General features: G+C 47.3%; 1 long non-coding RNA gene across 1 annotated transcript; it reads right to left on the bottom strand.

Moving 5' to 3' along the window:
- Positions 1-35,966: 35,966 nt before the first annotated feature.
- Positions 35,967-67,185, bottom strand: LOC147111527 (uncharacterized). The gene is made up of 2 exons (XR_015079706.1): positions 67,084-67,185; positions 35,967-38,267 (listed from the first exon to the last, which is right to left on the bottom strand). It is a non-coding gene; the product is annotated as an uncharacterized LOC147111527 (long non-coding RNA).
- Positions 67,186-72,089: the final 4,904 nt, after the last annotated feature.

The following is a 72,089-nucleotide window of genomic DNA, read 5'->3' as shown; positions in this document are numbered from 1 at the left end:
AGGCGGGTCCCAGTGCGGGGCGGGTACCCGCCTCCTTTGAAACTCGCATGGAGGTGGGTTGGGGGCAGGATGGAGTCGAGACCCCCAATTTCGGGATTTAAACCCCCACACACCTCCAATCCCGACTCCACGGCCCAATGAAAATCCAGCCCTTTGTGTCCTCCTCACAACTTGCTAACCCACCTATCTTTGTAAGGGCTGGGCACTTAATATTCAAGGGCACAAGGTGTTCAGAAAAGATAGGGAAGGAAAAAAGGGAGCTGGGTGGCAGTGCTGATTAAGGAAGACATTGTAGTGTTGGAAAGGGGGGATGTTCTTGAGGGGACAAGGACAGAATCCATTTGGTTAGAGTTGAGAAGCAAAAAAGGGTATGATCACGCTCTTGGGGGTATTCTATAGGCCTCCAAATACTGAGAGGGAGGTAGAGGAGCAAATCTGCAGGGAAATCGCAGAGATATGCAAGAGCTATAGAGTGGTGATAATTACCCAAATATCGATTGGGATAATGCTAGGGTAAAGAGAAAGGAGGGGGAGGAATATCTGAAATTTGTTCAGGAGAATTTCCTTGACCAGTATGTTCTTGGCCCAACTAGGAAGGAGGCATTGCTGGATCTGGTGCTGGGGAATGAGGTGGGCCAGGTCGACCAAGTGTCTGTGGGAGAACACTTGGGTACAAGTGATCATCATATCATAAGATTTAGATTAGCAATGGAGAGAAGCAAGGAACAACCTAGAGTGGAACTTCTAAACTGGAATAGGGCTAACTTCAATGGGATATGAAAAGATCTAGCCAGGGTAAAATGGAACCAAAGACTGACAAGAAAAACTGTAATGGAACAATGGGTGATCTTTAAGGAGGAGATGTTGCAAGTACAGGCTAGGTACATTCCAACAAGAGGGAAGGGTAAAGGAACCAAAGCAAGGGCTCCTTGGATGACAAGGGAGATAGAGAAGATGATTAAACAAAAAAGAGGGTGTATGATGCATGTCAGGTGAATTCTTCAAGGGAGAACCAGACCAAATACAATAAGTTGAGAGGGGAAGTGAAGATGAAAATAAAATTGGCAAAGAGAGAATATGAGAGTGGAATGGCGGTTAACATATAAGGGAACGCAAAAATCTTCTACTGACATGTAAACAGTAACTGGGCAGGAAGAGGCAGGGTGGGGCCTATTAGGGACAAAGAAGGTGATATGTGCTTTTAGAGGTGCAGGGCAATGCTAGAATACTCAATGGGCCAGAAATTCCAGAACGGGGCTTGCAGCGCGTGCAAGCCCCGTATTTGCACTTACCCCGCGCTCCTGCCGATCAGCTCCAGGGACGCCTGCACTTGCTGAAACTGAAAGAAGAATCCCGGGCAGCGTATGACGTCACGCCGCCCAGGAGTGCAGCCAGCACGAAGCCAGAAGCGTGCAGTGCAAGTGAGACACGCCCCTTAAGGTCTCATTGCAGCAGGACACGCCCCCAATCTCTCCGATCAGCTGCACAGGACTTTGGAGTTACACAGCTGCAGGGAAAGTAAGTTATCTGCTATTTTATGAATGTTTTGTGAACTTTTATAAAATTTTAAAAACATTTAAATGATTTTGATGACTCTTACATAGTTTTAAAGACAATTGAAGCTATTTAAGCAATTTTTAAAGCCTTGAAAACATTCTATTAATTCTTTGCAGTTAATTAGCAAAGTGAAATGGCTGGAATTAGCACAATTAACGTGATTAAAAGAAGTCAGAACTTCACTGATGATGACCTCAGCAATCTCCTCAACGAGGTGGAGGCAAGGCGCCTGCGCATCATTGGGAATGAGCAGTCGAGAGCTCCGCGAAAAGTTCAGACTGCAGCGTGGTCGGAAGTTGCAGAAGCTGTCAGCGCGACCTCCACCATTCCACGTACAGCGGAACAATGCCGCAAGAAATTAAGTGACATTCTCCGATCTGTCAGGGTTTGTGCAGTTATAACTAAAGTGTACTGTAACATTGCTTAGAATTTAAGTTAGCCAGATCTATAAAGGCTTTCTTTTACAGCAGTCAATTTACTTCTTGGTAAAGTCACCTGAGGTAGCAATAAAACTTTATGGCTTTGGGGCCATCTCAAGGATACCTAATGTTCTGTTATCTTGATTGCATTGCTAGTAGCTGTAAAACTTCAATCAAAGATGTAAAGAAACACCCAGCCCAGTCTTCAAAGCCTTCGCTGTCCCATGTCAGAAATGCAGCTGTGTGATTCTCTTATTTATGCTGCAATTTCAGAGTAAAAGTGCTCACAACTCCAGGGAACGCACACTCACAGGAGGTGGTGTTGCCATGCTGAGGGTTTTGACCGAACATGAGGAACCGGTCCAGCAGATGTACGAATTTGCTAGCAATCTCCCCGCGGATGCATCTGAAACAGGCATTTCTGACCCTCAATGTGAGTTGGCCTGGGCAGCCATATGTTAAATAAGGTTAGGTGTGTGCTGAATATCTGTGATGTGGCACATCGTGCTTTACCTTAGCAAATGTTTTCTGCTTCCTTCCCACAGCTGGACCGAGTACCTCTCACACACGGGATGAGCAGTGCGTGGAGTCAGCGGCCACAGAGGGCATATTGGGGAAGGTTTTTCTGATGCAATGGCAGCAGTTACTGAGGTGGCTGAGGTGGTTGAGGAACAGGAGCAACCTGTCCTATGTCAGCAAGTGCAGCAGGAGTGTACAGACCCTGTGTCGGTGGCCACTATCTCACCATCTCCTGGCCCTTGTGGCTCTGTGCTAGTCAATGATGACTGCAGCTCCACAGGCAGACACCAAATGGACACTTCAGTGCAGGTGGGAGTAGCTGAGGCACAGCAGCACCTGCAAGATGACCAGCAAGATATTGCAGGTTTAAGCCAATTGCTGAGCTCTCTCACTGAGAAGGAAGTAGATGATAGAGACCATTTCAGGCAGGGAATGGAGAATGTTGGCATTACACTAAATCAGATATCATCGCAGTTTGGGGTGCTTAATGATAATTATCTTACAAAGATATCGCAGTTGGATAATTCTCTTCATCAGATATCTTCACATTTGGTGATGCTTAATGATAATTCTCTTAATCAGATATCCTCACAGTTGGCGATACTTAATGAAACTATGATTGCAATGCTTAATTCGCTTGTATCTAACACTACTGGCATAACGCTGATTCCAGCACAAATGCCCTCCCCAGGTCACAGTGCAGAGCCACTTTGGTCCCAGGAGCAAGCAGCTGCGCCAGTCATGATGCAGGGCAGCGTAGAAATGCCTCAGCATCAACCCTTTCCTCAAGCCGCTGCTGAAGAGCAGGATCAATCTGACAGGGCCATTGGAAGTAGATCTGGAGGGCTCCAGTCACGGGTACTGAAAAGGCGCAGGAAACGTTAGAGTGTCACTTTCAGCTCACTCACTCTGCCACCTTCAACCCTCAGTCACACAGGCCAGTTGGCAAATCGTTAAATTGTTATATTTTTCACTTTATTTAATGTTAAATTTTTAATTACATATTTAAATTCAAGTGTTTTTTTATGAAGGAAAGGACACCCAGTAAGCAATGTTGAAAGAATTTAAACATTTATTTAACTTCAAAAACTTTTACAACAAATGTTACAAAATTGTGAAATAGCTAGTTTGCACTTTGAATGTTTGTATTGCAGTAAGGAGGTAAAAATTACTGTAAAATGTTTACACTTTATCTTTTAACAGTCACCATTTTGCACATGTTTGAAAACGTTGAAAGAGGTAGTTAGCATCTTTATTTTTGTTATATCACTACGAATCAAACACAAATAGTTAAACCTGTTTACAAAGTGATTTAAAAACTGTTAACATTAACATTTTTAAATTGCATTAAGTAGGTCAGTAACATCCTTGAACGAAGAAAGACAAGTAACGACGAATTCTTTCCAGTAACACTTCCTCACTGTTCCTGTCCATAAATGTTTCTTTACGTTCATAAAAGTTACTTAAAATTTACAAGTTATTCACTTTATACACTGAAACTGAATGTGAAAAGTTTTTTATTATGCAATAAAAGGTCAATGTTGCACTTTAATATGTGTCTGCTTCTGTCTTTGCCTTGCGGGGGGAGGGTTAGGTGCAGGGCATAACTACCACGTGAAGGTGTTGGCTACCAGCACTTCGCGAGCAGCCTTACATTCGGCGGCACTTGGTTCCTCTCCATGAGGCCTGGCAGCATGCACATTGCCATCGCCTTCATCCTCCACTTCAAGAGGCAGCTGTTCCTCATTGTTAAGGGTCAGTCCTTCCTGCAGGGCAAGGTTGTGCAAAGCACAGCAGGCCAGCACAATCCTTGACACTTTCTGGTGGGAGTACTGCAAGGTCCCCCCTGACCTATCCAGGCACCAGAAGCGTGATTTCAGAACTCCTATTGTCCTCTCCACGACTTGACGTGTAGTCACATGTGCATGGTTGTATCTCTCCTGAGACTGATTAATGGTATTGCGGTAGGGGGTCATCAGCCATGGTTTTAGCGGGTAGCCCTTGTCGCCCAGTATCCATGCGGATCCTGTAGGCAATTTCTTTAGAGAATCATACAATTTAGAGTTCCGGAGGACAAAGGAGTCATGATTACTTCCCCGGTGTCCAGAATTAACGTTTAGGATCCTCAGGTGCGCATCACATAATATCATTACGTTCAATGAATGATACCCCTTCCTGTTAATGAATGTCACAGGTGCATCCTTGGGTGACTTCAGTGCAATATGTGTTCCATCGACGGCCCCAATCACTTTGGGGAATCCAGCAATGCGATAGAAAGCTAAGGCCATCTCCTTCTGATGTCGAGTTGACAAGTCATAATGAATGAAATCTGAAATCCTACGGCAAATGGCTGCTGTGACCTGGTGAATGCAGACCCTCGCAGCATTCTTGGAGATGTTGGTTATGTCACCGGTGCCTGCTTGAAATGATCCACTTGCAAAGAAGTTCAATGCTGTGGTTACCTTCATGTTCACTGACAAGGCAGTGTGGATCTTCGAGCGTGGCTCCAAGTCTGCCTTCAACATGTCACATAGTCGACCAATTGCCTCTTTACTGAAGCGCATCCGCCTGATACACAACTCCTCGGACAGCATTTCAAATGATCGCCTCTCCCTGTAAACTCTGTTTGGTGGGTGGTTGTTCCTTCTGATCAGGAGACGTTCCTGGTTCCTCAATCTTCCACGTTGTTCCCTGGCATTCCTATTTCTTTGCAGCAAATGCAGAAGTAGCATCAGGGCTAAATTTCTACAACAGGGCATTTTCCTCGCTCACAGGACTACTCCTCACACAGACGTACCTGTACGGAGTAAATGGAAATAGTTGTTACACTTCTTTTAATAAACTGAGTGCCTATAACATCAACTCTGGCTATGCCAGGAAGCATGCTTTTACGGCTTGCAAACACATCCTTCCCGCCTGATGAATATCACAGACCTACATCTTATTCACTGAAAGGAAAATGCAGACATACATACAATCATACATACATACTTACTAAATATTACTGATGACTATTTCATTCTGTAAGCATTTCATTATTTTAAAAATAAATTTAACATTTTAGGAAAAAAAATTCCATGAGGCCTTGCCCACAGCCACAACAATTGCTCGTTCTAACTACAGTACTGAAAAACCGTTTTAAACAAAAAAAAGGTTTAACTTACCTCAGCCTTTCTTAAAATAAGTTTCCTCCCTTTCCCAAACAGAAATAGAAGACTTTCAGAAGCTCCACGATAAAATGTTTCTTCCTCCGCAGCCAATGAACCACTTTACACTTGCTTTTTTCAAGTGTAACTTGTGAGGACTTACCCTCACGGATTTCATGAATGAAATCTACGAAGTTCACTGCGCAAGCGCTGCCTGTGCAGTCGCACGCGCTCGAGGTCTGGAAATGCCGGCGTTCCCCGCATGCGCTGTTCATGCTGAACGCCGGCATTTCCAACGGCCAGATGCATGAGTACGCCGACCGCACTCACGCCTTTGGCCGCGAATTTCTGGCCCAATGAGTACTTTGTATCGGTGTTCACTAAGGAGGTGGATGCTGACAAAATATCGATGAAGTGGAAAAGGTAGAAGCAATGTGTAGGGGGTGGTGCGTGGAGTCAGCTTTGCCCCTGACTGTTTGGAGCAGTTCGAATCGCTCCCACACCCCTTTGGGTTCTAGACTCTGGACTTAGGTACAGGCTGCGATACAAAATTGGAGTAGACAACTGGTTTGGTACAAGAAAACTGTGTTTATTAGAGTCACAATAAAATTACACACTTAGATTACAGGAGTAGTTACAGACATTCAAGAGTACAATTAATTAAGATTGGGGCACACACGGCACAATGGGGGAAAATCACGTTAATAATCCCCCTACCCTTGACCCACCCCCAATATCTAACTAAATTGTACTAAAAGGAGCCAGGGATTATGCTGACCAATAGGGGTTCCTTGACAGTTCGAATCCTGTCAGTTAAGCTGGCTGTGCTTTTTGGGGTTCACTCTTTGTGTCCTTTGGGGCCTGCCATCGCCACGTGGTCCCAGTCTTAGAATCTGCGAAGGTTCTTCAGTTGGGTGGAGTCCGCTGATGCGGTATGGGCGCGGTTGTGGATTTGTCTGGTAAGTACCTTCTTTCCTTAGTTAGAAATAGGGAATAAAGTTTTTGTTGGGTACTTTAGCTTATAGAGTGGAAAACTTCAGGTTTTGTTCTTCCGGTGGTGGTCTGGTCGTCGAGTTTTGTTGCGGTTGGGGTTCGGTTGGCGGTCTTCGGTGTCGGCTCGGTTGCGTTGGCCTAGATCATTACCTGTGTAGTGGTAATGATCTGAAGGTATTGTTTACCCGGCCCTCTTGTTACCGCGATGCTCATGGTCAGTCTTCATGTAAGGCTGCAGTTGCGGCCTAGTCGTCTTCGGTCGAGCCTGCCCCACCGTGTCCCCTCGCCATGATGTTCCGTGAGCCTTCCTGTCGGCTTCTGAATGAAGATGCAGGGTGGTGTCTGCTGGCAGTGTTGTTGTAAGCGGTGGGCCTACAGTTATACTGTTTTTGAGTTTGTTATCTGCGCGCCAAATCAGGGTTAGTTCTTTGTCTGATTTTTTTGGCGGGCTCGTTAAGGTGATTATAGCCGTTCACCTTAACTGGTTTTTGGGTGGTTGTCCCGTTGCAAAATGGTTTTTAATGTCTTGGTGTTTGTTATGCATAATGTAAATTGGTGTCTTCCTGGCTTGGTAGCTATTTCAAACTGTAAGCAATTATTTATGCAGAGTCTTGATGGGCTTTTAGATTTGTGCAAGATTAAGTCTTTTCCTGAGTTGATTTGTTTTAAAGGGAAGAATGCGTGTTCTGTCTCCATCAGTTGTCTGGTTTTGAAATAACAAATCAAAGCTGTCTCCCACATGCCCGGGCATGTCGAGTTTTGAGTTTTGAACTTGACATGCTGTGTGCAGGGCCCTGCTTTAACCTTGCAGGTTTTGCCACAAAGTCCGAAAGCCATTGTCCTTCAGGGTCCCTTATTGAATAACTTGTCCTTCAGGGTCCCTTATTTAATAACTTGGGAAATGTGGGAATTTTGAGAATCCTACACCCCCCCGCTGTGATATTGGAACTCACTTCAAGTATCATACTTACAAATGTAATGTATGTACCTTTAAGGGGAGAACTACTTTTTACAGCTCCTGTATACTGTAGTACCGGCAGTGACCACACCTGTATATAAACCCTGAGTAGGGATCTGCACTTTAGTTTTAGAGTAACCTGCATCCAGTAAACACCTGTTGATTGTTCCTCTGCAGTCTCTGTCGATTTATTGAAGGACACCATACATCAACATTCACGGATTCAACAGTGGTGACGAGTCGATTCGAACCTACCTGCAATTCTGTAGAAGAAGGCCGATTCCACCAGTGCGGGCGTCGACCATCCGGAGAGGACTTGAACATCGCAGAGGAGGCTGTGGAGAGCTGGGCTTGGTTCTCCAGTCGAGACGATCCAGCACAGTGGGCTGGCAGCAGGTACGGCGCAGACCCTTCCCGGACGGCAGCGGCTGGAGCCGACCGACGGCACAGAAAAAGGCCGAGCAGCATCGACGGGGTAAGAGAGAGGGTAAAGCGCACAGGGCATAGCCGGGGTTGAAGACCGAGTGGCGTCAACGAGAGAAGGGAAAACACGCAGAGCGCGGCCGGGGTTTCAAGGGCTGAGCAGCGTCCGCGGGGGAAGAAAGAAGCGCGGGAGACGCCATTTTGAGCCAGTGGAGAAGAAGGGAGAGCGCGGGAGACGCCATTTTTAGCCAGTCTAACCACACCCAGGGATGCAGAAGAGTGGCAGTGTCACAGCGTTCGACAATGAAGTCGAAGATTGGGCAACATATATAGAACGTGTAGAAGTGTACTGCAAGGCGAATGAAGTGCCAGATGCCAGGAAAGCACTGGTATTGTTGAATTCCATGGGTGCAAAAACGTACGGCTTACTGCGAAACCTAATAACCCCAGAGAATCCAGTGGACAAGGATTTTGAAAGCATAGTGTCAATCCTACAGGACCACTTAAACCCCACACCGCTGCTGATAGCAGAAAGATTTAAGTTTCACAAAAGGAACCAGCATAAAGACGAAAGTAATGCTGAGTATTTAACGGAACTGCGCAAACTATCAAAACACTGCCAGTTTGGAACGGGACTAGCAGATACCTTAAGGGACAAGTTTGTGTGTGGGCTTCAAAGTGCGGGAACCCAGAAACGGCTTCTATCAGAAAAGGATCTTACGCTGGACAAGGCTTTCAGCATGGCAGTATCACACGAAGCAGCCGCACGGGGCGCTGCAGAGATACAACAGAGATCGCAAGAATATGGCACAAATGAAATGTCATATGGAGCAATGAAGTGTTATCGCTGCGGCAGAACAACACACGACCATAAGGATTGTTGGTTCAAGGACCAAGTGTGCAGACAGTGTGGAAAAGTAGGACACAAAGCAAGTGTCTGCAGGTCGGGAAAGAAAACCAGCAGCAAGAAATCTCCACAGGAGAAGTACAAAAAGGTACATAAGGTGACGGAGAGTAGTTCAGATGAACAGAAAAGTGATACAGACTCCGGAAGCAAGGAGCTGGGTTGTCTGAAACTACATCATGTAATCAAAATGGAGGATCACCAAACTATCTGGGTCACGCTCAAGATAGACGGAGTCCAAGTGAAAATGGAATTGGACACAGGATCAGCCCTAACAGTCATAAACCGAAGGGGCTACAAGCAGCTATTCTCACATATACCCTTGAGAGATACAGAGATTGTCTTGAAGACGTACAAGGGGCAAAAAATCTGCCCCAAAGGAAAAATAAGGGTGAACGTGATATACAACGGCAAGGAAACACCAAAAATGGACATATATGTATTGCCAAATGGAGGACCGCCACTACTAGGGCGTGAATGGATCCGGAAGATACAGCTAGATTGGCATTCCATACAAGCACTGACTAGATGCCAAAAAGGATGACGACATCACACCGGGACGACTGTCAAAAATGCTAACTGATGCACAAGAAGCGTTCCAGGAGGGACTCGGATCACTAAAAGGCATAACAGCAATGATCAAAATAGAGGAAAATGCAAGCCCTAAGTTTTTTAAGGCCAGGCCGGTGCCCTATGTGATCCGCCCAGCCGTCGAAGCAGAGCAGGAAGGTTTGGAACATTCAGGAGTACTATCCAAAGTGGACTGGAGTGAGTGGGCTACACCCATCGTTCCTGTAATGAAGAGGTCGTTGAGTAATACGCCTGGGGAACCAAAGAAGGTTCGCATCTGTGGGGACTTTAAGGTGACAGTGAACCCAGTCCTTCACACTGTACAATATCCGCTTCCGCGGATTGAAGATATTTTCGCCTCGCTATCTGGAGGGAAATGCTTCACTAAGTTTGATCTGGCCCAGGCGTACCTGCAAATGGAGGTAGAAGAAGCCTCGAAACAGTACTTCACGATCAACACTCATAAAGGTCTCTACCAATACAACCGGCTGGTGTTCGGGGTAGCATCAGCTCCGGCTATTTGGCAAAGGGCAATGGATCAAGTCCTGCAAGGGATTCCAGGGACCCAGTGTTATTTGGACGACATCCTGGTCAAGGGCAAAAATGACAGTGATCACCTCGCCAACCTGGAGCAGGTGCTCACTAGATTGAAGGATTATGGGCTCCGAGCTAATTGCCACAAATGCGAGTTTTTCCAGAAGCAGATCTCGTATTGTGGCCACGTTATTGATGAAGAGGGGTTACATAAGTCCCCTGAAAAAATTGAGGCAGTAGTCAAGGCTCCAGCACCGGAAAATGTGTCACAACTGAGGTCGTTTCTCGGGTTGGTGAACTACTACCATAAGTTCTTGCCGAATTGTCTACAGTTCTACACCCACTGAACACCCTACTGCAAACGGGGGTACCATGGAAGTGGAATGACGAATGTAAACGAGCTTTCCAGAAGTGCAAAGAATTGATCACATCAAAAGAGGTGTTGGCTCATTTCAACCCAGCACTACCAATTCGGCTGGCGTGTGATGCATCACCCTATTGCATTGGAGCGGTGCTGTCGCACAAATTCCCAGATGGCTTGGAGAGGCCAGTAGCCTTTGCGTCTCGGTCACTAACCTCAGCCAAGCATAACTACGCCCAGATTGACAGGGAGGCCCTCAGCTTAGTGTGGGGAGTGAAAAAGTTCAACCACTATCTGCACGGGCAGAAGTTCACCTTGCTGACTGACCCCCAACCACTTGTCTCCATCTTTAACCCAAAGAAGGGCGTTCCAGTGATGACTGCGCAACGGCTACAAAGATGGTCCCTTTTTCTAGGGGCGCACCAATATGATATCGAGCATAAGGGCACGAAACAGCATGGAAACGCTGATGGGCTATCACACCTGCCAATGCCTACTGCGGAGGAAGCACCAGCAGTGGATCCTGTCGAAATATTTAATTCGACTAGAATTGAATGCTTGCCAGTAACTAACGCTGGTATAGAGAAGGAGACCTGAAATTACCCGACACTGTCTCAGGTATATGATTTGACGGTGAAGGGATTGCCAGCACATGGCGACTCACTGTTGCCAGCATTCTCATCCAGAAGAGAACAGCTGTCAGTATGCCAGGTGACCTTGATGTGTGGATCCCGAGTGGTAATTCCACCCAAGTTAAGGGAGAGGGTGCTCAATGAGCTTCACGAAGGCCATCTGGGAGGGGTGAAAATGAAAAGCCTTGCTAGGGCTTATGTGTGGTGGCCGGGGATTGATCAGCAAATCGAGGACCTGACAAAGAGCTGCTCAGGATGCCAGAAGGTCCAAAATGCACCACCACATGCCCCTCTACACCCTTGGGAGTAGCCCTCATCTCCATGGCAATGGGTGCATATTGATTTTGCTGGTCCATTCATGGACTCAATGTTTTTAATAGCTGTGGATGCGCACTCGAAATGGCCTGAGGTGATCAAAATGTCCTCCACCACCACGGAGAAAACTATTGCAGTCCTACGGAGCATCTTTGCCAGGAACGGCTTGCCAGAGCAGATTTGCTCTGATAACGGACCACAGTTTGTGTCCGAAGAGTTTCGAAGATTTATGAAAAGGAATGGGGTAAGGCATTACACCTCCACCCTGTATCATGCAGCCACCAATGGATTGGCTGAGAGGTTCGTACAAACCTTTAAAAAAGCAGTAAGGGCCATGTGCGATGACGACATTCCACTGCAGCATAAAGTGGACAATTTCCTGTTAGCCTACAGAAATGCGACACATACAGTCACCAACCAGACCCCGGCCATGATGTTCTTTAACCGAAGGTTGAGATCTCGTCTGGATTTGCTCAGACCAAATGTACGAAGAGATGTTGAGAATAAGCAATTCCAGCACATCAATGAGAAACCGACAAGGAGCTTCAATGTAGGGCAACCAGTCTTGGCCCGCGACTACCGAACAGAGAAATGGCAACCAGGAACGATATGCACACGGCAGGGGCCACTAATGTACATAGTGGATGTTGGAGAGAACATTGTGAGACGCCATGTCGACCAGATCCTAGAGTCACAGGAAAGAGTCAACCCCAGGTCTCGCGTACCTGGTGATGAACCCGACATATCGGTAGCATCTACCCCAAAAACAGTAGCATCGGAAGCTGATGAACCAACCGACGACAGGGGGCCAGAATCGCCTCCGCACCAAGAGCAAGACACTCAGGAAAGGCGCTATCCAGAAAGGATCAGGAAGCCGCCCCAAAGACTGAATTTATAAATGGACTATTTGCCGTTAATGTTGCATGTTAAAAGTGTTAATTGTTAAATGAATGTTATGGTACTGTTAATCTAAAAGGGGAGGAACTGTAGTGTATGTACCTTTAAGGGGAGAACTACTTTTTACAGCTCCTGTATACTGTAGTACCGGCAGTGACCACACCTGTATATAAACCCTGAGTAGGGATCTGTATTTTAGTTTTAGAGTAACCTGCATCCAGTAAACACCTGTTGATTGTTCCTCTGCAGTCTCTGTCGATTTATTGAAGGACACCATACATCAACATTCACGGATTCAACAACAAAGGTGAGCAAAATTCCCGACCCTCCATCGCCAATCTTCCCCTGTAATTACCTATCTAAAATCCCATGACACACACATTCCCCATTCTTTAAGAATGTAGTGTACATAAGTATACATAGGCAAAAATACAATTATTTACATACATCCAAGCATGGAGGGGGTCCATCACCCCTGCACCACTAGGTACACTTACATTTTTATTTTAAAAAATAACACGTCAAAATCTTTTTTTTAAATAACAAAACACACAAAAGCAACAATCTTTATTTCAGAAACACAAAAATAAAAAATTCAAACAGGTGTATCTCTCTCCACCTTAACATAATGCTTCTTCCAAGTCCTTTGGTTTTGGAATTCCAGTGTTTTGCCTTTCCCCTTGCACTGAGTGCATAACAGATGCAATACTATTCCCAGCTGGCAAACCACGAGGATTTGGGAAGCCATTCTAACCCATGAAGGGCCCTCCTATGTTTTCAAAAATGTCCCACCAGGGTGGAACTACAATATCCAATATCTTGGCCCCTATCTCGACTATCTCCTGCTCCAACATGTAGAAATGTTTTTGTGAGACGACTACTGCTTTTAGCAACTTGGTAAGATGTTCTGGTAGAGGGGGGATTTCGTAGCCGAAATGTGCTACATATTTTTGCAGGTTGGTAAAATTTTCTGTAACAGTGAGGTGAACAGTGGAGGGTTCAGGAATGGGCACAATCCGTTCCTGGGCCACTTGAACTTCTGCCTCGGGTTTAAAGCAGAAACAGCTGTCACTTACCGGACACCAGTTATGCTGTCCAAGCTGGTAGTGGGGCGCACTGGTGGTGACACAATATATCCCACCTCCTGTATATGCTACCTGTGAGGGAACATGGTCTTGTGCCATTACCTCCATGGTACAGTTTATAGGTCTCGCACCAGCAGCTTTAAACCCGCACTGTGGTTTAGAACAGGCGTTCAAGTGCTGGGGATACAGTATTATGTGTACTCCCCGGCTCCGGCACCTCAAGAGGTCAGTACCTGTCATAGCGTGCTCCCACTTTATGACATAAGGTGAGGCCGCTGTAAAACGGATGTGTGCACCCCCTTGAATGACTCCAATGTTCTCTACCCTGTATACAGGTGCGGGTCGGGCTGTCTCACCCATGACCGGCATTCTCACTACTATCCCCATGATAATGTGGTTAGTGTGCCCACAATCTACTGGGACAGGGTAGGCCTCAGAAGCTAGCCGGAGTTGACACGGGCGCAATGAATTCTCAAATGGGTGGAGGGCTGCGAGGTGCTGGTTGCTGATCCAGGAGGGGACTAAACCTTGTTTTAAATCATCCAGGTTGCTGCGGCCCTCGCCTAGCAACCATGCCCCGTACAGTATGCACACCTCGTTCTGTGCAGCCTGATCTGAAGTATTCCTGTCCTCTCTTATGAGGGCATTTACAGTTCTGGTGTATCTTTCCAGCTCAGCAATACTCTCTTTTAAATGGACCATCATAGCTTGGTCCTTGTGTAGCTCTGAGCCTACTACTGTATTTTCATCCATTAAGATTTTCCGTAATTGTGTTTTTAAACCGTTTATCTGTGTCTGTAATTCTATGTCATCCAGGCTGTTTATGACAGAGGATCCCGTGTTATATGCAGTGAAAACATCATTCCAGGTTCCCCTTCTATGTCTCCCCTGTTCGGGCTGTAGCACACTACTCCCTTCGGTGTGGCTGTCTTGTCCTGTCCCTTTGGCCCCTCGCAGCCTGTGGCTGCTGGCTGGGAACCTCTGTCCTCAGATCGATACCTGACTTGAGAGGCTGCCCGTTTAAACTGAGGAGCCGGTGACCACGGTTTATTTGGCCATGGCGTTCGTGGGGACCTTCTAGGGACTTTGGCTGGTGGGGGTTTTCTGTCTGGTGGGTCTTTAACCCGAGCCACTGCCCCCTCCTGTGCGGTCTGTGAACTTTCCACTACCATTGGCTGGGGATTTTTATCCTCAGGGTTTTCCTCTCCTAAACCTGTGCTAGGGGCAGGTAACTATACGCAGCCTGATGCTGCAGGCTGCGGGTCCTTGCCCTCACACCCCACCTCTCCAAAACCTGGGTTAGGGGCAAGTAACTCTCTGCAGCCTAATGCTGCAGGCTGAGGGTCTCCGCCCTCAGGTCCCACCTCGTCTAAGCCCCAGATGAGTGGGGGAGTGTCCCAAACTGTGGGTGGGATGGCCCTTCCCTTAAAACAAGCCACTGCACCTGCCTGTGCAGTCTGTGAGTTTGCTCCTGCTGCAGACTGAGGATTTCTATCCTCAGACCTTGCCCTAACTGGCTGATCCCTTCTCTCAGGCTTAAACAATTTACATTGGTTAATGTGGAACCATCTGACGCGCTGAGGCATCTTTATGGCGTATACCATGGGACTTGCCTTGTCTACAATGCTGTAGGGCCCCATGTATAATGGTTCTAGACTTCCTACCCGAGCAAAATTCCTAACCATAACTTGATCCCCTATCACAGAATCACACAGAAACCCCACAGTGCAGATAGAGGCCATTTCGGCCCATCGAGCCTGCACCGACACATATCCCACCCGATCCCCGTAACCCCTACACCAACACATATCCCACTCTATCCCCGTAACCCCACGTATTTAATCCCCCCTAACACTAAGGGTCAATTTATCATAGCCAATCAACCTAACCCGCACATCTTTGGACTGTGGGAGGAAACCGGAGCACCCGGAGGAAACCCACGCAAACACGGGGAGAATGTGCAAACTCCACACAGACAGTCGCCCGAGGCCGGATTCGAACCCGGGTCCCTGGCGCTGTGAGGCAACAGTGCTAACCACTATGCCACTCGTGGTGTGTTTGGGGTTCTAACAGCAATCGGTTGCTCCGATGCTGCCTTCCCATGTTCCCAGCCCCCTGCCCATGGACCTGTTTAAGGTGCTCAAATAGGTTCCTGGCGAAACAGACCCAGTTCACCTCTCTGAGCTGTGAGCACCAGGGCTAGTACATGGGTGGGGTTTCGCATAACTCTGCCAGTCATCAGCTCATGTGGGGAATACCCCGTGCTTTTTGACTGGCTGGCTCGGATCCCCATCAGGACCAACGGTAGGACCTCCACCCATTTTCTAGGTGAGTCTACCATCTCTTTCCTCAGCCTTTCTTTCAAGGTCCTGTTCATCCCCTCCGCAATCCCTGAGGACTGTGGGTTGTGTGCAACGTGTCATTTCCCCTCAATGCCGAGTACCATAAGGGTATTCTGCATGACCTGCCCGGTAAAATTACTCCCTTGGTCGGCCTCCATATACTGTGGTAGCCCCCATCCCTGACCAGGATCCTGGCTGTACCCAGAGCTGTGGCTGTTCGGCAGGGAAAGGCTTCTACCCACTTTGTGAACACATCTACCAGGACTAGGCAGTACCTATAGCCTCCCTGGGCAGTGGGGAGCGGCCCGATGTAGTCAACCTGGATCGACTGCCATGGTCCCTCTACCCTCCTGATGTGTCCCATAGGTACCTTCCTTTTGTGGGGGTCAGGGTTGTTAGCAGCACACACCAGACAGCTGGCACAGAACTCGCGGACATCTTCCCTGAGTCCTGGCCACCATCCGCCTGTTCCACCCGTTGCCAGGTGGTCTCAGGCCCGGGATGCCCTGCTCCTGGACCTTCATGGGCCAGTTGAAGGAATTCCCTCCTGTGCTGTGGTGGTACTACCCATTGTTCTCCCCTAAACAGCATGCCCTCTTTCACGGAGAGGGTTGCTGTGCCGTAAGGGCCCTCTACCCTTTTCCCCTCAGTCACTGCACTGAGGACTGCCTTGAGGATGGGGTGTTAGGTTTGGACCGTCTTAAGGTCCGGGGTTAAAGCTACCCCTGCACTCCCTTGTGTCCCATTCCTACCCCTGACTGCTGCTATAGGACTGGGCCCATATGGGTCCCAGAAAGTGCCTGTATGGGCACCCTCCTTAGCTAGCACGTCGGCCTGCTGGTTGCCCTTACTATGGGGTTCTATGGAGGAATGGGCTTTCACCTTATGGATGAAAACCTCCCCTTCCTCCCCCACTGCTGCTAAGATTTTCTCCAGCAGGGGTTTCACTGTGAGGGGTCTCCCGTCAGTGGAGGTGTATTCGCAGCGGGACCAGATGGCCAGATACTCCATACATGAATTGCATGTGAACATGCTGTCCGAGCAAATCGTGTATGGGGTGGGGAAGATTTCGGGGTGTGTAACAATGTACACTACCGCGGACAGTTCAGCCTGCTGGGCACTCATGGTGCTGGGGAGCTTAATTGCCAGTGCAACGTTTGCCGCTGGGTCATAAACTCCACACCCTGTGAGTCGCTCACCAGAAGATACTGTGCTAGAGCCATCCACATAGATTTCGCGGCCTGTGGGGTGTATCCCGGCCCGCAAACCTATGTCCACTTCCCAAACCTCTTCTATGGAACACCGGTGGGCTGTTCCAGGATATACCAAGTTAGCTGCGAGCTTTGGCTCACAGAGCCCTTTTACTTTCAGGTCCATCTGTGAGAGAATCAGGGTCCAGCAAGCAATGCGGGCACTGTTCACTGACACATCCTTGATTCTCCCGTCAAGGAGCATCTGGGTGGGCGTGCGATGGGTGAGGAGGGTGATGGGAGAGGTGCCTGTGCAGATCAGTGATCTTTTCACAGCCCAATGTGTGGCCAAGAGATGCCTCTCACAATTGGAGTAGCTCTTCTCCACATCCGTGAGTATCCTGGAGGAGTAGACCACCGGCCTCAGCCTGCCATGCCGCTCTTGGAGCAGCACAGCACTCAGGCTGTCCCCGCTGGCTGCTACCTCCAGGAAGAACTCTTTCCCCCCATCTATGGCCCCTAGAGCTGGTGCGATCTGCAGATCTTTCATGAGCCTGACAAATGCTGCCTGGCAACCCTCATCCCAAACCCACTCCACTCCCTTATGTAGGAGTCGGAGCAGAGGGGCTGCTGTGGCTGCATAGTCCTCAATAAAGTCTCTGCAGTACCCGGTTAGCCCTAGAAAGGATCTCACTCCCATGACTGTGTTGGGGACTGGTAACACCTGTACTGCTTCCCTTCTAGCTTTACCTATGGCCCTTTCCCCAGCGCGTACGGTCAGGCCCAGGAATTTCACCTCCTGCTGGCCGATTGCGCTTTCTTTGGGTTCACTTTAAAGCCTTCCTGCCTGAGCAGTTCCAGCAGTTCGGCCAGTAGTGGGCCATGCTCCTCTCTCGAATCGGTGAATAGGAGCAGGTCATCCACACACTGTACCAGCTGCCTGGGCTGGCTGAAGCCCTTTAGACTGTTTGCCATGCATTGGTGGAAAATGCTAGGGCTATTGTGGAAGCCCTGAGGCAAACAGTTCCAGCTGTTCTGTTGCCCTTTAAAAGTAAAGGCAAACTTGTACTGATCCTCTCTCCTTAAAAGGATGGACCAAAACCCGTTGGAACTATCCAGCACCATGAATGTGGTCACAGATGCTGGGATACTTCCTATCAGGTCGGCAACTGCTGCTACCATGGGTGCACAGGCTGGGATGTTACTGTTGAGCACCCGATAGTCCACTGTGGCCCTCCAGGAGTTGTCCGGTTTTCTAACCGGCCACAGTGGAGAGTTCACGTGGGTGGTTATCGGTCTCAGGACCCCCTGTTGCACTGAGGAGGGCATAGCTGCTTCCATGTCTGGCTCCGCTTCCCTGGGGAAGTTATACTGTCTTTGAGGTCGGGCCATATGGTCCCCATCTACACTGACCTCGAACCCATTGACCCTCCCACAGTCGTGCTTGTGTGAGGCAAATATGGCTAGGTGGGCTCGCACAAATGCCTGGAAATCCCTTGGGGTATTACTGACAATGAGTTCGAGGTTATAACCCTCTTTCGGCTTCATGGTGCACAGGGTCCCCTTCCTGTTTCCCTGGGATGACTACTACTCCGCCTTCCTTTCCTGTACCTGCCCCCCATAGGCAGTGATTCCTTAAATCCACCAGGATCCCATGGCCTACAATAAAGTCGGCTCCCAGGATCCCTTTTCCACCCTCCACTTCCCACTTCATTAGGACACAGGTCCACTTAGAGCGGAGCGTTCCCAAACGAATGGACAGCGGGATGGAAAATGAGCCAGCCTGTTCTTTACCTGTGAATCCCGACAGACTGTATGGGACCACGTTAGATAGAGGTGAGGTGGTGGGGTTAGCTGAATGGATCACAGTGCACGATGCCTCCGTGTCCAACAGATAGGTCCCTTTCACCTCTTCTACGTCCATCTCAACGAGGGGTCTCTTCCATAAGTCGTACTTCAGGGAACACAGGTAAACAGGCTGCGCTGGCTCTAGTCTGGGCTGTGGGTTGGATGGGGCGGATGGGGTCAGAGCACCGCTGGTGGCTGCTACCTTCCCTGGGCCAGTCAATTGGGTCCTCATTGTGTCCAAAAATGACTCGACCGTGGCGGGAGGGATTCCTGTCTCTGTCTTTTGAGCTGGGTCTGAGGAATTCTTTCCCTTGTTATTCTTCTAAGGATTTCTGCACTCCTTCCTCCAGTGTCCATCCCTCCCACACCCGTGACAGTTAAGCTTTCTGCTGGAAGGGTTATTCCCTTCCTGATGCCACTCCTTCCTACCCTGGCCGGGTTTCATTTCATCTACCTTCCCTTTTGGTGTGTGTGCATCGGTTCTCTTACCATTCCGGTAAGCTAGGGTCAATTGTCTGATCACCGTCAGTTCGGTAGTCAGGGGATGCTTTGGGTCAAACCACATTTCTGCCTTGGCCCTGACCTGTGGCAAGCTGTTTGCCACCAGGCAACGGAGCCAGTGGGCTAGCTGATCCTGGTCCAAGTTAGCCCGGTCAGGTGCCCCTGTACAGGCACTCCTATGCACTGGCCACAACCTGTCTGCGAAAGCCTGCGGGGTTTCCCCTGCGAGCTGCACTGTTTTCTCCACCCGGGAGAAAGGACTTCCCTCATTCATCCCCATGGCCTCAAGAACTTCTTCCCTGAGCTCCCCATACTCGCACTGTCCCTTCTTACACTGGTCAGAGAGGGACTGGAGGAGCTTACTCTCCAGGGAGAATAGCAGCATTTTGGCCTGTTCGGCATCACCGCACTCATTGAAGCCGGCTGCCTGTTCCACTTCCCTGAAGTGGACCGAGGGGTCCCCATTTTCTGTGAGTTTTGGTATATGGCTTACCATGGCCCTAAGCTGTTGGGTGCCGTAGGGAACTACGAACTGGTTTTGGAGGGGTCCCTCCTCCCCGTCATCAGCAGGTGGGCCAAACCTTTGCTGCCGGGCCGGGCATATCGGCCCCAGTCCCAGCCTCTCTCGCGGGGGGTTTTCCACCTCAGCTTCTACCCCTAACTCCACCCCCCCTTGCTGCCAGACCTCACTGAAACCTGGCGCTACGGGTGGTGGTCGTGGGTCCTCCTGCTCCTCAACCGGGTCGTCCCTTGGCACTATCAGTGGAGTCTGAACTGTTCTCCCCTCATTCCCTGTAAAGTCGACCTCACAGAATCACAGAATCACAGAAACCCCACAGTGAAGATAGAGGCCATTTCGGCCCATCGAGCCTGCACCGACACATATCCCACCCGATCCCCGTAACCCCTACACCAACACATATCCCACCCTATCCACGTAACCCCACGTTTTTAATCCCCCTAACACTAAGGGTCAATTTATCATAGCCAATCAACCTAACCCTCACATCTTTGGACTGTGGGAGACCTGGGCTGTCTTTGGGCTTATGAGGCACACCATGCCCTTTGCCTTCCTTAGGGCAAGGCTCAGATTCTCTATCTGTTCCTGCATCTTCAAACCCCTGTGCGCTTGCTATCTTATAGGCTGCCTTTATGTCTCTTACTTTCTCCTCCTGTTCTCTTACTTGTCTTGCTAGGCGGGCATTCCTTTCCCGCAACCTCAGCTCATTGTTCTTGGCCTCGGTGACCTGACACTGTAAATATTCCTGCCTGGCCTTATGCTCCCCCATTAACTGCACCCTTTCCTGGTTCAGAGCCTGCAATCCTGCCAGTAACTTTTCCCCTGCTAAAGCCCTTGCTTGGGCTTCCAGGGCTGACTCCTGTATCTTGGCTGCCTGTGCTTCAACGAGCTTGTCCAAAAGCTGGATCTGTTTCTTGAAGCACATCAGCCAGACTGCCTTTTCTATGGATTTCTTATGATCCTTCCCTTCTGTCCATTTACCTGCAGCATCTACCGGATGTCAAGCCTTTAACAGATTAGTGATCCACTTCTTAGTGATATTCACGTTACTGAAAACAAAATTTGAAATCCTCTCTTCCATTACAGTTTGCTCTTCCGAATCAGTGTCTACTGTATCGCACACCTGTTGCCGGAGCCCTGCCGCGGTCGCCATTCTGTAGGGGGTGGTGTGTGGAGTCAGCTTTGCCCCTGACTGTTTGGAGCAGTTCGAATCGCTCCCACACCCTTTTGGGTTCTAGGCTCTGGACTTAGGTACAGGCTGCAATACAAAATTGGAGTAGACAACTGATTTGGTACAAGAAAACTGTGTTTATTAGAGTCACAATAAAATTACACACTTAGATTACTGGAGTAGCTACAGACATTCAAGTGTACACTTAATTAAGAATGGGGAACACACGGCACAATGAGGGAAAATCACATTAATAATCCCCCTACCCTTGTCCCACCCCCAATATCTACTTAATTGTACTAAAAGGGGCCAGGGATTATGCTCACCAATAGGGGTTTCTTGACAGTTCGAATCCTGTCAGTTAAGCTGGTTGCACTTTTTGGGGTTCGCTCTTTGTGTCCTTTGGGGCCTGCCGTCGCCATGTGGTCCCAGTCTTAGAATCTGCGAAGGTTCTTCAGTTGGGTGGAGTCCGCTGATGCGGTATGGGCGCGGTTGTGGATTTGTCTGGTAAGTACCTTCTTTCCTTAGTTAGAAATAGGGAATAAAGTTTTTGTTGGGTACTTTAGCTTGTAGAGTGGAAAACTTCGGGTTTTGTTCTGGTGGTGGTCTGGTCGTCGAGTTTTGTTGCGGTTGGGGTTCGGTTGGCAGTCTTCGGTGTCGGCTCGGTCGCGGTGGCCTAGATCATTACCTGTGTAGTGGTAATGATCTGAAGGTATGGTTTACTCGGCCCTCTTGTTAGCGCGGTGCTCGTGGTCAGTCTTCATGTAAGGCTGCGGTTGCGGCCTAGTCATCTTTGGTTGAGCCTGCCCCACCATGTCCCCTCGTCGTGATGTTCCGTGAGCCTTCCTGTCAGCTTCCGAATGAAGATGCAGGGTTGTGTCTGCTGGCTGTGTTGTTGTAAGCGTGCCTTGGTTACCGGTGGGCCTACAGTTATACTGTTTTTGAGTTTGTTATCTGTGCGCCAAATCAGGGTTAGTTCTTTGCCTGATTTTTTTGGTGGGCTCGTTAAGGTGATTATAGCCGTTCACCTTAACTGGTTTTTGGGTGGTTGTCCCGTTGCAAAATGGTTTTTAATGTCTTGGTGTTTGTTATGCATAATGTAAATTGATGTCTTCCTGGCTTGGTAACTAGTTTGAACTGTAAGCGATTATTTATGCAGAGTCCTGATGGGCTTTAGGTTTGTGCAAGATTAAGTCTTTTCCTGAGTTGATTTATTTTAAAGCGAAGAATGCGTGTTCTGTCTCCTTCAGTTGTCTGGTTTTGAAATAACAAATCAAAGCTGTCTCCCACAGGCCCGGGCATGTCGAGTTTTGAGTTTTGAACTTGACATGCTTTGCGCAGGGCCCTGCTTTTACCTTGCAGGTTTTGTCATAAAGTCTGAATGCCATTGTCCTTCAGGGTCCCTTATTGAATAGCTTGTCCTTCAGGGTCCCTTATTTAATAACTTGGGAAATGTGGGAATTTTGAGAATCCTACAAATGGAAGGGGTGAAAATTGATAGACAGGATGTACTAGAAAGGCTGGGTATGATTAGAGTGGACAAGTTGCCTGGTCCAGATAGCTTACACCCAGGGTGCTAAGAGAATTGGGAGAATAGATAGTGGAAGGGCTTGACATAATTTTCCAATCTTCCCTAGATGCAGGGGAGGTGCCTGAGGATTGGAAAGTGGCAAATGTGACACCATTGTTCAAGAAAGGATGTAAGGACAATCCTAGTAACTACAGTTTAACATTAGTGGTGGGTAAAATTTTAGAATCAATAATCAAGGAAAACATTAACAGGCACTTGGAAAGGTTTAAGCTCATTCAGGAGAGCCAACACAGTTTTGTAAAAGGCAGATTGTGTTTGACTAATCTAATTGAATTTTTTGACGCAGTGACAGGGAGGATCGATGAAGGGAATGCAATGGATGTTGTCTACATGGATTTTAGGAAGGCATTTGACAAAGTGCCACATAGAAGGCTGGTTAACATAATTGAGGCTCATGGAATAGGTGGGTCAGTGGCAGCTTGGATAAGGAATTGGCTTAAGGATAGAAAACAGTGAGTTGTGGTAAATGGCTGTTTTTCAGACTGGAGGGTGGTAGACAGTGGTTTTCCCCAAGGGTCAGTGTTGGGGCCACTGCTTTTTTAAATATATATAAATGGCCTGGATATTGGAATACAGAGTAGAATTTCTAAATTTGCCAATGACACCAAACTTGGGGGTGTGGCAACCAGTGATGGTATCAGTCGACTGCAACAGAACATAGAAAGGCTAGCAGAATGGGCAGACGAGTGGCAGATGGAATTGAATACAAAGAAGTGTGAGGTGATGCATTTTGGCAGAAGGAACAGGGAGAGGCAATATATACTTAATGGCTCAGTTTTAAAGAGTGTGCAGAAACAGAGGGACCCGGGAGTTAACGTGCATAGGTTCCTGAAGATGGCAGAACATATTGAGAGAGTGGTTAGCAAAGCATATGGGATCTTCGGCTTCATAAATAGAGGTATTGAGTACAAAAATAGAGAAGTTATGCTGAACCTTTATAAAGTGTTGGTTAGGCCACAGCTGCAGTATTGCATCCAGTTCTGGTCACCACACTTTAGGAAGGATGTGAAGGTCCTTGAGAGGGTGCAAAGGAGATTTACCAGAATGGTCCCGGGGATGGGGATCTTAGCTACAAGGACAGGTTGGAGAAGCTGGATTTGTTCTCATTAGAGCAAAGGAGGTTGAGGGGTGATTTGATAGAGGTGTACAAGATTATGACGGGTTTGGATAGGCTAGACGGGGAAAGGCTGTTCCCACTAGTTGATGGTACAAGGACTAGGGGACACAAATTTAAGGTTTGGGGCAAGATATACAAGAGGGACATGAGGAAAACCTTTTTATGCAGCGAGTGGTGAGGACATGGAACTCTCTGCCGACGGAATTGGTGGAAGCGGAGACACTCAGGGCAGGATTTTCATTGAGCCATGGAGGCGGGATTGGAGGCATGTGGGAGGTTAAAATCTTGAAATCAGGGGGCACGAACCCATCCCGCCCCCAACCCGCCTCCATGCCAGTTTCAAAAGAGGCAGGTACCCGACCTGCATGGGGACCCACCTCCCCGAGGCGGGAAGGGGATTAGTGCCAATTAACTGCCTGTTAACAGGTAGTTAACAGGCAGTTTTTAGCCTAATCCCTATTTTTAATGTTGAAGTGTGGGATTCCCGATGGCTCCAAACCACGCCAAGTTAGCGAGGCAGGCTGTCGGGCTGAAGGGCTTGGAGGGGTTGAGATGTCTCGTGTTCAGGTGAATGATGGGTGCATGAGTGCAGTGTGGTGTGTTTAAAGTGTTTAAAGAAGTTTTACTTACCTTTACAGCCTTCCTTCCTTCAGGCCTTAGTAGTCCCTCATCTCACCGGCACAGAAAGCAGAATGGCCGCGAGTTGTCAACAGTTGCAGCATTCAGCTTTCTGTTCCGGGGAGATCTCTAAATCAGCCTGAGAGGAAGGAATTAACTTAGAGTACAAATTGTCAGTGTTTGACAGATTCAAACAGCTGTGAAACATTGATATTTCATCTGTCAAAAGGTCTTGACAGATGAAATGTCAATCTGTGACGTCACCTTTTGCTGAGTGGCCCTTAATTGGCCTGCTGAGCCCGCTGGGTGGGCTCAACAAGGTCAATCAAGTCAAAATCGCGTGGGTTGGCTACAACTCGATGGAGGCGGGACTACAACCCCATAAATTGTAGTCCCGCCTTCTACCCGCCTCCGCAATGAAAATCCAGCCCTCAATGTTTTCAAGGGGAGACTGGATAGGCACTTGAGGGAAATAAACTTGCAGGGCTACGGGGATAGAGCAAGGGAATGGAACTGAATGGATTGCTCTACAGAGAGCCTGCACAGACTTGATGGGCTGAATGGCCTCCTTCTGTGCATTATGACTCTATGGGGGCAAAATTGGGTCATGCCACCTTTAGTTTTAGCGGCCCGAAAAAATTAGCCCCCCCCCATGCCCGAAATTCACTGGTAGCTCCTCAAGAGGGAGGCGGGGCGCTACTGGAAGTACCCTGCCTCCCTCTTGGGGCGCTGCGAGTGAATATCGCAGCACAACTTGCTGCAGCGCCACATTCTGTGGCACGTCGCACAATGGTACTCCAGGCCTTCCTCCTCTTATTAAAGGGAAGCGGCCAAGCGCAGTGTGACCCGGGGCCCAGCTGGGCCACCAGGGATCGGAGTTCCGGCAAAAGAGCCCAGCACTCAAGAGAAGTGCCAGGCTCATGGGGGGGCTTCACAGAAGGCTGGGGACAGCAACAGGGGCAGGTGCTGGCAGGTGGCCAGCAACAAAAATGGCCACCCGGCACCGCCCCTTTAATTTGCGCCACCCTGGCCGCAGGTAAGCCCCCCTGACCCTGTCGGACATAGTGTCCGGCGGTAAGTCAGGGGGCACTACCGAAGATCACGGCCGGGGCGCGAGTGGGGTGCTGCGCAAGTCGATAACGTCATTGCCGGAGGCGTAGCGCCGCAGGGCACTAACGGTTATCGCCACCGCTAACCTCCCGCTGAATTTCGCGGGAGGCGTTAGCGGCGCCACGCCTGGGCGCTAGTTGCTTTATGCCACATTAGCACCCTCTTAGGGTGCTAACGGGAGGTGCAAATCAACCAAATTTTTCCCCCTATAACTCTATGACTATGACCACCAAAGCAGATTTTAGCCTGAATTTTCTGTGGTGGTAGCGGGCACGATCGGTGACGAGTCGGGTGGGAAAGTTGCTTTATTTGACAGCGGGTCAGGAACCCACTATCAACTCGCTCCCACTTGCATTTCCCATAGGCGCACCTGTCAACGTGGATCCGACCCGACCTGCAGTGGCAGGGAAATCCAATTGAGATCATTACTTGGTACTTTACAGGCACTTTAGAGTCTTTTCCCCCTACTTTTTAAATTTTCCTGCATGGCCACGGAATTCACACAGCTCAGGAACCACGTCTGTCAACCTGAGGCGTGAGTTCCGTGGCCATTGCTCCAGATGATTACTTGACAGCATAAAAAACAAAGCAAAATAAAAACATGTTGATTACATCAGCTAACAGATTGATGGAGATTCTGTTCTACTTGGAAAGCTACTGGTAAGTGTTAATTTTTCATTGGCCATTCTCAGCTGTTGCCTTCCAACTGAACAGTAGTTGCAGTGAATTGATCGGCACTATAACAAATGACATATGCCATTTAAACAAATGTTTGTGTTGTTTCTGGTCAGGTTTTTCTCGCAGTATATACAGTGATTGTTCAGTTACACATTAAATCAAGTCATCAACTGTAACAATTTCACTCTCATCACTCATTCCATTGGTTCAATTTGCTTTTAGTCCCTGAATATGACTAAGTAAATTTTTCAGTCTGAAACTTTGGGGGTGAATTTCTGCGGAGCTTCTCTCACTTGTCCATTTTTAACTTCAATGGAAGAGCTGCAGAAATCCCAGAAACACATGAGCACCACTTACACTGTTTGTCAGGGATACTGCAGCTCTTCCGCTGAACTTGCATAAGATTGTAAATCCGCCCTTTTACAATTACATTTAAAATCTGCTTAATTTTAGGTATTTCCCATACACACACATCTTTTATTTGTAATAGGTGGGCTTAATGGACTCCATGAAGGTTATTTCATTTTGTACAGCAGGGTGAAGCCAGCAGCGGGATTGTGACCCGCCACAGACACCAGCCGCACCAGACCCACCACGGTAATGAAAATTCTGGCCTAACTGTTTTATCAGGTTGTCCCAAAATGTATTACTGAAATAAAAGCATTGCAAATTTAATTAAAATGTGTTGCATTACAATTAATTCATGAAATATATAAATTAAATATATTTGGACAAGATATGTAATGAAATAAAAAGTGAGTATTATTTAACTTTGAAGGTGCCAGGAATAGGCTGGCCTAAGAACATTTGTTCAGTAGGTGGAACTCGATGGAAATATTTAAAAATCAATTTATACTGTCGTTGATAGTGGAATGTGTGAAGTGGAACTAAGAATATTTTAAAATAAATTTTTATTGCAGCCAGAAGCAGAGTTTGAGGAGTGGATACTGAGACGCAGGGCCTGCGCTAACAGGATTTTGCAGATGGCACTGAGTTTAAAAAGTAGGCTTGGGCTTGGAAGTATTTTTAACCTTTCATTCTGCTACCATAATATACCCCTCTGGTGCCATACTGCCCTTAATATCCTGGTAGTTCTGAATGCCCAAAATCATTTTTGCTCTTACTCCATGCTACCCTTTCCCTTTTACTGACCTTCCTATTCCCTATTGCTTTTCCCCCAAATATCACCTTCAATTTTGTAACATGCCCCTTTAATCTCCTGATATTGCTGTCTTTCTGCAGTTGCCTCCCTAACAAAGGAATGTGTGCTCCTAATACGCCCTTGTGATCCTTTGTCCCTCTAATATTCCCTTGTGAGGTGTCAACATCTCCCTTTATCAAATACTCCATAAAATTTCTCTCTCCCTTACTAACATCACCTTCACCATCAGTCTCCAATATGATACCATTTACCTTCTGATGTGCATCCACAAGCCGAGGAATTGTTATTGGAGAAGCAGCACAGCAGGTAGCAGTCTCGGGGAGTGTTAGGGTATCACAAATAACTAAAGCTAGCACAGGCTAAAAATGCAGAGAGCGCTGGGAAGCTTGACCTAAACTGTTAAACGCTGAGCATTGTGGGAAGCTGAGTCTAACATTGTGACCCAGATAACAGAAACCACAAGGTGTGTAGATAAGTGTAGCCATGGAAACAACCTCTCTGAACAGAGGATGTGGGTAGCTTCTACAGCTCAGGTGGCAGACAGTAACTTATGCACATATAGAGCAACAATGCCTGCGGTTTTTCTAAGTAAATGCGTACGTGCAAAATAACATGCTCATTTTTGCGGTTTTCGAGCATAAAAGCAGCTGTTGCTTGTTGTAAAAGCAGAGAATACTCTCGACCTTTGATGGGAAGAAGGATCTCTCCCTGTGTGCACTTGAATAAAGCGATCGTTGTACCGTACTGAAATCTCTACTGAGTCCTTTTCAACCACAACAGGAAGCAACTGAGGAAGGGTATGAATCTCAAAAGCAAGGAAGCCAATTTCAAGAAATGGGGAGCACACTAATTGCTGTAACGAAAGGCGCTGAGTGGGAGATAAGGCTTGAACATTAAAGAGTTGGTTGGGAATGCGTGGGCAATCAAGTGAGCGGTAAGTGATAAAACTGGAGGCAGTCAGGAGGGGACAGGAGTTGGAGTCCTTAGGACTTGATGGATGGGAGAGGGGGTGGAAGGATAGACAACCTTGAGCAGTGAATCTGAGCTGGAGGCACCACTTGAGGCCTGAATAGCCACTCTGGAGCCTTAGAAAAAGTGGGTGGGTTAGGAAAGTGTAACGAGAAAGGATTAATTAGCAATCTTGTTGTACGAGGCCCCTTGGGTCAGAGCGATCATAATATGATCGAAATCTTCATTAAGATGGAGAATGAAGTAGTTGACTTAGAAACTAGGGTCCTCAATTTAAATAAAGTAAACTACAATGGTCTGAGGAGCGAGTTGGGTAGGATTGATTGGGGAATGGCACTCAAAGGGTTGACGGTGGATAGGCAATGGCAAACATTCAAAGACCGAATGGATGAACTACAGAAGTTGTTCATCCCAATTTGGCATAAAAATAAAACAAAAAAGGTGACTCAACCGTGGCTAACAAGGGAAATTAGGGATAGCATAAGATCCAAGGAGAGCACATACAAATTGGCCAGAAAAAGAAATAATCCTGAGGATTGGGAGCAGTTTAGGATTCAGCAAAGGAGGACAAAGGGATTAATTAAGAAAGGGAAAATAGAATATGAGAGTAAGCTATCAGGGAACATAAAAACTGACTGTAAAAGCTTTTATAGATATGTAAAGAGAAAAAGATTGGTGAAGTCAAGCGTAGGTCCCTTGCAGTCAGAATCGGGGGAATTTATAATGGGGAGCTGTGGTGATTATTCCTTGATTAGTAAAAGTATTGTGATTCGTTGTTTGTTAACTGCCTTGGGATATGTGTTGTAATCTCATTGGTAGTTGATGATCACATGATGTGTTGTGGCTACCTTAAATTCAGTCCTTTTCTAGCTTAGTTGGGACTGGATGTGGAAAGATATGCTGCTGATTTTAAAGTTAATAAAGCCTAGCTTTGGAAGGCAAATCTATTCTTTATTTCAATTTATTAACTTTATGTTAGAATGGAGCGATATCTTCAACCAGAACGATTCAAGGCTGACCCCAATTCTGCTGGAGTGGATGATAAATGGAAACATTGGTATTGTACATTTAAAAACTTTTTCGGCGTGTTGGATCAAGAGGCTCTAAATAAGCTGAATATGCTGATCAACTACATTGACCCGGATGTATATAAATACATTTTGCACTGTAAAAGTTATGAAGAGGCTATTTCTACTTCGGAAAAGATTTTTGTTAAACCAAAGAATGAGGTATTTGCACGTCATCTTCTATCTGCCCGTAGGCAGCAGGTGGGAGAATCTTTGGATACTTATTTACAAGCACTTCGGTGCCTTAGTGTTGACTGTAATTATAAGGCTGTGACGGCTGAAGAATATAAGGACGAATCGGTACGGGATGCTTTTATTAATGGATTACTGTCTAGATCAATTCATCAGCGGTTGTTAGAAAATAAGGCTCTGGATCTTAAAAGTGCTTTTGAGCAAGCTTCTACATTGGATGTGGCTCAGAGAAGTTCGGATTCTTATGCTCTTTTTAATCGGCCTGCGACTATGGTTTCGGCAGTTTCGGATGAAAAGGAATTATGTGGACTTAATGGGAGTAGTTTACTAGATTTTGAAACAGTTTCTACTTTGGCGGCCGTTGCCTCTAGGATTCAGAAGTGTTACTTTTGTGGGAATATCCGGCACCCTCGTCTGAAGTGTCCTGCTCGGGAGGCTGTGTGTAGTAAATGCGGCAAGAGAGGTCATGATGCACGTGTGTGCAAATCATCAGGTTCAATTACCTTCCCTTCTCCTGGTGTGGGAGGGTCTTCCTCCACTACCTCTTCTGTGACTATTCAGCCTTTAGATAGGGCGTTTATTGCATCAATTTCTGCTGCATTTGCTCATGGCCTAAACAAAGCTATAGTTACGGCTCAAGTTAATGGGTTGGAAGTGAAGGCCCTTATAGATACGGGCAGTACTGAGAGTTTTATAAGTCTTCAGTTTGCGAAGGAGAAGCATTTGAAAATTTCGCCTGTTACGTATCAGGTGTGTATGGCTCAGACGACCCTTACTTCACAAATAGCTGGTTGTTGCTTTGTGAAAATGGTTCTTCTAGGTAATACGTATACTGATATACGCCTATCTGTTTTGCCTAATCTCTGTGCGGATATTTTGATTGGACATGATGTGCTTCAGTTACACGAGTCTCTTAGTCTTTCATTTGGAGGGACTAAGCCACCTTTATCTATTTGTGGATTAACCTCTTTATCTATTCCTCCATTATCACTTTTTTCCAATTTGATGTCGGATTGTAAGCCAATTGCTACCAAGTCAAGAAGATATAGTAGTCAGGATAGAGAATTTATTAATTCTGAAGTTCAACGTCTCTTATTGGAAGGAATCATTGAACCTAGTTGTTCGCCTTGGCGAGCACAGGTAGTTGTCACGACTAATGAGAGACACAAGAAACGAATGGTGATAGACTATTCCCAAACTATTAATAGGTATACTCAATTAGACGCGTACCCTTTGCCTAAGATTGATGAGCTTATCAATAAAGTATCTCAGTATAAAGTTTTTAGCACTATTGATTTAAAGAGTGCTTATCATCAGATTCCTATTATTAAGAAGGACCATCCATATACGGCCTTTGAGGCTGGTGGAAAGCTGTATCAGTTTTGCCGAATACCATTTGGTGTTACTAATGGTGTTGCTTGTTTTCAACGGGCAATGGATGCTTTTATAAGTGATAACTCCCTCTCTGACACCTTTTCATACTTAGATGACATCACAGTGTGTGGCAAATCAAGGGTGGAGCATGATTCTAATTTAAAAAGATTCCTTCAAGCTGCGGAAAAAGTTGGTTTAACTTTTAACAAAGAGAAATGTATCTTTTCGACTACTGAGGTAAATCTATTGGGGTATATTATTTCGGGAAATAAGATTAAACCAGATCCAGAACGTCTGCGACCATTGATCGATTTACCTTGTCCTACTAATTCTAAGGCTTTGCAATGAGTTGTTGGACTGTTTTCTTATTATTCTAATTGGATTGCAAATTTTTCACAGAAGATCCGGCCTCTTATTCGGGTTACGACATATCCTCTATCATGGGAGGCCAGGACATGTTTTGAGAATTTTAAAAAGGATATTTTAGGAGCAGTTGTGCATTCCATTGATGAGCAGGTTCCCTTTGTGATTGAGACGGATGCTTCGGATTTTGCAATTGGGGCTACTTTGAACCAAAATGGAAGACCTGTGGCCTTTTTCTCACGTACTTTGAACAATAGTGAAAAAAGACATTCCTCAATAGAAAAAGAGGCATACGCAATAGTAGAAGCATTGCGTAAATGGAGACATTATTTATCGGGGCGACATTTCACATTGGTAACTGATCAAAAATCTGTGTCCTTTATGTTTGATGTTAAACATTTTGGAAAGATTAAAAATGATAAAATAATGAGATGGAGGATTGAGTTGGCATGTTACCATTTTGACATAGTTTATCGTCCGGGGAAGGATAATGTTGCTGCTGATGCACCGTCGAGGGCTTATTGTTCTGTGATTCACGGAGATACGCTTATTAATCTTCACAATGCCTTATGTCATCCTGGGGTTACGAGGATGATACACTTTGTACGCAGTAAGAACTTGCCTTTTTCAGTTGAAGACGTCAAGCAGATGACTTCATCATGTTCTATCTGTGCTCGGTGTAAACCAAATTTCTTTAAGCCTCAACGAGCTCATCTTATAAAGGCTACTTCTCCTTTTGAACGTTTGAGTGTTGATTTTAAGGGACCTCTTCCTTCAACTACTCAAAACCGATATATATTTACTGTTGTGGACGAGTTTTCAAGGTTCCCTTTTGCTTTTCCTTGTGCAGATGTATCAGCTGCTACAGTTATTAAATGTTTGACTCAACTTTTTGTCATCTTTGGGATGCCTGCGTATATCCATTCGGATCAGGGAAGTTCTTTTATGTCTTCCCAGTTGAAGGAATACCTTCAGAGTCGGGGAATTTCTACTAGTAGAACTACCCCGCATAATCCCCAGGGTAATGGACAGTGTGAACGATATAATGGGGTGATCTGGAAGGCAGTTATGTTGGCGTTGACCTTAAGAATACACAGTGGGAAATGGTGCTGCCTGATGCCCTGCATTCCATTAGATCATTGCTTTCAACGGCTACTAATGTGACCCCCCATGAAAGGCTCTTTAACTATCCGCGGAGATCTACTACGGGATATTCGGTACCTTCATGGCTTACTATGCAGGGACCTGTGTTGCTTCGACGTCATGTTAGATTGTCAAAATATGACCCCTTGGTGGAGGAGGTGGAGCTGTTGGAGGCAAATTCCCAATATGCTCATATTCGATTCCAAGATGGGAAAGAAAGTACTGTTTCAATTAAAGACTTGGCTCCTTGTGGGGGCCAGCCCTCTTCTGAGAATATTAATAATGGTTATGATTCGGATAATGTGGATGCTGTTACAGATACTACGAATATTTCCAATCCGATTGCAGATAATCATACTTCTATTAGTCAGCCTTTGATAGATGTTTATGACCGTCCTAGTTCATCTTCTGATGGGATTTCTAATCTGGAAACCATTGAGAATCGGGATATGGATAGCCTTCCTGTTGAAGATACTTCTGTGCCTTCTGGCGTGGGAGGGCAAGGAATTTCACCAAGGTTAAGAAGGTCGACACGAACAAGATATCCGGTCGACCGATTGAAAATGGACTTTTAAATTGATAGTAATGTTTTAAATATTGTTGAAATATTATAGTATATTGTTTTAGTTGAGAGATACTTAATACTTATGCGTAATGTTATTATTTGTTGTTGTTCATTTAGTATTGTGTTATGTAAATAGTTTTATTCTCGTGCATAGTTTAGTTGTAAATAATTAATTGTAAATTGTAAAAGTTATTAGGTTGGAGTATATTTTAAAAGGAAGGGTGAATGTGGTGATTATTCCTTGATTAGTAAAAGTATTGTGATTCGTTGTTTGTTAACTGCCTTGGGATATGTGTTGTAATGTCACTGGTAGTTGATGATCACATGATGTGTTGTGGCTACCTTAAATTCAGTCCTTTTCTAGCTTAGTTGGGACTGGATGTGGAAAGATATGCTGCTGATTTTAAAGTTAATAAAGCCTAGCTTTGGAAGGCAAATCTATTCTTTATTTCAGGAGCAAAGAAATGGTAGACCAACTAAATACATATTTTGGTTCTGTCTTCACAAAGGAGGACACAAATAACCTCCCAGAAATACCACAGAACATAGGATCTGATGAAAGGGTGGAAATGAAAGAAATCAGTATTTGTAGGGAAATGGTGTTAGGAAAATTGATGGGACTGAAGGCCGATAAATCCCCAGGGCCTGATAATCTACATCCCAGGGTACTTAAGGAAGTGGCCCTAGAAATAGTAGATGCATTTCTGGTCATCTTCCAGAACTCGATAGACTCTGGAACAGTACCCATGGATTGGAGGGTAGCTAATGTTATCCCACTATTCAAAAAAGGTGGCAGAGAAAAAGCGGGGAATTATAGACCAGTAAGCCTGACATCAGTAGTGGGGAAAATGCTCGAGTCCATTATAAAAGATGTAATAGCAGAGCACTTGGAAAGCAGTGACAGGATCGGACAAAGTCAACATGGATTTACAAAAGGTAAATCATGCTTGACTAATCTACTGGAATTTTTTGAGGATGTAACTGGTAAAATAGATAAGGGAGAACCAGTGGATGTGGTGTATTTGGACTTTCAGAAGGCTTTCGATAAGGTCCCGCATAAGAGGTTAGCGTGCAAAATTAAGGCACATGGGATTGGAGGCAAGGTTTCGACTTGGATAGAGAACTGGTTGGCAGACAGAAAGCAAAGAGTTGAAATAAACAGGTCGTTTTCCGAGTGGCAGGCAGTGACTAGTGGGGTACCGCAAGGATCGGTCCTAGGACCCCAGCTGTTCACAACATATATTAATGATCTGGACGAGGGAATTGGATGTAATATCTCCAAATTTGCAGATGACACAAAGCTTGGTGGGAGGGTATGCTGTGAGGAGGATGTCATGAAACTCCAGTATGATTTGGACAGGTTGGGTGATTGGGCAGAAACATGGCAAATGCACTATAATGTGGATAAATGTGAGGTTATCCACTTTGGTGGCAAAAACAAGAAGGCAGATTATTATTTGAATGGCAATAGATTGGGAGAAGGGGAAGTGCAAAGAGACCTGGGTGTTCTTGTGCACCAGTCGCTGAAGGTAAGCATGCAGGTGCAGCAGGTGGTTAAGAAGGCAAATGGTATGTTGGCCTTCGTAGCAAGAGGTTTCGAGTACAAGAACAAGGATGTCTTGCTGCAGTTGTACAGGGCCTTAGTGAGACCGCACCTTGAGTATTGTGTGCAGTTTTGGTCACCTTACCTGAGGAAGGACGTTCTTGCCATGGAGGGAGTGCAGCGAAGATTCACCAGGCTGATACCTGGGATGGCAGGAATGACGTACGAGGAGAGATTGTGTCAATTGGGCTTATACTCACTGTAGTTTAGAAGATTGAGAGGGGATCTCATCGAAACCTATAAAATTCTGTCAGGTCTGGCCAGACTAGATGTAGGAAGGATGTTTCTGATGGCCGGGGAGTCCAGAACCAGGGGTCATAGTCTAAGGATAAGGGGTAAGCCATTTAGGACTGAAATGAGGAGGAATTTCTTCACCCAGAGAGTGGTGAACCTATGGAATTCTCTGCCACAGAGGGTGGTGGAGGCCAGTTCATTAAATATATTCAAGAAATGTTGGATATATTTCTTGAGGCTAAAGGGATCAAGGGATATGGTGAGAAGGCAGGGACAGGGTACTGAATTTGGATGATCAGCCATGATCACATTGAATGGCGGAGCAGGCTCGAAGGGCCGAATGGCCTACTCCTGCTCCTATCTTCTATGTTTCTATGTTTTGCCTTAAGGTTCAAGCTGCTAACAGCTGTGGCGGCAAAATCAACAATAACAGAATTGCAGCCCAACAGCGGAAGAAATATTTATCTCAGGGCACAATTTAAAAAATATATATTTTTAAGGTGCAAAATAAAGGATTATTTTATATCTCCTGGAGTGAAGCCAGGTAGTCTGGTTATCTGGAAACTTACTCACCTAAAAGGACGCTTTCAGTATGGTGACAAACACAGAGAAACAACTCAGAGATTTGGTTCACAGAGCCAAATTGTCTAATTATAGATTGTGTCAAACAAAATCCATTAAAATGTGGACATATGAGGGCCAATTTACATATAGAGCTTCAGGAGATATAAAACAATCCTTTATTCTACTCCTTAAGAATATATATATGCATCAGGCAGGCAGTGGGTGGAGCAATCACATTGTCCACTTGATGGCGTTAGTGAAAGGCATGAATCATTTTTGTGCTCGAGCCTCATTTGAATGGAATCGGTGAGCTGCTGATCAGGGTGGGGAGGGGACAGAATTTTGGCAGCTCCTTCACAGAACTGAGTCGGGAGTCGGTGCTTGAAGGCGGGTAGGAAAACCTGATCTTGTTTTTGGCATTTAGGAGTGGCCTCCAGTGGTAGGACCACCCATATGTACTCCAAAGTTGCATCGAAGTCATACAACCGGTGTAGATGCCTGATTTAGATATTGAAATAAGGCTTCCGCCTGTTTTGGGTGGGAGCATTGGTCACCCATTTAAAGGGCCACTCGAAAATTTGAGGGGTCATGTTAACCTAACATGTCAATGGAGAGTAAAATTGGGCAGGCTGTCAAACTTTCGTTTGACCTGATCCCGCCAGTATCGGTTAGGTTAAGATGACATCCAAAAAAACATAACAGGGAGTCAAGTTGAGCAGACAGGAAATTCATGCGGATGTAAGATTTTTAATAAGATATAGATACATAGAATATATATATATATGGTAAACTCTAAAACTCTTAGGCATAAACAGGGATACATTTCCATTAAGTTTGATTGAACACTTGACAATGATTGTATTTATTTTGAAAGTTCCATTGCAACAAGTTTTGTGCTATCTAAATAATAAACAGTCAAGAAGTAATGCATTTTCTTTTTCTTGTAACTAAATAACCAGCTAAAACTTGCCAAAAGATTTAAAATATGTTTTTCACTTAACAGTAAATCATTCATTGATGTAGTACTCAACTCTGCATGTTTTTACCAAATTAAACACTGAGGGGGAGAAATTGGGTATAGCCCCGTTTGGGGCGCTAGTTCTGGCGAAGCGCAAAGCCTAGCACTAGTTGCGATTTAGCGCCACCTGGCGCAATATTGGGTCATTGCGCCCCTGAGGGTGATTGCGGCGCTAAATCAGGCACTGCACGAGGCTCTTAAGGCGCTAACCGGGGGGTGCAACCCAATTTAGCGGCGGTGGGGCACAGCGCAGGTGCTTTCAATAATCACTTTCCCTGAGACACACTGGTGCCGGCCAGCTCTTAAAGGGGCAGGTCAATTGGCATCACCAGACACACTCACTGCCTTGTAGGCCTTCAAAGCGGTGGGAGCCTACCTGTGGCGCACCAGCCTAGCAAGAAATGGAAAGGATGTGGCAGAGGGCGGAACGCCTCACTGATGGGGCATTGGATGTTTTGGCACAGTGGAATCAAGGCCAAGGAAGATGGTCGGAATGTGATTTATGTTTTGGACAGTTTCCCGGGTGTGAGAGTCAGTTATGTGTCAGTGTATTAGTTTTGCTTTCTGTTGCCATAGCTTTCTCATGTTTGAAGGAACCACATTTTGTGTAATGAAACACTTTCTTCATTTACAATGGCCATGCCTTCCATTTACATGCATCTTGCCCTTCACAGGCTTGGGGGTATCAGACCGGTTCCATTCCTGTTCTTGGAATGGCAGCAAGCATTCCGTGAGAGGGGCCTAGAAGCTACTTCTGATCAGCCTCTGATGCGCAGCCTGAGAAGAGCCGCTCACGTAGAAGTTCAGGCCAGCAGGCATCTTCTCAGCCACCAACAGAGATGTCCTGCACCTTATCTGAGGCTGCAGATCTGGCTGAAGCAGCTGGCACAGCTCAGTCACCACCTCCTTTCTAAATCTCAGCCTTCTGACACACTGCTCCTGTGGCATGTTCATGTAGGAAAACTGCTGTCAGAAAACCCTGCCAGCGTAAGGTCTGCTGTGGCGACGTCCGTTGGCCCTCCTCCGTCTGGCCATGCCCGCCCCCCTCTCCCAGCGTCTCAGTGCCCTTTCCAGATGATTCAGCAGCAGGATGTTCCCCTCCAATGCAGCCCCATAATAAGTGCCCACAGGAAGGTTCCCCGTTGTCAAGGCTCACCAACAGCAAGGTGATGGTCAGAAGGCTGAAGATCATCTGCCTGCGCTGGCTCAGTTGTCAAATGGCTCTCACTGTGCAGCTCAGCAACTCTTTGTAGCTCTCGAGGAAGTTGTGCTCCAAAAATGGCTGCCGATTTTAAACCACACCAGTCCCCTTTAAATAACGCTCCTCCAGCCCGAGAGCGACTTGGTAAGGTCCAGGTAAGCTGTCACTAGTGGCGCCAGGCGCTACGGAGGGGGGCGCCACTGAATTTCCAGTCCGGGGCACCCAAAAGGCATTGCATACTCAAATGACATCATAATCAGCCTGCGCCCATGAGCGGGCGCTAAGATTTAGCGCCAGCCCTAAATGCATGCTCAATATGGGGCGAGGCGCTAGGCGCCTTGCGCCTGCCCAGGCATTGGCTAACGCCCCACTTCTCGGCCTCTTTAGGCGTTAATCGGTGGCGCAACCAACCGAATTTCTCCCCCTGAGGAATTGAAATATAATATTCTTGAAAACAAGAAAATGAGTTGCATCAAAATATCAATAGTTAACACAGAATGATCTATTTTTCCATAAAGCTATGTATAGACAAAAATATTCCATCAGGTAAAAAAAAATTCTAAAATATTGTTTTAAGGCAAATGTTATATATTTTTGTAAATTAAAGGAAATTTTCTTATGGACTGAAGTTGATTAAAGTAATCATATCTTTATCTTATTTGTGGGTTGTTTTTTTATTAAACATATGCATTCTTATCAAATTGCTTTGGTGGGATCCCTGTGTTCCTAGTTGACCTCATGTCTTCTGCAACATTGTGTGCCTTTGTCCGAGAAGAAAAAACAGATGCTGTAGCACTGTAGCCATAACCCACTCTGAAAGAAAAATATATAAAGTTGGTATGTCCAGTAATCAATTTGATTCCATATTAAAGCTCTGAATTTAATTTACCTATAAAAATCATATTTCAGCTGTCTTGTTTTGACTGTTCTTGCACTGATCCCAATTACATCAATCATAGTGATGATGGCAAATTTGCAATGCTAGTTCCTGGTTCCTTGGTAGAGAAATTAGGAAGTTGTTTTTCCAAAGTTACTTCATCATAACTGACAAATCTCTCATTCTTAAAACAATAGTGCTTCTGAACTTTATGTCTTTCCTCCAGCTTCCTCTCCCTCTTCAAAGGCACTGACTTATGCTGCAGTACACCCTCCAGTACTTCACCCAAGTGACCATTCTTCATGTGTGAGCTCAGACACATTTGGCAGGTTAGTTACCATGGTGGACATCGCACCCGAGGCAAGTCCTGTCCTCGTCCAACAGCTACATGTATGCAGTAACATCAGGAGCACTTGGATGGTGATTAGGAGGTAGAAACCCTGGCTGATGTTTTTTTCTATCCCTCAATAATCAGCACTGAGGCCAATTGCAGCACCCCGTCATCACACTGAGATCAGTTAATTCAGCATACACTGAAGTTCAAACCTGGGAACCTTCTAAGTCCAAAATGGTTCAGTTCCACACTTATCAACTTTGCCATCACGGGGCGTGCTTCTGAACTCTTACACAAAATTAATTACTATTTTACAATTCTTTCCAGTTTACAGCGTAATTGTACATGGCTTAATGTATATGTATTCTTTGTATCAGCTACCTCAGTCCAATTAGCAAATGCTCGTGTAAAGAGACAGTTGTGATAATTATCTTGCCACAGCTTATTGTATTACACAACATTGCAAAGCAATGTAAAACAGTAGAGGACAGCAAAGGAAGTTGTTGACAACAAACATACTTTAAAATTGGTAGAATTTATTTTGAACACACATTTCCTATGTCTCATTGTTTGAACTTTAGGTACAATGCTGCAAATTAAATAAAAGTTTCAAATCAACAATGATATAAGTTCACTCAGGGATTTAACTCCTCCCCCGCCAAAGCAGTAAGACCTTGGAAGATATGAGGAGAATGACCATTCAGGTTTTAGGGTACAACTTTATTTCACTCTTAGCATTATGCCTGAAAAGCAAAAGATGAAAAACAAAGCGGACTGTATTTTCTGATCAGATCTGGGGTACAAAGATGAATGGCAAGATAGGTGGTTCCATGCGACTGAGGTGAAAATGAAATCATAGCATCACGAGCGCCATTTTCCTGTTATTACCACCTAATCTCCACTCTCATCTTGTCCATCTAAAACAGGTGTCCAGGGTTGCTAGGTGCACAGCAGAAGGCGGAAGAGAATTTTAGACTTGCTTTGTGTTGTGTATGTACCTTTAAGGGAATAACTGGTCTTAGACTGCAGTACCGGCAGTGACCACGCCTGTATAAAAGGCCCTAGCAGGCTTCTGTAGTTTCAGTTTCAAGCTGCCTCTTGTTCAGTAAAGTACCTGTTAAACTGTTCTCCCGAAGTCCGTGTATTATTGAGGCGCGGACTTTACAGTGGCGACGAGTAAGTTCGAACTCACCTGCAGTGTGGCATCATCTCACGGGGATCTCGCCTGAAAGGAAGGTCCTGGAAGGTCGTAGTCTGAGCAACGGGCGTCGACCGAGGGCAACCGCCCAAAGAATCCATCGGTGTTTGGAGAATTGCAGGAGACACTGTGGTTCCAGCGAATCGTGCTGGTAGCAGGTAGCGCGCTGACCCTTCCGGACTGCGGCGGGCTCAAGCTCGATCGAGCGGCTCTAGAAATTGGGCCGCGCAGCATCGCCGGGAAAAGAAAACAAGAGAGAGAGGGTGGAGCGCACAGGGCGCGGTCGGTGCTCGAGAACAGGACAGCGGCGAGAAACTAAACGGGGGGGAAGGAAAGCGAGGCGCGCCGAAGCTGCGGGTCGCCGCCATTACCCCGTAGAACGCTAGGAGCAGCATGGCAGTAAGGGGAAGAAGCAAAAGCGCGGGAGGCGCCATTTTATCCCGTTGGGGAAGAAGCAAAAGCGCGGGAGGCGCCATTTTATTCCATTGGGGAAGAAGCAAAAGCGCGGGAGGCGCCATTTTAAATCGCCCAAGATGCCGAAAAGTGGCAGTATCACTGCTTTCGACAACGAGGTAGAAGACTGGACCATGTATGTGGAAAGAATTGAAGTGTACTACAAGGCAAATGCGGTGGCCGATGGAAAGAGGGCGTCGGTATTATTAAATCTGATGGGTGCGAGTACGTACGGCCTATTGCGGAATTTAATTACCCCAGCTAAACCAATGGAGAAAAGTTTTGAGGAGATTGTTCATATCTTACAGGAACACCTAAGCCCTATACCACTGCTGATAGCAGAAAGATTCAAGTTCCATAAAAGAAACCAGCACAAAGATGAGAGCAATGCTGACTATCTTACGGAACTACGCAAGTTATCAAAGCACTGCCAGTTCGGAGCAGGACTGGCAGACACCTTACGGGATAAGTTTGTCTGCGGGCTCCAGAGTGAAGGAACCCAGAAGCGACTACTTTCAAAAAAGGACCTGACGCTAGAACAGGCTTTCAGCGTGGCAGTATCCTACGAAGCAGCAGCACGGGGAGCTGCGGAAATACAACAGAAGCCACAAGAATACAGCGCTAACGAAATGGCGTATGGAGCCGAAAAGTGCTATCACTGCAGCAGAACAACCCATGAGCAGAAGGACTGCTGGTTTAAAGACAAGATATGCAGGCAATGCGGGAAAATGGGACACATAGCAAGAGTCTGCAGGTCGGGAAAGAAGACCAACACGACAAGAACTACTAAGGAACAGTACAGGAAAGTAAAGAAACTGACAGATAGTAGTTCAGAAGATCAGGAGAGTGATAAGGACTCCGGGAGCAGGCGACTAAGTTGTTTAAAGTTAAACAACGTGATCGCAAAAGAAGATCACCGAACCATTTGGGTCACCCTCATGATAGCAAGATCCCCAGTGAAGATGGAATTTGTAGTGTATGTACCCGTCTATCTTTAAGGGAACTATTGAATGTAACCGTTCACCTTTAAGGGAACTACTTTAGGTGTGGCACTATTTGTTTGGCTTCTGTATACTGTAATACCGATAGTGACCACACCAGTATATAAGTGTTGCAGCAGGATTGCTGGGCAGATTCGCCCGGACCTTCGAATAGTAAAGACCTGTTTGTTTGTTACTTCTGAAGTCTGTGTATTTATTAACTGCACAACCCACAGACTTTACAGTGGCGACGAGTCTGATCGTACCCTGCGGCAAGATTACCAAAAGCAACGAAGAGCGTCGAAGAGAGACAACCGCCCTCGTCGTGCTACCAAAAGAAAACACGAGGCTGCAACAACAGAAAGCAGGAAGACTAACAACAAAAGCTGCATCAGCAACAGGCACTGACTACCCTTCTGCCACGGTGCGGAGTGAGCCGACCAGCAGGAAACAAGGCGGCCGAAGAGACTGTGAGTAGGGGAAGGTGTAGAAGTATCCGGAGGATAAGGGCAGAGCACTCGACCTCGGTCGAGGGGGAGCTGTGCCGGCCAAAAGTCGGGTCCAACGGCGTCGGGTGACAGCCGGACCGCGATCGGCGGAAAAAATCCGGGCAGCGACCGCAGCGCTGAGCCTGCGAGTAGGCGCGGGAAGAGAAACCCAGCCGCAGCCGGGGAGGGAAACACCGGTCTGCGAGAGGGCTGGGGAGGCGAACGGGAACCGTGCGGGTGAGAGCCGGGTGCGGAGAGAGAGACTGCGAGGAGCCAGTCCAGCGGCTGAGCTGTTCTCCACCAACGGGGTACTCAGAGCCGGCAAAACCGAACGTGCGGGAGTGGGTGAGAGACACAGCCGAAAACGGGGTGCGAGACTGCGCGAGAGCCAGTCCAGCGGCTGAGCTGTTCTCCACCAACGGGGTACCCAGGGCCGGTAACACCGAACGTGCGGGTGAGAGAGCGACAGAGCCGGGTATGGAGAGAGAGACTGCGCGAGAGCCAGTCCAGCGGCTGAACTGTCCTCCGTTAACGGGGTGTACCCAGCGCCGGTAGAGCCGTGCGGGCGGGAGGAAAAGACATAGCCGAGTAAGGGGAGCTGTGCGGTAGCCAGCCAGCGGCTGAACCTGTCCGCTGTGGGGGAAGCGTACCCCTTCCACCGGGAAGAAACGCGGGAAGCCGCCATTAGGCGGAGAAGACGCCAGAAGCGGGAAACCGCCATTGAAGGGGGCGGGGCGAGAAAGGAAGAGCGGGAAACCGCCATTTTCACGGGAAAACCGCCATCTTGATTGACATACCGCCATTGAAGTGGGCGGGGAGAGAAGGAAAGAGCGGGAAACCGCCGATTTCGTGGGAAAACCGCCATCTTAGAAACAAACAAGTAAATAAGAATACTTAAAGAAATACTGGTGCTGCTCCCAAGGGAAGAAAGATGCCTAAGCGAGGGAATATTAACGATTTAATTCTGAAATAGAAGACTGGGCCACGTACGTGGAACGCATAGAGATCTATTGCGAAGCCAACAAAATAGAGGAAGACGACAAGGCGATAACATTGCTAAACTCGATGGGGGCAAAAACATACGGGCTCTTGAAGCATCTAATAGCACCAAATAAACCAGCGGATCAGACCTTCGAAGAGATTGTGGCTGTGCTGAAGGACCACTTGAACCCCACACCGCTGATGCTGGCTGAACGATTCAAGTTCTACGCAAGAACGCAGAAGAAAGACGAAAGCAATGCGGAATACTTGGTCGAACTGCGTAGGCTAGCGAAATACTGCCAGTTCGGAGGGAATCTGACAGAAGCGCTGCGGGACAAGTTCGTATGCGGATTGTCCAAAGAAGGGACGCAGAAGCGACTACTGGAAGAGAACGACCTCACACTGGACAGGGCTGTCCTTATAGCTGCATCGCACGAAGCCGCAGCGAAAGGAACGGCGGAAATGCAACTAAAGGCGGCGGCACTCGGGGTGGACCAAATTACTTCAAGCACAACAAAATGCTACCGTTGTGGGAAGACAACGCATGACCAGAATCAATGCTGGTTTAAGAACCAAGAGTGTAGGAAATGTGGCAAACTGCGTCACGTCGCGAAGGTATGCCGGTCCGGGAAAAAGACCAATAATCAAAGGAAGCCACCCCAAGAAAAGTACAACAAGGTACACAAGGTGGCTGAGAAGAGTTCAGACGAACAGAATTCAGACTCAGACCCAAACAACCAGGAGCTGGGTAGTCTGAGAATCCACAATGTGGGTAAAGAAACGGATCTACAGACCATCTGGGTCATACTAAAAATAGCTGGAGTCCAAGTAAGAATGGAGCTGGACACTGGATTAGCTCTATCAGTCATCAACCGAAGGGACTACCACCGGCTATTCTCTCACATACCTTTAAGAAATACCAAGTTCGTATTACAGACATACACGGGGCATAACGTATACCCCGTGGGGAAAATAAGAGTCAAGGTGAGAGATAGGGGTAAAGAACACCCAAGAATGAACTTGTACGTATTACCTGAGGGAGGACCACCGCTTCTAGGACGGGAGTGGATTAAGAAAATAGACATGGAAGGGCATTACCTAAAAGCCATGATGAGGGAGGACTCGGTGCAAGCTATTAGCTCAGATTCTGAAATGGATGATGATAAGACCAATTCGAATATGGAAGACAAGGCAAAAAGGGACTTGCCGATGATGGGGAAGAAAACGAAGACATGCAGAAGGACTTATGTTACCAAGAAGAATAAAGCTGCAGAGCAGAACTCCAGGTTGACAGAGAATTCTGAGCCTGTTCAAGCAAAGGATTCATCCAGGACGGAAGAACACCGAGCTCGGACGCAAACTTATGTCAAAGTACGACAACAATTAGAGCAGTTGAGTGACCGTCTCGTACAAGAGATGAAAAATATGGAAAAGTTCTGGGACACCGAATGGGAGAACCTGGAAAGACTACAGAGACAGCTAGCTCAAGCAGAGAGCGACCATAGAGCCATCGTGGTCAAATACCAATCACATTCCCCTGATGCTGTTCAGGAACTAGAATATTTACAGAATGAACCAAAGGAAGAGGAATCTTCAGGGAGCCAGGATTTTATTCCAGTTCTTCTCTACGACTCCTTACAAGCAGAGTGTGAGAAGTTGAAAGAACAGTATGAACAGGCCCAGGCTACAATTCTGGAGGGGGTTAACTCGGCAGCCTCCAAAAAGCTAGTTCCAGTAGAAGCTTATGAACAACTAAAGGTTGAACATGAGCAAGAAGTCCAAAGGCTGCAGGAAATTCTTGATGAGCTCAAGGCCAAGACAGACTCATCGATAGAAGCTCCATCCATAGATGAGCAATTAGAGGTGAAAATCATGGCAGAGCATGAAAGACAGGATGTCCAAGAACTTATAAAAACATTGAAGGACACCCAAGACAAATATGAGGCGGCAATGACCGAGGTTCAACAACTTGAAGAACAGATTCAACTGGGAACCCTTTCAGTGGAAGAACAGGACACTGTAAGAATGGTCCCTGAACATGAACTGGAGAGCATCGGGGCGCAACTTTTCCGAGCGCTGGAAGCCAAAGTTCAAGAGGAACGTAAGGTGGAAGTATTGGAGAAAGAGGTGGATGAAATGGAGAAGACTCTGATCCACCGTGTTCCCAGGGAAGAGTTAACGGTCAGCCAACTCCTTCATATGCTGCAGGACAAGACTCTGCAAGGGGAACAATCTGAACACGAGCTTCACTCTTCAGGGGGAACGAGTTCGGAGCTCTCAAAAGTCACGGAGATAGCTGAGGTGGCAACACAAATTTTACAAGGATGCCAAAAGTACGTTGAATCACGTCAAGGTGAACAGAAGAATGTGGAAACCGTTACTGCAGTAGAAGGGTTAAATAGCCTGATAACGCAATTACCGATGGAAAGGAGGGTATTGAACTCACAAATGAGGTCCGTCGTGAAGGAATGGCAGATAACCCAGGAAGAGCGGGATGAATATGAATGCATGCAGAAGGCTTTTCAAGAAAGATGTTTAGGGAAGGAACCACCGTCAGCTAACGTCCAGACGGGTGAGGAGGAAGAAGAAGTCTCTCTAGCGGGCCTAACTCAGGACGAACCTGAATATTACCATGACCTGTTGAGTGACACTGAATATTATGAGGATGTGGTCTGCCCAGCTTGTGATGAAAACTCTCAAAGTGCTGAAATCCGGATGAAGCACTTAAGGTCTAAGGAACATAGAGAATTGGTGGCACTACAGCTGGCAGCCGAGAAAGGAGCTCCGAGAGTTTCAAAAAGGCAGAAAAGAAAAAGAAGAAGCAGAAGATAATAACTGTCTAAAATATTAGCACTTCTACCATTCCAGGCGGGACATTACGAAAGGAGCTAAATCAGTTGGAAAACTGGAAAATGTCAAGACAGCCAGTTGGTTGTAAAAGTCCGCACTGCTGGTTCAACAGGACGAAAGTTCAAGCTGTTACGTCAAGAAAAGGCTATGGAGGAGTCACGCTAGCCAGGTGAACCGGCTACACCAAAGAAATGTTGTTCGGAACGAGTCAAGATCAGAGACTGAATCTATGAACTGTTTCCGCAGAGACTGAACCTGTGAACTGTTTCCACCAAGATTATATTTGTAAATTGTTTTATATGACATTGACTCCACCGAGATTATAGCTGTAATTTGTTTTATAGGAAGTTGAAGATATGTATGTTTAACGGGGACTCTGTAAGTAATAAGCTAAAAAAGGAGGATTGTAGTGTATGTACCCGTCTATCTTTAAGGGAACTATTGAATGTAACCGTTCACCTTTAAGGGAACTACTTTAGGTGTGGCACTATTTATTTGGCTTTTGTATACTGTAATACCGATAGTGACCACACCAGTATATAAGTGTTGTAGCAGGATTGCTGGGCAGATTCGCCCGGACCTTCGAATAGTAAAGACCTATTTGTTTGTTACTTCTGAAGTCTGTGTATTTATTAACTGCACAACCCACAGACTTTACAGAATTGGACACAGGATCAGCCCTAACTGTCATGAATCGATGAGACTATGAGCGGCTATTCTCACACATACCCTTAAAGGACACGTCCATTGTATTGAAGACATACATGGGGCAAAAGGTCTACACCAGAGGTAAAATAAGGGTGCCAGTTGAATATAACGGAAAGGAAACACAGAAACTATACATGTATATACTACGAGATGGAGGACCACCATTATTGGGACGTGAATGGATCCGAAGACTACAATTGGATTGGCATTCCATTCTGGCACTAACTGTGACTGACAAAAAAGATGATGACGTCGCACCTGGACGTCTGTCACAAATTCTATCTGACGCTGAAGAGGTGTTCCAACAAGGACTTGGGACTCTAAAAGGAGTAAAGGCAACCATAAAGATTGGGGATAACGCAACCCCAAAATTTTTCAAGGCCAGACCGATGCCATACGCGATACGCCCAGCTGTGGAAGCTGAACTGGAGAGTCTGGAGCGTTCGGGGGTGCTGTCTAAGGTGGACTGGAGTGAGTGGGCCACACCCATCATTCCTGTAATGAAGAAAGCATTGAGGAGCATGCCTGGGGAGCCAAGGAAGGTTCGCATCTGTGGGGACTTCAAGGTGACGGTGAACCCAGTCCTGCACACAGTACAGTATCCGCTTCCGCGGATAGCAGGTATTTTCGCCTCACTATCTGGAGGGAAACGTTTTACAAAGATTGACCTGGCTCAAGCGTATCTACAAATGGAGGTGGAAGAAGCATCTAGGAAATACCTCACGATAAACACTCACAAAGTACAATTGACTGGTATTTGGGGTAGCATCGGCCCCGGCTATGTGGCAGAGGCAATGGAGCAAGTCCTGCAAGGGATCCCGGGGACCCAGTGTTATTTGGACGACATCCTGGTTACGGGCGAAAATGACAATGAACACCTTGCCAACCTGGAACAGGTGCTCACGAGATTGCAGGAATATGGGCTACGAGCCAACCGTCCCAAATGCGAGTTCTTCAGGAGACAAATCTCGTATTGTGGCCACATGATTGATGAGGAAGGGTTGCATAAGTCGCCGGACAAGATTGAGGCTGTAGTCAAGGCTCCAGCACCGGAAAATGTGTCGCAACTGAGGTCGTTCCTCGGGTTGGTGAACTACTACCATAAGTTCTTGCCGAATTTATCTACAATTCTGCACCCACTGAACGCCCTCCTTCAAACTGGTGTAACATGGAAATGGAGTGATGAGTGTAAGCGTGCCTTTCAGGAATGTAAATGCCAAATCACTTCAAAAGAAGTATTGGCCCACTACAACCCAACACTACCGATTCGGTTGGCATGTGATGCGTCACCTTACGGCATTGGAGAGGTGCTGTCACACAAATTCCGTGACGGTTCAGAGAGGCCAATAGCCTTTGCATCGCACTCGCTAACCTCAGCCGAGCGTAACTACGCCCAGATTGACAGGGAGGCCCTTAGCCTGGTGTGGGGGGTGAAGAAGTTCAATCACTATCTGCACGGGCAGAAATTCACCCTACTGACTGATCATCATCCCCTGGTCTCAATTTTTAACCCAAAGAAGGGCGTTCCGGTGATGACGGCGCAACGGCTGCAAAGATGGTCACTTTTTCTAGGGGCACATCAGTATGACATAGAGTACAAAGGTACAAAACAACATGGAAACGCTGATGGGCTGTCGCGCCTACCGTTGCCTATGGCAGAAGAAGCACCTGCAGTGGACCCTGTGGAGATATTCCATGCGACCATAGTCGAATGTTTGCCTGTTACAAACGCAAGTCATAGAGTCATAGGGCTAGATTTTCAGTTGCTTGCGCCAGCAGTTAGCGCCTTAAGAGAAGTGATTTCCGGGCGCTATGCGTGTAGCGCCCGGGCGCAGCGCAGTTTGCGCCCCGCCCCAAATTAAGTTGCCCGTTAGCGCCGGCGCAAAGTTTAGCGCCCGCCCGGATGCGCGCGCAGAAAATGACGTCACATCCTCGTGCAACGCCCTTTGGCCGCCCCGATTGCAAACTTCAGTCGGACCGCCCCATTGTGCGGCGGGCGGCCGGAGCGTTTGGAAAAAGGAACGCAACACAACCAGCGCGGGCCCCGGGGGGCGCTAATTAAAGGGAACGTCCTCTCCAGTATAAAGGGCATCCTTTTTTCAGAAAACAGTCTTGTGCAACGCATTTCTGGAGACACAACAAGGAGGATAGCTAACTGGTTTCAAGCAGCAAGAGCCAGGTATTTTTGGACTCAGGCAACAGCGCTGCAAGTGGCCATTTGGAAATTAGAGTGTTTGCCAGGATTTGATGGGGGTTGCATGGGGTGCCAACGCGGAGCTGCAGCTCCATGTCCGTAGGGCTCGCAGACGCATTGTGAGAGGGGCAGCCCTGGCTAGAGGCAGAGGGGGCTACAGGCGTCGGCCACGTAGGCCTTACCCAGTCAGGCTATACCGCCAGCAGCGCTCCTACCTAAACATGAGTGCCGCGCGATGTGTTAAAAGGCTCCGATTCCGAAAGGGGGTGATTGCAGAGATCTGCCACCTGCTTCGCCGAGATCTGCGGCCAAAGCTCAGGTGCAGGACGTCTCTGTCGGTGGAAGTGAAGGTGACGGTGGCATTGAACTTCTATGCCACCGGCTCCTTCCAATACGCTGCTGGGGACATAGCAAACATCTCCCAGTACGGCGCGCATCGCTGCATCCGCCAGGTGACCGAAGCACTGTTCAGAAGGAGAAGCCAATTCATCTCCTTCCCCATGGCCCTGGAGAGCCAGCATCAGCGCGCATTGGGATTTTCCAGACTCGGGGAATTCCCCTTGGTGCAGGGCGCCATTGACTGTACGCATGTGGCTTTGCGGGCCCCTCTGGAGCATGGCGAGCAATATCGCAACAGGAAGGGCTACCATTCTCTGAATGTGCAGCTGGTCTGTGACCACAAGCAGCGCATCATGGCAGTCAATGCCAGCTTCCCAGGCAGCAGCCACGATGCCTTTATCCTGCGGCAGAGTACTGTGCATGACATGTTCCAGGCACAGCCTCCCCCAAGAGGATGGCTACTCGGGGACAAAGGCTATCCTTTGTGCACCTGGCTCATGACCCCGCTCCGCGCGCCCAGGACCGCTGCTGAAGAGGCCTACAACGAGAGCCATCAAACCACCCGCAACATCATCGAGCTAACTATTGGGGTCCTCAAGCAGCGGTTCCGCTGCCTTGATCGCTCCGGAGGAGCTCTCCAGTATTCGCCGGACCGGGTCTCCCAATTTGTGGTGGTTTGCTGCATGCTACACAACCTGGCTATCCGCAGGACTCAGGCACTGCCACCTGACGTTGGACCAGCACCTCAGGAGGAGGAGCAGGAGGAGCATGAGGAGGAGGAGGAGGAGGAGGAGGAGGAGCAGGAGTACGTTCCCAGGAGGGAGCGACCAGGGCCAAGGGCCGCACGACGCCACCTTATTACACGGTACTTCTAAGCCCCCTGTCAGGGAATGGCCAGGGGCCATGAGGGAAGATGAATGCAGCCGCTCCGCAAGCCCTCAGCCGGCGAAGCCAACAAACACTAAGAAGAACAACCATGGAGACTGCATGAATAAAGATAATTTTTTATTAAACAAAAATGAAAAGCCCTTCCCACATGAATCCCCAAAAACAATAAACGGGCCCCACAAAAAGCCCAACAAACGACCCACTCCCACAAACTGGGGAGGAGCCACTCCACCTTTATTGAAACCGGGCCTCAACGTCGGCCTAACGCAAAAAAAAAGCCCTCCAAAAGCACAACCATGGGCAAAATAAAGATGGCCACCGCCATATTAAAGGAAAGCTGGCCACACCCTCTACTGAGTGGCCCGCGAGGGCGAGACCTTGGCCAGCATTTTGCCTCCCCTGCCCTGCCTGCTGCTCCTTCGCAAGCTCTGCCCAGTGGCTGCTGCGAGGCTGGGGGAAGGCGCCTGAGGCTCAGATGCCCTTCCGCCAGATGCCGCTGGGGGGCGGCCTACACGGCGTTTGGGCCTCGAGGGGCCGTCTCCTGAGTGGCGCACCTGAACCTGGCCACCATCAGCTGCAGCCGCTTGCCCTTGACGCCCCAGAGGGGGAATGGCGGCGACGGATGGCGCAATGTGGGCCAGCTGGCGTCTGGGATGCGCTGGCTGGTGCTGTGGCGCGGTGGCACTCGGCCGGGCCCGCACTGCAGGATCCGCAGCAATCAGCCGACGGCCGGCTTGCTGGGATGGTCCAGCGCGGCGCCTGCCCTGGCGATGCCTGCCTGAGACAGCGCGTGTGGCAGCAGTGAGTGGCCCTGTGGTCCTGGTGTGCGCGCGCATCACATCCGCCAGGGTCTTGACGGCATCAGTTAGCATGCGGCCAGTCGTGGCAGTTGCTGCCCCGAACTCGCGCACACTGGTCGCCAGCGACTCGATGGCCTCAGGCATGCGCCCCACCACGCTCATGAGCTCCGTGTGGCGCCGGTCCGAGTCGTCGGCCATCTGATCGAGCTTCCGCACCTCCTCCGAAGTGAAGGTGTCCGGACTGGAGTCGCGACTCTCCCGCTGGGGAGGAGGGGGCCGAACTAGGGGACCCTTGCCGCGTTGGTGACGGCGAGTGTGCCGAGCAGCAGCACTCCCCTCTGATCCTTCCCCCCTTTGGGGGGAAGGCCGCGGGCCACGCGCACGGCTGCTGGGTGGCTGGACGCCACTGGTCCCAGAAGCTGCATTGCCCTGCGACAGTTCCTCCAGGCACTCGTCCAGTGAGGAGGTGTCGAGCATTTCCTCCTCTCCTGCGGGACGTGACTGTTCCCCCGAAGGTCCGGCTTGCTCCTCCTCCTCCTCCTGGTTGGAGGTGCTGTCACTGGCAGCCTCAGGGTCCTGGTCGTCACCAGCTGAAAGCAGGAATGCACAAGAGTAGCTTCAGAGTGAGGAGACGGCGTCAGCGAGGGAGTTAGGACTGGTGGGATTCAGCGCATTGGTGGGACAGTGGCAAAGGAGGTAGCTCGGATGGGCCAGTGCGACGCGAGAGGGCCAAAAGGCGAGGTCCTTACCATTGCCGGGCAGTGGAGGGTCGGATACACCGCACGCTGTGGGGACAATCACACGGGCTCCCATGAGCACACACACGCGCTCCTCCAGCCGAGTGAGCTTCTGCAGCTTGGCGCGGCCACCCCTGGCACGGGCCTGGCGATTAAACGCTACTTTAGCCTGCAAGAGAAAGGACGGGCTGTAAGTGCGCAGTGAAGCCCTGATGTAGTGTGCACTGCCTCCCATGGTGGAATAGCTTGGACAGAGTGAAGCCCTGATGTACTGTCCACTGCCTCCCATGGTGGAATAGCTGGGCCAAAGTGTAGAGTGCCGAATGGCCATTTGATGCTCATGACTGTCCCAATGCTGCTGGCTGAGGGCTGGCCAAAAGGACTTTCAGGTCCCTTTGCCCATCATGTCAGGTGTACATGCAAGAATGAGGAGGAGACTGGAAAGGCTACTCACCCTCACAATCCTGGTCAGATCGTTGTATTTCTTATGGCATTGTGTGTGGGTCCTGGGGGCCTCGCCGGTGAACGTCACCCTCTGGGCGATCTGCTTCCAGGCTTTGGTGTAGTCGTGGTGGGTTGGATTCCTCCCACTCTCTGGAAACAAGATCTTGCGCCTCACCTCCAGAGCTGTGACCATTATGTCCAGATCACCCTCTGAGAAGCGCAGGGCACGCTGACGGGCCTTCTCTGGCGTTGCCATGACTCCCTGGGGCTGAGCAGTAGTGTTGAGGCCTCTTTGCAAGGCTGCAGTGTGCAGGGCGTGGCAGCAGACCAATTCGTCCCTTCCCCCTTTAAGAGCTGGTCGGCACCACGGGGTCTGCTGTCAGTGCAAAAATGACCGCACCCGTGCTGCGCCCCGCCTGGGCGCTATCCCTCTGGACCGCCGGCTTAGCGCCTAAAGAGAGTAGTGGAACGCCTCTTTTAGCGCTCCACCAACCTCTTAGGGCGAAGCCACTGAATTCCCGGCAACGGGGCGCTACTTTGGGGCGGGCGCTAACTTCGGGCGGGCGCTAAGGTTAGCGCCCCAAAACTGCCTATACTGAAAATCTAGCCCATAGAGTTTTACAGCACAGAAAGAGGCCCTTCGGCCCATCGTGTCTGCGCCGCCCGTCCCTCCCTGTCCAGTCTAATCCCATTTTCCAGCAAGTATTGAGAAGGAAACCCGAAATGACCCAACACTCTCTCTGGTCTATGATTTGACGGTGAAGGGATGGCCAGCATATGGCGACTCACTGTTGCCAGCATTCTCGCCAAGGAGGGAACAGCTGTCAATGTGCCGGGGAACCTTGATGTGTGGATCCCGAGTGGTAATTCCACCCAAGTTGAGAGATAGAGTACTCAATGAGCTTCACGAGGGTCATCTGGGAGGGGTAAAAATGAAGAGCCTAGCCAGGGCGTTTGTGTGGTGGCCGGGAATCGATAATGAAATCGAGGATATGACCAAGAGATGCACAGGATGCCAGAAGGTCCAAAACGCTCCACGACAGGCCCCGCTACATCCATGGGAGTGGCCCTCATCTCCATGGCAATGGGTACACATTGATTTTGCTGGTCCATTTATGGACTCAATGTTTCTAATCGCTGTGGATGCCCATTCGAAATGGCCAGAGGTCATTAAAATGTCCTCCACCACCACGGAGAAAACTATTGCAGTCCTAAGGACCATCTTCGCCAGGAATGGGTTGCCAGAACAGATCTGTTCCAACAATGGCCCACAGTTTGTGTCTGAGGATTTCCGGAGGTTCCTGAAGAATAATGGGGTGAAACATTACACATCTGCCCCATATCATCCAGCCACAAATGGATTGGCTGAGAGGTTTGTTCAGACCTTTAAAAAGGCCATAAAGGCAATGTATAATGACGACATACCACTGCAACACAAGGTGGATAACTTCCTGTTTGCTTACCGGATTGCGACACATGCAGTAACCAACCAAACTCCAGCCGTACTGTTTTTCAACCGGAGACTAAGATGTCGCTTGGATTTGCTCAAACCAAACATAAGGCGAGATGTTGAGGATAAGCAGTTCCAGCACATCAATGAGAAGCCAACCAGGAGCTTCAAGATAGGGCAACCAGTCTTGGCCCGCGACTACCGAACAGAAAAATGGCAGCCAGGCACGATATGCACATAGCAGGGACCACTAATGTACACAGTGGACGTTGGAGAGAGCATCGTGAGACGCCATGCTGACCAGATTCTAGAGTCACAGGAACAAGCCAAACCTGTACCACAAGCATGTGCATCTGGTAATGAGCCCGAAGTACAGATTGCGTCTACCTCAGAAGCAGGGGTATTGGAAGCTGACGAACCAACCAATGACAATGAGCCAGAATTGACTCCACCGCCAGAACAGGATACTCGAGAAAGGCGCTATCCAGTCCGGATCAGGAAGCCTCCTCAAAGACTGAACTTATAAATGACTATTTCAGTTGATGTATATATTACTGAGAAAATCGTAATTGTAATTAGTTATTATTTAGTTGTTAAATGAATGTTATGTACTGTTTATCTAAAAGGGGAGGAATTGTTGTGTATGTACCTTTAAGGGAATAACTGGTCTTAGACTGCAGTACCGGCAGTGACCACCCCTGTATAAAAGACCCTAGCAGGCTTCTGTAGTTTCAGTTTCAAGCTGCCTCTTGTTCAGTAAAGTACCTGTTAAACTGTTCTCCCGAAGTCCATGTATTATTGAGGCACGGACTTTACACTTTGGACTTGTGGAGTTTTAAAAAATCTTTTCCAAATACTGTGATGATTGCCATTGTGCCAGATGCCAAAGTAGTTGCAAATATATATGTGTGCAGTGAAACCACTTTGTGATGTAAGTCCACTGTTTTGAGGCATGCCTGTTTGTTTATTTTTTGTGTTTAAGAACCTGTTGAGAGATCAGCTTGCAACAGGCTCCTTAATGAACCATTGCCTCCTTATAAAGATCTCTATTGATACATTCCCAGGTAGCAGTGTGATCTGCAAACACTGGTGCAAGGGTACCTCCCTAATTGGTCTTTTCCTTTGGTGTAGCCTTATTCTGCATGCCTCTCATATGTCCTCTTCCTGCTGTTCCTGTTGTGTCTCCAGCATAAATATAGGAGTGGTCATACTGAGCCGATGGTAAGGAATCCATTATAGAAGTTTAGGAAGAAAAATAATTACTTGTCTGAAACTGATGAAAGGCAGCTTACAAAATACCTTCTTAGCAGCAGAGCTGAGAAATTATTTTTCTAATCACTCCAGTCAAAGCTAATATTTCAGACAAAGATCGTGGGCAAAGCCTGTAAATTTCTGAGAGAGCAAGTTTTGCCCTCATTATCCTATCATTTGCATACACAAGCCACTTTGGAAGTGAGCACATCTTCTGCCAGCACTCAGTTCTACCAGACTTTAGGGCTGAATTTTGCCGGCACTCAGAGTGCGGGTTTGGAGGCGGGTCCGATGTCAAAATCACAAAGATTGACAGCGCGTCAGTATCCCGCTGTAAACCCGCCTCCTTGTCAGTTTCCCAAGTGTCGGGTCTGTCATCCCTGAACAGACTCGACCACCAAGTGGCAGGTCAGCCAATTTAGATAGTTAAAAGCTTATTAAAAGGCAGTTAAGAACCATTTTCCCATGTACTTACCATTTTATCAGGTGTTCAACAAGGTTCCCGGAGAGTGGCTATCACGTCAGGTAAGTATGTCGGGTTCTCAATGACTGGATTGCTGTGAACAGGTGAAAGCTGCAAAAGTGGTATAAAACCTACCATTTCACAGCTGTTCACTTCCCAATCTTAGGAGCTGGAGCATTAATGATTTGGAACCCACTTTTGAGCTTTATGCACTTTTGAAGTGTTTGGAGTAATCTCTCTATCCACTGTCACCTCCTTGGAACAACCTATCTCAGCATTGACCGGTTACTTCTGTCATCTCAACCTCACCTGCCATCTATTCCATCAGCATCGGTGCCCTTGAAAAAATCCTGTGTCAGCTCTCTGCAATTTTCTCCAATTAAATATTGTCTTCGGTCCCCGCCACAAACTCTGCTCCCTAGCCACCAACTCCAGCCCTCTCCCTAGCAGCTGTCTGAGGCTAAACCAGACTGTTTGCAACCTTGGTGTCATATTTGACCCTGAAATTAGTTTCCGACCACATATCCACGCCATCACTAAGAATGCCTATTGCCACCTCCGTAACATTGCCCAATTCCGCCCCTGCCTCAGCTCATCTGCAGCTGAAAGCCTCATCCATGCCTTTGTTACCTCTGGACTTGACTATTCCGCAGGGGTCAGTGCTGGGTCCCCAACTCTTTACAATCTATATTAACGATTTGGAGGAGGGGACCGAGTGTAACATATCAAAGTTTGCAGATGATACTAAGATGGGAGGGAAAGTAGTGAGTGAGGAGGACATAAAAAACCTGCAAGGGGACATAGACAGGCTAAGTAAGTGGGCAGAGATTTGGCAGATGGAATACAATACTGGAAAGTGTGAGGTTATGCACTTTGGCAGGAAAAATCGTAGAGCAAGTTATTGTCTTAATGGCAAGAAACTGGAAAGTACTGAAGTACAAAGGGATCTGGGGGTCCTGGTGCACGAAACTCAAAAGGTTAGTATGCAGGTGCAGCAAGTGATTAAGAAGGCCAATGGAATGTTGGCTTTCATTGCCAGGGGGATAGAATATAAAAATAGGGAGGTATTGCTTCAGTTGTACAAGGTATTGGTGAGACCGCACCTGGAATATTGCGTACAGTTTTGGTGTCCATACTTAAGAAAGGACATACTTGCTCTCGAGTCAGTACAAAGAAGGTTCACTCGGTTAATCCCGGGGATGAGGGGATGGACATATGAGGAGAGGTTGAGTAGATTGGGACTCTACTCATTGGAGTTCAGAAGAATAAGAGGCGATCTTATTGAAACATATAAGATTGTGAAGGGGTTGGATCGGGTGGATGCGGGGAAGATGTTCCCGATGATGGGTGAAACTAGAACTAGGGGGCATAGTCTTAGAATAAGGGGCTGCTCTTTCAAAACTGAGATGAGGAGGAACTACTTCACTCAGAGGGTGGTAGGTCCATGGAATATGCTGCCCCAAAAAGCTGTAGAAGCTACATCATTACATAAATTTAAAACAGAAATAGACAGTTTCCTAGAAGTAAAGGGAATTAATGGTTATGGGGAGCGGGCAGGAATTTGGACATGAGTCTAGGTTCGGATCAGTCATGGCCCTGTAGGTAGCGGAGCGGGCCCAGGGGCCGTGTAGCCTGATCCTGCTCCTATTTCGTGTGTCTAATTCTGTTAGATTCAGGAGATGGTTCTGTGATAGTGGATTGGCGGTTAGGATCAGATCAGCCATGATCTTATTGAATGGCGGAGCAGGCTCGAGGGGCCGATTGGCCTACTCCTGCTCCTATTTCTTATGTTCTTCTTATGTTCTTATTCCAACACACTCCTGGCTGGCCTCTAATGTTCCACCCTACGTAAACTTCAGGTCATCCAAAACTCGCTGCCCATGTCCTGACTCTCACCAAGTCTCGTTCACCCATCAGCCCTGTGCTTGCTGACCTACATTGGCTCCCAGTTAAGCAATGCCTCAATTTAAAATTCTCATCCTTGTTTTCAAATCCCTCCATGGCCTCACTCCTCCCTGTCTCTGTAATCTCCTCCAGCCCCACACCGCACCCCCCACCCCACCCCAGGCCCCTGAGATATCTGCACTCCTCTAATTCTAGCCTCTTGAGCATCTCTAATTTTAATCGCTCAACCGTTGGTGGCCGTGCCTTCAGCTGCCTAGGCCTGAAGCTCCCTAAACCTCTCTGCCTCTCTACCTCTCTTTCCTTCTTTAAGATGTTCCTTAAAACCCACCTCTTTCATCAGCCCTAATTTCTCCTTATGTGCCTCGGTGTCAAATTTTATTTTATAATACTCCTGTGAAGCGCCTTGGGACATTTTACTACATTAAAGACGCTATATAAATACAAGTTGTTGTTGTAACAGTTCTGCTACTGATGCACCATGGAATGTTGGGTACACTGCACAAACTGAATTCAGCTAACAGCAGCAGAACGCGAGGCAAAAATATCAATTCAAAGCCCTGGCTTTTGGGAGAGGTTGAAGCCTTCAAGTATAAGCTTTAATGAAGGTATTAAAAGACACAAAGGGCAATTCAATAAAATATGTAATTTTTTGAATTTTTTATTTTGCTTAAATCCTTATTTTGGAAATTAGAAAACTCAATGACTGAGAAAATATGGCAGATGAAAAAAATTGAGAAAGCTTTTTGAGCTAATTGTAGTGAAAAGATAATGGCCGCGATTTTGCTGGCGCTCAGAGTGCAGGTTCAGAGGTGGGTTTGCTGTCAAAATCAAAATGATTGACAGCGGGTTGGGAGCCCGCTCTGAACCCGCCTCCATGTAAGTTTCTAAAGTGTCGGGTCTGCGATTTCAGAACAGACCCGACACCAAGCGGCGGGGGAGGCATTTAAGATAGTTAAATGCTCGTTAACTACTATTTTGCCAAACTATTTCTATTTTACCACTTTTTTAACGAGATTCACGTCGTTCGGAGCTCACGTCAGGTAAGTAGGTCGGGTTCTCTATATCTCCCCATTGCTGTGAATAGGTGACAGCTGCAAAGGTGATATGAAAGCTACCATTTCACAGCTGGTCACTTTCGAATGTCAGAAGCTTGAACCTTCAGGACTTTTGAGCTATATGCAGTTTGGAAGTGTTTGGAGTAAACTCTCTATCAGCAACATCGGTGCCCTTGCAAAAATCTCACCTTGGTCCTCTGAATCCCTCCACGACCAGCCCCAACACCAACATCACCAGGCACACCAACATCACCAACAACAATACCAACCTTCTCCGCAATCACCTGATACTGCACAGGACACAGGGCATCAGCATCCGACAACACTGCTGCCCGGGAGGCCAGCGATGGCTTCACTTGACGCTGTACACCCTGCCTGCCACATGATGCGCCAGGTTGACACCACCCCACACAAGCACCATAAAGCATCCCTACAATGTCCAAGCCATTCATTTCACACTCATCACAATTGTGGGGAGGTGGGGGTGTAGGTGGGGGCCGAAGTTATGGGCTGGATTTTCATTCAGCAGTCGGGAAGGAGGCGGGACTACAACTTTCGGGTTTTAGTCCCGCCTCCATCGAGATGCGACCAATCCACGTGATTTTCCCTTGATTGACCTTGTTGAGCCCGCCCAGCGGGCTCAGCAGGCCAATTAAGGGCCACCCGGCAACAGGTGACGTCACAGACTGAAATTTCATCTGTCAAGATGTGTTGACAGATGAAACATCAGTGTTTCACAGCTTTTTGAAGCTGACAGTCTTACTTCTAACCTGAGTCCTTCTACGCAGACTCAGTTAGAACTCTCGCCAGCACTGAAAGCTGCAGGCTGTCACTTTTGACAGATCGCAGCCATTCAGCTTTCAGTGCCAGCTGAATGATGGACTCCCGAAGCCTAGAGGAAGAAAGGCTGTAAAGGTAAGTACAGGTAATTTAAACTTCTTTACACACTTTCGACACACCAAACACACTTACCTTTGCACTCATGCATCCATCACTCACCTGAACACCGACATCTCCACCCCTCCAAGTCCTTCACCCAACGGCCCGCCTGCTCTAACCTGGCATGGTTTGGAGCCATCGGGAATCCCACACGACACCCTTCAAAATAGGGATTAGGCTAAAAACTGCCTGTTAACTACCTGTTAACAGGTAGTTAATTGGCACTAATCCCTTCCCGCCTCGGGTCAGCGGGTCCCAGTGCGGGGCCGCCCCCTTTGAAACTTACACGGAGGCGGGTTTTGGGCGGGATGGTGTTGGGACCCCCAAATTCGGGATTTTTGCCCCCCCGCACGCCTAAAAGCCCGCCTCACGGCACATTGAAAATCAACCCCTGTGCCTCAACATTCACTGGAACTCACTGAGAAACTTCCAAAAGTGAGCACAGATCTGTCCAATAAGGTAAAGTGTTGAAAATAAAGATTTCAATGTTTGACAGCACATTAACAGAAAATTTACATAAACATTGCATAAAACACCCAAGTGCCTATCCTTGTGTGTTGTTAGTTGGTATGATTGCGCTAGGATGAGGGTGATTATGAGGGGTGGCTAGTGAGATGGGGAAGTGATAATGTAGATAGAGTGGGATGGGTGGAGGTGCAAGGTAAGTTGGTGTGAGTAAGGATGTGCAGGAGTAGGGTAGGGAAGGCAGAGTAGTGGGGATGTGATGAGTGGCACAACAGGATGAGGTTGAGTGTGGCTTGGCAGTAACGTTTCGTGATCTACTCAGATCATTGAAAGGCTTGCGCCACTGCAGCCTGGTCCTCCTGACAACATCCCTGCTTGTGCCCTCATGTGCAATGTGCAACCAGGCTGCGTTGATCTCCTGGGGAGGTCTCTTCCGATCATGGGCAGGGAAGAGGACCTCCCTGCGTGCTGTGACTCCCTCCATAAGCAAATTGCTGCCCAATGCAGTACCACCTTGTGACCAGAATAAGTAATTATACAGTGGCAGGAGCCAGTATACATAGGGGTTTTCCATTATAGGTAAACAAAATAATTTATAATGATATACATTGACACAAAAAGGTGATAGTGATCTTAGTGCTTCTTTGGTAATCTCAGTGATTCTTATTATGCTTGAGTAAATAATTAGTCTTTGGTTAGTTCGCTTTAAGGGAGCGAATAGAAAAGTAGCAGTATAATTTAATACTTTAAAATAGTTTAGACCTAGTTAACAGCAATTATATAAATAATCACCTTTATAGTTAAGTTTCTAATTAGAATGGAGGGATAGCTACAACCCATAGCCTGCAATTCCTGCGCCACATGAGGCCCATATGTGCAGGAGGTGCCTCCTGCACTGAGATTTGACTCAAAAAAGCAGAGGATTGGCTGCTTAATATTCCTGGGTACATGGTATTCAGGAAAGATAGGGAAAAAATAAAAATAGGAGTTGTAGCAGTTTTGATTAAGGAAAATATTAACGTGCTATAAATAAAGAATGTCCTTGAGGGATTAAAGGCAGAATCTATTTGGTTGGACTTAAGAAACAATAAAGGAGCTATTACGCTACTTGGTGTATTTTATAGGCCCTCAAATAGTGAGAAGGAGATAGAGGAGCAGATTTGCAAAGTTACTGAAAGGTGCATGAGCTATAGAGTAGTGATAATGGGAGAATTTAACTACACCAATATTGAACAACAACTTGCATTTATATAGCACCTTTAACATAGTAAAATGTCCCAAGGCACTTAAACGGGGCAGTGATTGTGTTAAGGGCAGAGAAGGGGAAGAATTTCTGAAGTGTGTTCAGGAGAATTTTCTTGATCAGTATGTCAGAGGAACGAGGCATTGCTGGATCTAATGCTGGGGATTAAAGTGAGTCACATGGAGATTGTCATAGTGGGGGAGCATCTCAAGAATAGTAATCATAGTATCGTAAGGTTTAGATTAGTTATGGAGAAGGACAAGTAGCAATCTAGAATAAAAATTCTTAACTGGAGTGGGGCTAATTTTAGCGAATTGAGGAGGGATCTGGCTCGGATAAATTGGAGTCAAAGGCTGGCAGGCAGAAATATAGAATCATAGAATCATAGAATGGTTAAAGCACAGAAGGAGGCTATTCGGCCCATCGAGCCCATGCCGGCTATCTGCAAGAGCACTTCAGCTAGTCCCACTCCCGTGCCCGCTTCCTGTAGCCCTGCAAATTTTTTTCCTTCTGGTACTTATCCAGTTCCCTTTTGAAAGCCACGATTAAATCTGCCTCCACTGCCCTCTCAGGCAGTGTATTCCAGATCCTAACCACTCGCTGCTCAAAGAAGTTTTTCCTGATGTTGCCTTTGGTTCTTCTGCTAATTACCTTAAATCTGTGTCCTCTGATTCTTAACGTTTCTGACAATGGGAACATTTTCTCTCTATCTACTCTGTCTAGACCCCTCATGATTTTCAACACCCCTATCAAATCTCCTCTCAATCTTAAATAACAACAGAAAATGCTGGAAAAACTCAGCAGGTCAGGCAACATCTGTGGAGAGAAATTTGAGTTGACGTTTCGGGTCGAACCCTTCTTCAAAACTGGAAAGAAAAGAAACTAGATCGAAGGCAGGGCTGCGATCGGACAAAAGAATAAAAGAAACAAAAGAAGTAAAAGAGATTAGAAGCTAGACGAGATGGTAATAGGCTGAGATTAGGTGTAAAGTGTACTGGCAGGGCAAGAGATAGCTGCCAGGTGTGAGAGAGAAACAAAAGGAAAGGGGGGGGGGGGGAAAGGAGTGGAAAAATTACAAGAAAAAATGAAATAGGGGCTGAGATTATGATCTGAAATTGTTGAACTCGATATTGAGTCTGGAAGGCTGCAGAGTGCCTAATCGGAAGATGAGGTGCTGTTCCTCGAGTTTACGTTGAGCTTCCGTGGAACAATACAAGAGGCCAAGGACGGTGAGGTCCGAGTGGGAATGGAGCGGTGAATTAAAATGATAGGCGACCGGAAGCTCGGGGTCACCCTTATGGACTGAACGGAGGTGTTCCACAAAGCGGTCACCCAATCTGCGTTTGGTCTCCCCAATGTAGAGGAGACCACATCGTGAGCAGCGGTCTCAATCTTCTCTGCTCTAAGGAGAACAACCCCAGCTTCTCCAGTCTATCCACATAACTGAAGTGCCTCATCCCTGGAACCATTCTTGTAAATCTTTTTGCAACCTCTCTAAGGCCTTCACATCCTTCCTAAAGTGCGGTGCCAAGAATTGGACATATATAAGATCCTGGGCTTTACAAATAGAGGCATAGAATACAAAAGCCAGGAAGTTAGGCTAAACCTATATAAAATACTAGTTGGGGCCCAACTGGAGCATTGGCCAGAATTTTCCCATTGACAGGCATACAGGTTGGCAGTTAAAAGCACAGAAATCGACAGCGTGTCGGGAACCCACCGTCATCCCACCGACTTCTGCATTTAACTTGGGCGCATTTCGAGACATGCCCCGGACCCGTTCGGGAGAGACGGGACATCTCATTAAGGTACTTTACTGCTCATTGAGAGACCCTTAACTGCCTTTTTAACATCAGCTTTTGGCTTTAACTTGTTCCGCACGGGATTCGCGCACCTCGGGAACCTCGCCTGTGAAGGGGAGGCGGAAGCTCAGTGGCCATTGTGCGAGTCCATTAAGTGACAGCTGGAAAAAACACCAATACTCACACATTACACCTGCTTCCTTGCCTAAGGGAAAGGCTCTTGCTGACACCATTTTGTGCAGAGATTTAGTTGTCAGGAGTTTGCAAGTCATTTCTGCAACTTCAGAAGTCACTCTCACCACATTGCTATTCACTATCACAATATTGAAGTATTGTGCCTTTGATCTCCACTTTACCTGCCATCTATTAGATCAGCATGGGTGTCGCTTATGCTGTCTCACCTTGGACCTCAGATGAGGCCCAGCACCAACACCAGCCACACCAGCAGCAGCAGACACCACACCAGCAGCAGCAGCAACCACACCAGCAGCAGCAGCAACCACACCAGCAGCAGCAGCAACCACACCAGCAGCAGCAGCAGCAACCATACCAGCAGCCTTCTCCTCAAAGATCTGATGCTCCACAGGAGAGAGGGCTGCACCATGCCAGAGACGATACCCTCAACACAGGGTATACAGGCAGAGGATGAGCTTCCTGAACATGACTGAACAGCAGTGCCAAAGGAGGGACTGCTCCCTCCGCAACACCCTGGTCCACTCCTCTATCACCCCCAACATCGTTTCCCCTTCGCCCGGCACCTTCCCGTGCAAGTGCAGGAGATGCAACACCTGCCCTTTTACCTCCTCTCTTCCCATTGTCCAGGGCCCCAAACACCCCTTCCAGGTGAAACAGCGATTTACTTGTACTTCTTACAATTTAGTATACTGTATTCGCTGCTCACGATGTGGTCTCCTCTACATTGGAGAGACCAAACGCAAGCGTGACCCTGAGCTTCCGATCGCCTGTCACTTTAATTCTCCGTTCCACTCCCACTCTGATCTCTCCTTCCTCGGCCTCTTACACTGTTCCAACGAAGCACAATGTAAGCTCGAGGAACAGCACCTTATCTTTCGATTAGGCACTTTACAGCCTTCTGGACTTAACATTGAGTTCAACAATTTCTGACTATAACCTCGGCCTCTATATTTTTAAATTTGTTTCCCCCTTGTCTTCTCACATGGTAGCTGTTGGTGATTCTGCCATCGCCATTCACACCTCATCTAGAGTCATCTTTTGTTTATTAACTTGTCCCATTATGTCTCTTTTTGCCTTGCACCATCATCCCTTTTGTCAGTCAATATCTCCTGCCTTCCAGCCTGTCACAGACTTTCCCTTTGTTCTTTCCACCCCTCCTCCCTGCCCCTGTTAAAAATCTCTCTTCTCTAATCTTTTCCAGTTCTGACGAAAGGTCCTCGACCCAAAACGTTGACTCTGTTTCTCTCTCCTCGATGCTGCCTGACCTGCTGAGTGTTTCCAGCATTTTCTGTTATTTCAGATTTCCAGCATCCGCAGTATTTTGCTATTGTATTAGTGCCAAAGGAGGCTCAGGCTATCGTGCCATGTGGCTATATGAGACTTAATTTCCTCATCAGGTTGCTGGGAGGTCCCCCTCTGTCCATCTCCAACCACCAGCAGCTCTACAACTCCAGAGATTTCTAGGGCCTCCTCCTCTGCTGGAGTCAAATATGTGAATATTGGAGGGCCATCTCCAGTTCTCTGCCTCTCCTGTTGTTGTTGGCTCTCCTCTCTGGCAAGGAGGGAAAGAAGAGAACTTTGAGTGAGAGTGATGGAATGAGTGTAAGGAATGGACAGGCTACATCTGTAGGGGGTGACTATGAGGGAGTGGCGTGACAATGTCAATTGGTCTCCTTCTGTGGTGTTACTTGCTATAATTGCATTAGGATGAGGGTGAGTGTCAGTGGTGGTTTGTCAGATGGGGATGTGAGCAGGTGCATAGACAGTGAGGGATGGGTGGACCTGCAAGGCAGGTTGGTGTGAGGAGTGATGTGCAGGAGTAGGCTTGGGAAGGCAGAGTGATGGGTTTGGGGTGACACGCACATCAGGATGTAGGCTAATGTGGCATTGCACTCACCTTTCCTGACCTCATGAGATTATTGAATCATTTGCGGCACTGGATCTACATCCTCCTCACCACATCCCTGCTGCTGACCTCCTCTGTGATCTCTAGCCATGCCCTCTTAGTGTCTCAGGCTGGTCTTTTTCAGCCATCCGCAGGGGAGAGGACCTCCCTGCATGCTCTTTCTCCCTGGACTAGCACTTCCAGGGAGGCATCTGGGAATCTTGGCGCAGCCCTCTGTCTTTGTGTCTCCATGACCCACAGAATTCTCAATCTTATTCAGCAGTGTGTAGCTTTTCAAAGCACCTTGAACACCTTGAACACTCCTACAGCAACATTCAAATGAGATGTATGCAATGCTGCTTTAAATATCCGCACTGAAAACGAGTCATCGGTGACGTCATCAGACCCGCTCCATTTAACTGGGCTGTTGAAATCTTCGTGATGGCGATCCACTACGCAACCCCTTACGTGAGACCCACATGCATCCGACCCAACTCCAAGGTAAAGATTCCGGCCATTGTGTCCAATTCTGGTCATCACACTTTAGGAAGGATGTAAAGGTTTGGAGAGGGTACAGAAGAGATTTACTGGAATAGTTCTAGGGATTCAAAACTGGCTCGGAGGCAGGAAGCAGAGGGCAATGGTTGATGGGTGTTTTTGTGACTGGAAGGCTGTTTCCAGTGGGGTTCCGCAGGGCTCAGTACTAGATCCCTTGCTTTTTGTGGTTTATATCAATGATCTAGACTTGAATATAGGGGGTAAGATTAAGAAGTTTGCAGATGATACTAAAATCGGCTGTGTGGTTGATACTGAAGAAGGAAGCTGTAGACTGCAGGAAGATATCAATAAATTGGTCAGGTGGGCAGAACAGTGGCAAATGGAATTCAATCCGGAGAGGTGTGAGGTAATGCATTTGGGGAGGGCTAACAAGGAAAGGGGATACACATTAAATGGTAGGACACTGAGTAGTGTAGAGGAACAAAGGGACCTTGGAGTGCATATCCACAGATTCCTGAAGGTAGCATGCCAAGTAGATAAGGTGGTTAAGAAGGCATACGGAATGCTTGCCTTTATTAGCCGTGGCATAGAATACAAGAGCAGGGGGGTTATGCTTCAACTGTATAAAACACTAGTTAGGCCTCAGCTAGAGTACTGTGTGCAGTTCTGGTCACCACATTACAGGAAAGATGTGATTGCACTAGAGAGGGTACAGAGGAGATTTACAAGGATGTTGCCGGGAGTAGAGAATCTTAGCTATGAGGAAAGACTGGATAGGCTGGGTCTGTTTTCCTTGAAACAGAGGAGGCTGAGGGGAGACCTTATTGAGGTGTATAAAATTATGAGGGGCCGAGATAGAGTGGATAAAAAGGACCTATTTCCCTTTGCAGAGGGGTCAAAAACCAGGGGGCACAGATTTAAAGTAATTGGGGGAAGAGGGGATTTGAGGGGAAATTTCTTCACCCAGTGGGTTGTGGGAGTCTGGAACTCACTGCCTGAAAGGGTGGTAGAGGCAGAAACCCTAACCACATTAAAAAAGTATTTGGATATGCACTTGGGATGCTGTAACCTGCAGGGCTACGGACCAAGAGCTGGGAAGTGGGATTAGGCTGGATAGCTCTTTGTTGGCCAGCACGGACACGATGGGCCGAAATGGTCTCTTTCTCTGATTCTTTCTATGATTCTATGATAGGGGATTACAGTTATGTGGATAGACTGGAGAAGCTGCAATTGTTCTCTTTAGCGCAGAGAAGGCTTAGAGGAGATTCAACTGAGGTGTTTAAAATGTATGGTAAATAAAGAGAAACTGTTTCTAATGGCTGAAAGGTCGATAACCAGAGGACAGAGATTTACAGTGATTGGCAAAAGAACTAGAGGCGACATGAGGAAATCTTTTTTACGCAACGAGTGGTTAGGATTTGGAATGCACTGCCTGATAGGGTGGTGGATACAGATTCAATAGTAGACTTCAAAAGGGAATTGGATAAATACTTGAAATAGAAAAATTGCAGGGAATGGGGATTAACTGAATTGCTCTTCGAAAGAGCCGGCACAGACTCGATGGGCTGAATGGCCTCCATCTGTACTCTACTATTCTTTGGTTCCATCGCTTGCCATGGCAACTGTCTGAGGCTGAGCCAGCCTGTTTACCTTGACCTTGAAATGAGCTTCCGACCACATATCCGTGCCATCACTAAGACCACCTATTTCCAGCTCCGTACAATCACCCGACTCCACCCCTGCATCAGTTCATCCGCTGCTGAAACCCTCATCCATGCCTTTGTTCCCTTTAGACTTGACTAGTCCAATGCACTCCTTGCCGGCCTCCCACGTTCTACCCTTTGTAAACTTGATGTCATCCAAAACTCTGCTGCCTGTATCATAACTCGCACCAAGTCCCATTCACCCATCATCCCTGTGCTCGCTGCATTGGTTCCCGGTTAAAATTCTCATCCTTGTTTTTACCCCAAAATATTTAATAAGATATAGATAAATGTAATAGCTTTTAAGTTAAATACAACCCTTGTATAACTCGCAAAGATAACATGATAAAGGAGCACGTCTACTATAATGTTAACATTACAACTTCTAATGAGTGCCTCGGTTGCTTTGTACGTTCATCATGACATGTTCAATTCCATAAGAGTAGGATTCTAAATGCATTTCTTCAAACCATATAATATCTCAGTAAGCCTATTTTATCTTACCTTGGAGAATCTTCACCATCAGATAAGGAGAAACAAAATACCACACCTCCCATCATGGAAAGTGAAGATCCAGCCCAGCCAATAAATAAAGCAGCTCCTAATTCATATCTGCAGAAGCAAGATAAATATTTTAAATTTTTTCTCCCTGACAGGTTGGCTAAATGTTTAAAACCTGCAATGATCTTAGTAGATTACAGGGTCGATGTTACGAGTTAGCATTCCTAGTACAGAGCTTTGGTGACAGGAGTATACATCAGGAATTCAAAACATGGGGGTCAGCACAGCATTAAAATGCATGGTATGTTGAACCCTGTCAATTGTTACAAATTCATATCTATATTGTTTGAAGCTGCAATTAAATCCTTTTGTATGTAAAAATTTAATGTGTAGAAATTAGCATATACCTAAAACAACCTGATGAAATGAGGTGATGCAAACCCACATAAAGGCTGCAAAAGAAAGTGAAGAATGGCTTTAAAATACTACGACTGTTAGGGGTAAAAATTGGGTAGCGCCCCCTTTTAGCCCCCCGAAAAAGTTAGCGCCCCCGAGATGAAGAAGGAGCACTACTGGAAGTGCCCCACGTCCTTCTTGGGGCACTGCGAGCCAATATCGTGGCACATTGCGCCGCGGTACTGCAGGCCTTCCTCACCTTATTAAAGAGGAGGGGCCTGGCGCAGTGCGTCCCAGTGCCCAGCTGGGCCACTAGGGATCAGGAGTACCGGCAGACGAGCCCGGCACTCAAGAGGAGCGGGGGGCTTCACGGGGGCTGGGGACGGCAACGGGGGCAGGTACTGGCAGGCGGTCAGCAACAAAAATGGCCGCCCGCCACCTCCCCTTTAACTAGCGCTGCCCCGGCCGCAGGTAGGACATAGCATCCGGCGATAAGTCGGGGGGCACCACCCAATATTACGAGCGGGGCGCTGCACACGGCGATGACGTCATTGCTGGCGGAGCAGCACCATGCGGCGCTAACGGTTAGCGCCACCACTAACCTCCAGCTGAATTTCGCAGGAGGCGTTAACGGCACCGCGCCCAGGCGCTAGTTGATTTGCGCCCTGTTAGCGCCCACGGGAGGTGCAAATCAACTGAATTTCGCCCCCTTTGTGTCTAATCAATTAATAGTCACAGATTCTATATCCAACATTAAAAATCCATGGTAAATGTAACAATCTGTTACTATTTCCATCAAAGTAAAGATATAGAGGAGTAAATATACAGCTGTTTAAAATGCTAAGAGGAATGGATAATATAGATATTATTTGATTGGACTGTAAACACATAACTGGAGGACAGGAAGATAAAATTCACATGCCTTACACAAATCTTCGGGCTAGAAGGCATTTTTCATCTACTGCATTTTGAATTTATGGAATAAGTTCCCATTTAATATGCCGATTAATACATTTGAAAAGAGCTAGATGAATATCAATTCATTTTGTGAGAAATGTTTCTGCAAACTGTAATGGGATTTAAAGGTTATAAGAATAAGCTCATATAGGGATAATTGAATGTTCTTTGGAGCACGATAGTTCCTGAGATTCTGGGTTTGTGGAAATACCATATCAAAGCAGTTGGTTTAGAATGTATAATTTAGATGTAAGGATAAGCATTCTGGAGTATTGTTTGCTCTAAGTTTGGGACAGTTTGCAGAAACATTTCTCAAAAAATTAATTGGTTTGGTTTAGAATAAGCAATTCTGCATGGTCTGCGGAAGCAATGAGCTTGATGGGCCAAATGGCCTTCTCTTGTTCCATCCTTTTTATATTCTTTCATTCTTAAGTGAGGCATCACACAAAAAGCCTAGCAGATGGTACGATCTATCAGAATGTACTTCCTTAGCATCCGAAACATGTAATGAAAAAATCATCTCCTAAAATGTGGATGGCTGTCTCCACTGCATCTCCAGCAAGCCTCATCTTTCAGAACAGATATGAAATTCCTAGTCTAAATTAGGGCTTTGAATTGAATAAGCTACATTCAGGAATTGGCAAAATGCCAAATTGGCATTGAACCATATAATATTTGAACATAGCTGCCTGAGATATATTTTTTAACTTACCATTTAGTGCCATTCAGGATATTAAGTAGGAAACAATGGAAAGTCATTCAGTACATTCTATAGCAGTTCACATCCTGGTCATAGAATAGTTCCTAGCAGTATGACACCAGGCAGACCAGATGTCATTTTTCTTACTTTTGAATGTTACATTATCTTTGAAACAATGAAGTTCATTTGGTTTGGTCTTGAGAATTTCTCATCATTGTGACAAAATGGCTTTCGTTCAATATGTCAAGCAAATGGCTTGACTAAACAAGATATTAACATTTCATTCAAGGTGGGTAACCTTGATTTGCAGCTTGACAGGCCAATTCTCAACACACACAGTTCAGGGAAGACTGTCCTTCCTTCTTTCACTCTCTGGAGGGTCAGCATGAGTCAGTAATAATCACGCACAGGCTCCAGAATGGCAGTGAACATATACTGCCTGCTCCCTAATTACAGTACAGAGGGAAGTTAGCTAAGGAACTGTGTGCTTGAAGGTGAGTTTGGCATAGCGCAGTGGTAGAATTGCACATTTTATTTATTTTTATAGTGCAACGAGCGGTAAGGAATTTATTACTCTTTCTGTGAACTCTGTATTTTATTCATTCATATATTTCATGTAAAATAAATCAATTTCCACACAGAGTCATGTAGGACATTATGATGTAAAGCTTCTTGTGGGAGAAAAGAAGGAACAGATGATCTTGTTTCTATTTCTGCAAGCTGACACCATCTGAGAGTCCTCAAGAGCTGTCTGTTGAGACAATCGGGATAACTGCATAAGCCATTGAAACAATTCTGCTATCCAACACGAAGCATGGCAACTGGGAAATGTGGAGGGCAGTGAGAAAATGTGAAAAGAAAGGCCTGGAAGAAACCCCATCTGCTACATTTACCTCAATGACTCCACCTCTCTAACCAGCTGTTATCATTCCTGCTGGCCAACTTTCATACAAGTTTCTGTTACAATTTTTTTTTAAGTATTAAAGAGAGAAAGGCAGTTAAAGGCAGAGAAAGGGGGTGATCATTTTTTCTGACTTTTCATAGAAATCATAGCAACTTACAGCACAGAAGGAGGTCATTCGCCCCATCCTGCCTGTGCTGGCTCTTAGAAAGAGCCATCGTGCTTATTCCCACATTCCTGCTTTTTGTCCTAACCCTGTAAGTTCCTCATCCTCAACTACCTGTCCAACTCCCTTTTAAAATTATTTATGGAATCAGCTTCCAGCACCTTTCCGGATAGGGCTTTCCAGACCCCGACAACTCTGAGTGAAGAGAATTCTCCTCATTTCCCCTCTAGATCTTTTGCCAATTATTTTGAATCTCTGACCTCTGGTTATTGACCCACTCGTCAGAAGGAATATTTTTTCTCTATCTATTCTATTAAAACCTCTCATCATCTTGAAAACCTCTCTTAGGTCTCTTAACCTTCTCTGTTCCAAGGAGAACAGTCCTCACTTTTCCAACCTCTCCTCATAACTGAAGTCCCTCATCCCTGGTAACATCCTGGTAAACTGCCTCTGTACATTTTCTAAGTATGCTATGTCCTTTGTTCCTACATATTTCATGATGTGTGGTGCCCAGAATTGTCCACAATACTCCAGCTGAGGGCTAACCAGTGATTTGTAAAGTTCTACCATGATCGCTTTGCTTTTATATTCTATTCCTCTATTTATAAACACAAGTAACCCATGTGCTTTATTAACCACCTTATCAACTTGCCTTGCCACCTTTAAGGATTTGTGTATATGGACACCAAGGTCTCTCTGCTCATCTACACTTTTCTTCTGCCCATTTCACCATCCTGTCTATGTCATCCTGAAGCCTACAACTATCCTCATCACTTTCTACTACTTTAATATTAGCTAAGATTTGTATAATCTGCAAACCTTATAATGCTGCTCCTTACATCCAAGTCTAGGTCGTTTATAAAAATCGAAGAGTATTGGACCCAAAACTGACCCTTGGGGAACACCACTGCAAACCACCTGAAAAATATCCATTCACCACCACCCTTTGCTTCCTGTCACTGAGCCAATTTCGTATCCATACTACCACTTTCCCCTTAATTCCATGGGCTTCCGTCTTTTTAATAAACCTCCTGTGTGGCACTTTGTTGAATGCCTCCTGAAAGTCCATGGCCTAGAAATTCAGTTTGGGGCGCCCAGCTCGCCTGGGCGCCGGAATTACCGCTGCGCGCGGAGCCACTTGCGCCAGCGGGATATTCAGTTTCAGCGCCCCAAGTGGAAGCCGGCCGCTAAACAAGGGTTTCGGCACCCCGCTTGGGGCGCTGAAACTGAATATCAGCGCGCAAAGTGCCGCAGCGCCACCCGCTGCGGCACGGCAGCCTGCGGTACTGCAGGCCTTCCTCCCACTCTTAAGGGGGAGGTGCCTGCAACAGCGCGATCCCCGCTCGCGAGTGCCGGCAAATGAGCCCGGCACCAAGGAGAAGTGCCGGCCGCTCGGGAAACAGCCGGCAATGCCGCGGGGGGGGGGGGTGTAGGAGGCCGGGGACGGAGGTGCGGGCAGGTGGCCGCCGAAAAAGCGGCCGGCCGCACCTCCACCTTAACTCGCCCCACTACCGCCACAGGTAGGCCCCTGTGTACCAGTCGCTGTTTGCGGCCGGCGCGGAGGAGGCGGCAGCGGCCAAATATGGCCAGCGGGGCGATAGCGGGGCGCTGCGCGCACCGATGACGTCATCGGTGGTGGCGCAGCGCTACAGGCTAACGCCGCCATTAGCGCCCCGCTAAATATCGCGGTGGTTGTGGCCAGAGGCGCAAAAGCCCTCTTTGGGCGCAAACTGGTGGCGCAGGCCACTGAATTCCTAGGCCCATATATACAACATCTCTTGCATTACCTTGATCAACCTTCTCTGTTACCTCATCAAAGAATTCAACAAGTTAGTCAGACACAATTTGCCTTTAACAAATCCATGCTGGCTCTCCTTGATTAACCCATG

The sequence above is a fragment of the Somniosus microcephalus genome, chromosome 10, assembly GCF_052327205.1.
Source record: "Somniosus microcephalus isolate GS21.2 chromosome 10, FLI_Smic_1.0, whole genome shotgun sequence".
In the NCBI taxonomy this organism is placed as follows: domain Eukaryota; kingdom Metazoa; phylum Chordata; class Chondrichthyes; order Squaliformes; family Somniosidae; genus Somniosus; species Somniosus microcephalus.
Note: the sequence above shows the minus strand (reverse complement) of the source record. Positions and strands in the feature narration are given on the sequence as shown.